Source organism: Pezoporus wallicus, unplaced genomic scaffold (assembly GCF_028554395.1).
Source record: "Pezoporus wallicus isolate ANWC-B61680 ecotype Strahan unplaced genomic scaffold, APGP_CSIRO_Pwel_v1 contig_8188, whole genome shotgun sequence".
Taxonomy (NCBI): Eukaryota; Metazoa; Chordata; class Aves; order Psittaciformes; family Psittacidae; genus Pezoporus; species Pezoporus wallicus.
Window position 1 is genome coordinate 685,618 of NW_026640104.1, and position 62,832 is coordinate 748,449.

At 43.9% G+C, this 62,832-nt stretch overlaps 1 long non-coding RNA gene across 1 annotated transcript; it reads left to right on the plus strand.

Annotated features, from left to right (window-relative positions):
- The first annotated feature begins 21,968 nt into the window (after positions 1–21,968).
- Positions 21,969–59,519, plus strand: LOC130603480 (uncharacterized). The gene is made up of 4 exons (XR_008973190.1): positions 21,969–22,093; positions 26,211–26,318; positions 56,889–57,034; positions 59,339–59,519. It is a non-coding gene; the product is annotated as an uncharacterized LOC130603480 (long non-coding RNA).
- Positions 59,520–62,832: the final 3,313 nt, after the last annotated feature.

Below are 62,832 nucleotides of genomic sequence, written 5' to 3' on the forward strand. Positions count from 1 at the left end.
CAGCTGTGAGGCTTCAGTTTTGGGGTCTTGAGCCTCTGATGCTTGTGCCAACACTTGCCAAGGGATGCGTGGTGTCGGACCCTATCCAAGGGCTACCACTGGAATTGGTGTCCTTGGGGACAAAGGCAACCCTGACTGTAGTGGGGTTACAGTGAGGGCTGTAGAGACTGATGTTAGTGCTGCTAGTTCACTTGAGGCTTGCTGGGCACAGCCTTCAAAGGTTTTTGTCCTTTTTGGACTTCAGATGGAGCTCCCTATCTGCACAGAAGTATTGTCAGTGTTAGCTTCCCCTCCCCTCATCTGTGGCACCTTTGAAGTGTTTGGGCAGGAAAGCATCTCATTGCAGGAGCAGTTCTTTTAGTGCTTTTGTGTCCTCAGCTGCTTTCTGTGGGCTCTCTGGCACGTTGTGGTGCCCCTGCTGTTCCTGTTCACTTTGAGAATCCACATATCCTCATTTTGTCTCACTCACATGTTTGCTGTCTCTCACTTTTCCTTCCTCACACCTCCCCAGCCTCACTGGATATCCATTCCCATGGCCCAGACCCCTTCTCCCCCCAACAGGCAGGCTGCTCAGGGATTTACTGCTTTGCTTATCATATCTCTCCTATCCAACACTAGCTTTTTAAAACAGCATATTGCTTCAGGATGGTATAGAGCTTTCAGGTCCATATGGACACATTCAGATATAGATTTTGATGATTTCTTAGCCTAAGAGTGCTGAAGCTTCAGGTTTTGCCATGGTTCACTGCAAAGATAGAACCATGCGAAATGCAGCCTGAGGGATGGAGTACACTGAGGGAGAGTCAGGATTTTGGGGATTGAGTCTGAATGCTTGAGCTTCAGGTTTCTCAGGCTGCAAAGTGAATAGAACTGAGCCCATCTGCAGACTTCTCACAGCCTTGGGGTGTCTTTGCTGTGCACAATGCCTCCCAGCAGCACAGCCCAACTCATAATGCGCCTTCAGCTCCCCTCTAGGAGCTGTGCCTATTCTCACAGTTCCGAAAAGGAATGTCATCTCTGTTCTTGCAGCTGCTGCCAATGCTCCTTCCAAATGATTTTCAGGTGTTATCACTGCAGGTTGCATCCACTGGCTTCCCTTCCAGAAAGGACCAGATGTAATTACTCCGGTTTCTTCTAAGAGCCTGTATCTCAACAGGCTGAGCCGCAATCTCTCCTCGGGCTCCCCACAGCTATCATGTATGCAAAGTGCATTTCTTCCTGCCAGAAGCTTGAAGAGTCCTGTGCACCTGTTATAATATGACTCTGGGGCAGCTTTCAGGGTGTTTCATGTGAATTCAGAGCTTTTCTACCCTGTGAGATAACTCTGCCTGGATTAGGGAGCTTACTTCCCAGATTTTTGTTATTCGGAATTTAAGCTGGTGGCATTTCATGCTTTAAAAGGCTTCTCTGAAGAAGCTCATATGAAGTCTATTATTAGGTGTTATTTGAAAAGCATTTAAACTAGCTCAGCTCCATTTTCTCCCAGACTATTTGGATGAGAGTATCCGGCACCAGTCTTTTGTGCTGAAATCAGAAATACCCGTGTCTAGAGAAGTGATGACCAGCGGCGGGCAGAGACATTTGCAGGCTTTTGTGTCTGGGACAAGCAGACTGTTCAGCTTGTTTTGAGGTGGGATTGTCAAAAAATGCAATTGCAGGGAGCATCATTGTTAAGGAGGCATTAAAATGGAGCATTTCCCTGTAGCGTGAAGGCATCCACACTGCAGCTCCATTATGTCTCGATCCATTGATATTGCTCTTTCCTAGCCTGAATCCTTTGGCAAATTTCATGCATTTCACTAGTTATTACCCATTTCCACATTCATCTGATGATTATAGCTACCCAGTGCTTCATTTATGCTTTTCTATTCCTGTGTCACAATTACATAGTTCTTGACAACTCGCCGTATCTTTAAAGCCACTATTACCTCCTTTTCTTCCAAACCTGAACAAATTCCAAAGGAACAATTTTAGCTTTAACTTAAAACTATGGAACCCTCTGGTAGCATTGTTTCATAGTAATATCTCTGCTTTACTGCCTTTATTTACTCTGTTTAGCAATGTTTTCTGGTATGACACTTGTCTGAGCACCAACCCAGTTTATGGCACACCCAGGTTACACTGATCTCTAATGAAAGAGTTAATCCCTCTCAACTGGCTTTTGTGGACATGCTCTCAGTGTACAATTCCTTTCTCCATCAGTTTGCATTTCCCTTGTTGGCGTTCTCTGTCACTTCTGCTAATTTGACTGCAAATACTTGGAAAAATGGTTGTATTTCCTGCTGTAGTTGCAATCCCTTCCCTCTGTCACTTGCAGCAATCCCTGTGGAATTTGGCTTGAATTTTTATGTTGCTGTGTTGGTTCCCAGCTTTTTTTCCTGCCTGGATTAGTGCCAGGTATGGTGCCAGGATTAGCACTGACTTATCTGCAAGTGATGCTTCCATTATCAGAGCTTCAATAACTGGATGGGTGGTAGGGCAGCGAAGAAATGGGAAACCCCACTTGTAACTACTTACATGTTTAATAGTAAGGTTTTATGGCTGGAAGAATCAACAACTTGCTCACTTCTTGGCTCTCGAGCTTTCTTGCATCCCAAGAAGAGCATAAATGACATCTAAGCTCCTGTTTGCTGGGAATTTTATTTCTTCTACAACTCTTCATGCAAAGCAATGCAGTCTCAGCCAGCCTTTTGCTGAACACTGACTGGTTTTCAAGAACACACGGAATAAACCCTACTCCCCATAGTACCTCTGGAGTGAACTAAAAGCCTTACTGCTTCCAAGGGGATTTGGTCTGGCCGTCGTTGTCTCTTCCTGAACTAGGAAATGGTGCTATGTTTTAAGGAAGGCAACAATAAAGTGTCAGGGTCAATAAACTGTCAACAGGCTGCCAAATGCTGGTTTAGGATTAGCCGGCTGTGTTCAAACAGCCTAAACTCACACATCCTGCCGGGTCTCAAACCAGGCAGTCACAGCGTTCTGCTTCAGTTGCTGCTTGTGGCTGCAAAGTCAGGCCGAGCTGCTGGGGCATGTCACAAGACCTCATCTGTGATGCTCCTCAATGGCTGAGTCTTGCAGCCAATTTTGTGTGTTTTAGCTTGTATTTCATTATCCGTCTTGCAGAGAAAGTTTTCCTTATCTTTCATTTAAGAAAGAGCACTTTTCTCACTGAGTTTTCTATTTGGAATCAGCTGGAGCTTCCCATTCATTTCCCTGCTGAAATTATTGAGCTGCTTTCATGGAAGATCAGTAGCATGTGGGAGCTCTTGCTCTGTGACACATCACAGACTTCATGTGCTTGGTTTGGAAAACAGGTAAAGCCATGCGGATAAGTAATGGTGCATTATGTAGCTGGGACTGCAGTGCCAGAGTGTGATGAGCTTAATACTGAAATGATTGTATTTGTGTGGCTCCTGTTTGTAGTTTTTCTTATTTATACTATGAAAGCTACATTCTTCCACTGGGAGATGGGTGCAACTGGAGTCGGTAGCATTACTGGAGTAAAGGCAATATTCTCACCTCTTTTTGTTGATTCAAACTGCAAGTCTTTTCCACTCAAAGGATTACTATTAGTTTGGTTTTCCAGCCTTGCTAGGAAACATCCTGTATCCTTTGGAAATAGGAACATTTGAGTTGCAATTGGCATGGACTGGGGAAGCCTTTATTAATGCACCATTCTGTTTTTCTGCTGTAACCTTCATGCCCTTGGAGTTAGGAGCAGGAGGCAGCACTTGTGGGCACTGGCCTGTCACACATTGCAGGGCTGAGGTGGGAGTTCAGCTCCTCTAAGGGGTCAGCTCTAATTCAAGCCATTTGGCCACAAATGAGATGGTCATTGTGCTTGGTTGTGACAACACTGGGAATCAGGAGCTCCAATAGCTTGTTCATTGATAGGAAGAATTGCTGTAAATCTGCTTTGGGGCTTTCTTTAAAAAGAAAGACACATTTGTTCCAGTAAGAAACACTTCATGCAGCTGAAGCTATAAGTAGAAGCAAGAAGGAATGGTGGAATTCAGTGCATGATGTTATTTATACAAATGTCTTTCACATTTCTGTGGTTTCTTCAACCTGGAAAAGCAAATTTGCCCATGTTTTTATTTCCTAAGAGGAGATAAGAACCCCATTCCCTGGAAAAAGCCACTGAAATGCTCAGCTTTGATGTGTGCAAGCTTATAAAGCATGGCTATATGTAAACCACATAAATGGAATGTAATTGCAAACTTCTTCTCCCTCCTATATATATATACAGCGACTAGACAGTCTGGTCAGCTCTGTCCAAAACAGGGATTTGTCTTGAGTGAACTGTAGCTGTCTGGGTGTCTGCTCACCTCTCTCTGTCCCTTCTCTGCCTCCTTGCTACATCCCAGACTCCTTTCTCATCCTTCCCCTACAGTTAGGGGAGGACCTGATGCCCTGAAAATAGATGAGAGCCGAGAGTGGGAATGGGTGCAAGGAAGATGATTTACTCTACTTTGCAAAACTGCAATCGTATTTCTACTGTAGCCCTCTCTGTCTAGCAGAAATCTTCCTGTAAGCTGCAGGAAGATCTGCAGAATGGGGGGTAGCACAGTTGAGTGGCAATGTTCAATCTGTAGTGGGGTTTAGAGAACACATCCTTCATCTTTGGTCCTCATCCCTGACACACGGTCCAGCTTTTTTGTGTTTTTCCGCTCTGAATCTGAGCCCTCGTCACCCCATTAAATATTTGATAGCCCAATAGGTGGCATGGATCTCCTTTTGTGTCCTGGACTTGCCCTGGATGTGTTAAATTGGTTCTTGTTGCTCCAGCCCCCAGAGGTGGTGGTTGGAAAGCAGCTGTCTGCTAAACCCTCTCTCATCCCCTGTGGCCATGGCCTCTGGGTAAGAGGCTGACCTTAGATCCAAATTCTTCCATCTCTGTTCCTGAGAATTTTGAAAGTAAGCTATAGTGCATTCCCACCAACAGTGGCCTCAAGTGTCTAAATTCATAGAATCTGAGAATCTTGGAATGGTTTGTGTTGGAAGGGACCTTAAAGCTCATCCAGCTCCAACCCCTGCCATGGGCAGGGACCCCTTCCACTAGAGCAGCTTGCTCCAAGCCCCTGTGTCCAACCTGGCCTTGAACACTGCCAGGGATGGGGCAGCCACAGCTTCTCTGGGCACCCTGTGCCAGCGCCTCAGCACCCTCACAGGGAAGAGCTTCTGCCTAAGAGCTCATCTCAGTCTCCCCTCTGGCAGGTTAAAGCCATTCCCCTTGGCCTGTCCCTACAGGCCCTTGTCCCAAGCCCCTCTCCAGGTTTCCTGCAGCCCCTTTAGGCACTGGAGCTGCTCTCAGGTCTCCCCTTCAGGAGCCTTCTCTTCTACAGGCTGACCCAGCCCAGCTCTCTCAGCCTGGCTTTGTCTCTTGTAATACTTACTCCTCCTGTACAGTATCAATTGCTTTGTCTTTCTGCATTGTTTAGCTGTGTCATGAGATATGATTATTTGGCTCCTGGTTATCAAGAGCTAAACCGATTTAGCTTGCTGTTTTGTCTTTGCTGCTGCTCAAGCAGTGACTTTAAAGAGCAGTGACCTCAAGAGGATTATGGTCTTTGCAGTGCTTTGTCTCAGCAGTGTGGAGGCTGCTTTGCCCCAGTCCAGCCTCCAGCTTTGCTAGTGGCAACGCCAGATGGGCCAGAGGACAGAGCCGCCACTGACCCGTTGCTGTGTTAAACCACATCCTCAGGGCTGTGCTTATTTAGACTGTGCAAACAGCACCTTGAGCTAAAACCTCAAAGATGCTAGCTAGGTACACTGAGTATTTAGTGCTGTCTATAGGGGCAGCTGAGCCTGGATTTGGGTAACCTGAAGGCATCACACCTAGGGAGCACAGGCAGGATTAAAACCTTCCCCTCTCTCAGTAACGTGATCTCTGAGGGAGGCTGCGCCTCCATCCCCAAGGCTGGAATTCCCTTTTCCAGGCTTTCAGCCTGTAACATCCTTGCAAGCTCTTGTCCCGGGTCGTACCCTATGGGCTGGGAGTTCCTGCCTGCTCACAGCTCCACAGTCTTGGACCAAGTTCATGCAGGCCACAGGAAAAAATACCCAGCTTTTAGCTACTGCTGCCTTGAACTGGGTTTGAACTGGAGCGGATCTATAAATAAAAGACCTTGCAGTCCATTACCAGTCCTCTGCAAGCCTTCAGCCTAGCTGTATTTACAAGGTAGCTATTTAAATAAACTCAATATTTTATGGACATATACACTTGCCCTTTCATGTCAACCATTTAGGATCATGTGAGCCTTTAAAAGCTTTCACAGGCTTGAATTGCCTGAGCTGATTATGCACAAATCTGATTTGGGTGCTGGCTCTTATTCCTGTTGTTATCCTATTGCATTTCAGCCACCCATTCAGTCTCTTTCAGATCATGGAAACCAGATTCATGGGCCTTTGCCAGGGCTTCAAAGAAAACCTGTCTTGCTGAAGCTACTGGCCGTCTCAATCTGAACCTGATTGCCAATGATAATTAATCTGTTCAGCAGAGCTCCTTTTGCAGAATCACAGAATCATAGAATAGTTAGGGTTGGAAGGGACCTTAAGATCATCCAGTTCCAACCCCTTTCCATGGGCAGGGACACCTCACACTAAACCATGGCACCCAAGGCTCTGTCCAGCCTGGCCTTGAACACTGCCAGGGATGGAGCATTCACAACCTCCCTGAGCAACCCATTCCAGTGCCTTACCACCCTCACAGTAAAGAATTTCCTCCTTATATCCAATCTAAACTTCCCCTGTTCAAGTTTGAACCCGTTACCCCTTGTCCTATCACTACAGTCCCTAATGAAGAGTCCCTCCCTAGCATCCCTATAGGCCCCCTTCAGATACTGGAAGGCTGCTATGAGGTCTCCATGCAGCCTTCTCTTCTCCAGGCTGAACAGCCCCAACTTCCTCAGCCTGTCTTCATACAGGAGGTGCTCCAGTCCCTGATCATCCTCATGGCCTCCTCTGGACTTGTTCCAACAGTTCCATGTCCTTTTTATGTTGAGGACACCAGAACTTGTGAAGTTGTGCTTTCACTTCACCAGCTATCAACATACATCCCAGTCACGTTATTCCCTTCTTGCTCTGTTTTATGTTTGTTTTTTCAACATGGAAAATAACATCTGCTTCTATATGCAAAGCAATAACTATGTTTTATAACACAAGAACATGCAGGTCTAGCTGTATTTCAATAAAAGAGACAATTAGAAGTTAATTTACACTTGGCAAGCACAGAGACAGAGCAGGACTATGCAAATCAGGTACTGAATCTTAGGCTGTCAAGAAATGAATGTTTAATGGCAGAAGTTTTTTTAATGGAAGAAAAATGGTATCTATTCCTTAGACACATATACCTGCTGCCAGAATTTGGGGGAAAAGTGCTGTGTAATCATTTTTCCCCATGATCAACAAAAAGCTCTGTATTTTTTCACTTCCTTTTAACTCCTGTTTAAAGCTGCCGTAATCCCCACCCCACCCATTCCCTTTAGGTTTACTTCTGAGTAGGACTTTTCTCTCCCTTTATTTAGCAGGACTAACTGGCGCCTCCCTTGTGCTCCTGTTTTGGGGGGCTGCAGACAGGATGTGCTGGCTGGAACTGATGCTGGGCTCCCAGGCATAAGGATGGGAGAGCTGCAGCTGTAGTTCCCCCATACAACGGCACTATACAAAGTTGTCTTCTGAAAGACCTTACATAAAGAAGCAGTAAAGGGTATAAACTTTTCTCTTTTTATTCTCTATAAACCCATAGAGGTTTCAAAGTCTTTGGGAAAATGTCCAAAAAAAGAAATGAGGTGTTTAATAGTACTATTTTTGTCCTGGACTCTGAATTCCTCATGTCTTCTCCTCCTCCCCTCTCTTTCTTCCCCTGATTTGCACTTTGGGATTAACAAACCTATCCAAGTGCAGATTTGGAACCAGAAGGGTTGTTTCTCTTTCCTGCTGAAGTATATTCTCCTCTTGGCCAAGCTGGGGCCTTACCTTGATTCCCAGGGAATTTGATGGAGCAATGAGGGAGATACTGTTCACCACAAACCAGGATGGGCTTTCTGAAGGTGGGTGCATCACCCATCTGCAGAAATGGACCACGGAGTTTGTGTTGTCTGAAAGCAGCAAGAAGAAATGGTCACAGCAATCACTCCTTGTGCTGCTTGTCAGTGAGCTTCATCACTGAGATGAGAGACCATGTCCATAGACCAGCCCCAAAGGGGGACCCCATAAACCTCTATCAATGACATCTTTAGTTTTTCCTCAGCAAATTCAAGGTTCAAATGCATCATGAAGTTTCTCCAGCCTCCCTGCCTGACAGTAGCCTGGTGCAGCTGGTGCGAGCAGCAGTGTAGCGCAGAGAACATGGCATCATCAGCACGCTTGAATGCTTGTGCTCCTCTGTCTTGATGCTGACAGTTTTGTCTTCTGATATCAGACAGCGGTAGCTCAGCAGTCCTGCACTGTTCTTCCTATAGGCAGGATTTAATTCAGTCTGAACCGCTGGTAGAAAACACTGCAGGAGGTGAGACAGTAAGCATATACAGGGGTGCAAGGCTGAGACCAAGCTCCTCTGGTTCCTTTGTCTCTCCTGCAGAGCTAACATGTCTTTCCACATGGGTGTCCTAACAGCCCTGCCATGGCTGATGGAGAAAGATCATTCCTTCCTTCCTTTCTTCTCTTCTGGGACAACTTGTTGTTTTGCTGCTTCACTGGTTTTTACATTTCACATTTCAGCATGTTTTCTCCCTTGTGCCGGTACATTGCCCATTAAACTTCTTTCCTCAGAGTACTCATTAAAAATATTAGCATCTACAGTATGATTTATGACAATCTTACAAAATCACTGAAGGTTTTTATTATCCACATGATCACCTTTTAGAGAAAGAACAGATCTGCAGCTGGAGACTGAAAGCTGTCCTCTCTGCTTTGCACTTGGGTGAATCAAGCCTGGGGCTCTGCCATGGAAAAGACCAGTATGGGAAGGTCCCGTTCCCATTTGCAGGTGGTGTGTGTCATCACCTAGTTTGATGGGATGGCAATGAGGTTTCTCCAGAGACAGACCAGCCTGGGCTGTTATCAGCTCCTGTTTGGTTTATGCATTGTTTGAATCGTTCAGCAAGTTTCCACCAACAAAAGCAGCTGGGTCACAAGGTGCTGTGGAAGATGTGGCAATGGCTGGAAGGAATCCCCTCCCCTGGTTTTTAGGGTCTTATTATGGTGAGAAAACAAAACAAGTTTATATGCAGATCCAGCCGAAGATAGCTGGAGCATCACGATGTGAAATCTCTGCGGTATAATAAACACAGGAGAAGCCTGAGTGAGTTTGTTTTCATGACAGAACTCCTCTATAACATAGTCCTTGGAGGCTCTACTAACCCGATGCCGGGGAGACAAAGAGTGTCACAGTCCAGGAAGAGAACATTCCTCTTGTTTAAATTAATCTAAATGGTTTCTGAGTATTTTCCTTTCCTGAGGTCCCTCTTGCCTAAGTGCCTAGCTTATGGCTGTGCTTCTTCACCGGCTCTGCCAGCAAACATGTCAGCGACCCAGGCCCTCAGGACAAGTTATGGGTTTACAGCTGTTGATGTTGGCTCACGTGTGAGAGGTCTGCATAGCTGGAGGTGGAGGCCCCGGCTTCTGCTTCCCCCCAGACCAGTGTGGGAGCAGCATAAGGATGCATTATGTTACATGGAGCTTGGAGGAATCCTGCAGGAGCGGCTGCAGATTTCATCTGCCAACAGTCCCCAAGTCCTTTATGCGTTGTGCTGATGAGCAATAAATGAGGCAATTATGGAAATATCAGTTATTGCAGCTGGGGAGATAACAGGGATCCACTGCATTTTTGGAAGGTGTTAATAATGAACTTGTACAAACAAGGATGATCCATCCCAGCTGTGCTCATGGATGTGCCTTATGGGATCTGCTTGTCTTGGGGTCATCTGTAAGCTTAAAAGATGAAAATGGCCCTTGATGGGCTGCAGAGAGACTTATGTTTTGTGTTGGGGGTCATGTGTGGTAGGGCCAGTTCTCAAAGAGAGAGCAAGATGATCCTTGAGGTCCCTTCTAACCTTGTATTCTATGATTCTATAATGTTGCTATGTGAGTTTTAGAGCTCTGAAGCTATGTTTCATGAAGGCACAAAATGGGAACATAGCACATCAGCTGGATGAGATGGACTGATACAGGATCATCCGCAGACAAATCTCCCCCCTACTTAGTAGGCCAGTTTTCCCTTCCAATCTTGCTCTTTGTCCAGCAGGTTTTGATGGTTCCTGGTTTCCACCAGCTCCACACAGTCACTTCCTTCTGTGGTTCCAGAAGAAATCTGATTTTCGTATGCCTTTATGGCTTAGGTGGGTATTTGGTACTGGGAGCCTGCCAGCCTTTTTCTCCTCCATGTCCTTGGTCCTTCATACCCTGTTTCTCCTGGCCAAGAGCACTTGGCTGCTGCCTTCTTCCCTTCCCTCCAGGGCAGCAGTTGGGGGAACTGGCATCGGTTCCCTTCTTACTCTCAGCTACAGGTTCTTTAACAAAACACACCCTGCAAACAACTCATCAACCAGATACCCTCCCCAGCAGGTGATGATTTCAATCCGTGTGTGTGCTGCATTGATGGCTCCTAATATTCTGTCCATGTTACTATTTGAGAGTCAGTCTTTTTATTTCCGAGGGAGAAAAAAGGAAGTAAATTCAGTGACAGCTCTTTCACAATATGAAGTAAGGATCTGAGTGGCTTGGGTATTTTTTTTCCCTTCTAAACTTTATATCTTTTAAGGACTTTTCACAATAAATGCTTACAAATTGTAACACCTTTTGTCAAAAGCTTTTGAGGTGGGGAAAAAAATACAGTTGATTTGGAGTTTGCAGCTTGCTTTTATTATAAGTTACACTATATTTGACATAGATTTCAAAGTCTTGCTGTAATATTACAGCTTTTAGAGATGTCAGATATATTTGTAGCTGAGCATACTTTCTAAATTTGAAGTTTTAGCCTTTGCCCTTTTTGGACTAGGTGAGAAAGCAAGACAAGAATTCCTTCAGTCTATTCTTTAACAGATGTAAGGGTATATAAGCTATCATGGATTAAGTGTACTTGTACTTCATATTCTGCTTAAAGCTAATTTGGGATAGATTAAGACTTAAGTCTTCTGATTAAAGCTTAATGACATGTGAGAAATTACTGAGCTAGGAGAAATGGGAATGAGTCTCTCGTCTTTGTGAATGCAGATGATCTAGAGTATACTTTATAAAATATTTCCATTACGCTACTTTGACTGATGGATTTTCCAGCATTTTTATTCAGAGATAAGTTTCTAGTCTGGCACTGTGATTACCTAGATAGTGAAGTGTTTGGCAGAGAAATAAAGGTATTTTAGTTTCAGGGTAAAAGCATCATCCTTAAGTAATGCAGATAATTTTGGCCAGACTTGTTCCAAGTTGCCTCAGGAGCTGAAACTTCCTCTTTGAATATTGTTAGGAAGCTAATTAAATCTCAAAGATGAAAGTAGAGGTATAAAATATACATGAAAATCATGTTGCGAGCCAACAGGAGTTGCACATTGTACCACCATTCCAGTCCATTATTGTCCCAGAGAGCATTTTCTTTCAAATTATCTTCATTTCACTGAAAACCCAAACAAAATGATTTGATGTTTGTGTCATATTTTAAAATGTCCCTATCTGAATGCCACAAAGCCCAAATAATTCTTTCCCCTCATTTTTGAGCAACCTGCTCCAGTGGAAGGTGTCCCTGCCCGTGACAGGGGGTTGAAACTGGATGAGCTTTAAAGTCCCTTCTAACCCAAACCATTCCATGATCTTGTGATATGAGTTTTGGAGTGGAGAGCACAGTGGTGCACAATGGGGGCTGCTAGTTTTATTTTCTGTCTAAATGCAGTTGTTGAGCTTTAATTCCTCTGAAAAGCAGTCTGTGTTGGATGAGACATGGCAAAGACTCCTTGAGAGGTGCTTTTTTTCTGTGTTTAAAGCAAGATCTGACTGCTTGGGATCATGTCAGCCTAATGATCAGGATTCCTTCTATAGTTTGGGATCAAAGTCACTGGTGCTTTCCAGCTGCTTTGCACCGTGCTGGTAATGCAAAGCAGCCATAAACTTGGCTTAACGCAGAGACGTTAGGTTTGTAGGCTGCTCTGTATCATTGATATGCCTGTCCAGAGCATACCAATGGATCTGGTGTTATGGAGCCCTGGGAGAGCTCTTTTCATCACCACCTTTCTGTTTCCAGACAAAGTGCCACCAAACCCATGTAAAGGTTGTTATTATCTTAAGCAAAACTCAGTGCTGTTCAGGAACCTGTGTCAAGTCTCAGCAAAAGGGCCTGAGCATCCTTGTCAAGGCAGATTGGGATGATTTTGTGCCTTCTGAGCTTTCTGAAACACCACACAGAATACGAGATAGCGGCCTGAGGAGGTGGAAACCCCTGTGGTAGGAGTCAAGCAGTGACAACTCACTTAAATTTAGTCATGAGCACTGCACTTAGAGTGCAACTCCAGTCACAGGAACTCACTTCAGCCGGGGGTGTGTGTGAATTGCTTATTGGATGTTAATTCTGGAGGCATTAAGAGCGTTTAGGTGGTCAGCACCCACTTAAAACTAATCAATCATAATGATACTGGATGCATTTTTCCCAGAGTAAATCATAAATTTGAGGCAATGTATTTTCTGCCCCAAATAAATAATATATACAAAAAGACGGCATCTTGCATTTCTCAAGGAGTTGCAAGTGGAAATTTGTTACGTTTCATTTCAGAAGATTTATGGCACGAACAAAATCGCTTCCAGTGAAAAATAAATCAATTCTTTTCAGGTCTCTACTGAGGGCTTGGAAAAACTTCTAATTATATCAGTGAGATAGGGAAAAAGCAAAATACATGTGTGGGTTTTGGAGCTGTATTTTCTCCGAGTTTAACACGCTTGAATATGTGAGATAGGGACTCTAATGCACCAGCCTGTTGAGCATTTGCAACAGCACAAGTTTGTACAAGTCTCCAGATGACAGTTGCATGGTTTTATTTATTGAGTTTTCCTTGTAGAAAGCAGTTTTCCTGTCTGAGGAAAAGTTTTTTTGTTTCCAAAGGTCTAAGTAAATACAGTCATGTTTCCAGGATTTATTACTTCTCGGGGAGAACATTTTATTGGGACTTTCATTCAGTTACAAATGTTGAATAGGAATTCTGGAGGAGTTGTGTTTGTTTTCTGAAGCGTGCTTAATTTCAGCTTAACCATTGGCCGCGACTTCTTCATTACCATTCCCAGTGATGGGCTTGCATACATTAACATTCATTTCTACATCCCCAAGAAGATCTTCAGGAAAAATGGGTGTTGCATTAAATACCCTGTTTTCTACAAGAAGAAAAAGTTATGACCTATTAAGGATGCAAGATCCCAGTTTCCAGTGATGTCAAAGAGCTGAGAAAATGGGAAAATGCTTTGTATTTGACATATTCCCTCATGTAACTTGCCATTGCTCAGTTTTGTTTCTTTCAGTGAATAACTTGGAAAGCAACTTAATTTTTTTCTAATTCGATTTGTAGTCAGCTAATCACTTCTGCAGAAGAATAGCTGACGAATGGAAAGGGCAAGGGTTTGAAGTCCCTTGTGGGAAAGTTCAAGTATTACTGATGAACTCAGAAGTGTGGATGCTGTAGCTGGGGGTGATCAAATCAGAATCAGGGCCAAAGCCAGCACACTTGTATGCAGATCACGCAGCACCTCAGCAAGAGGTCTTAGGGGTTTCAAGCAAGTGTGTGCGTGTGCAAGGTACATGCTGATGTCTATGCCCCATGTGGAGGGTTAGGGTTAAAGGGTAGGAGAACAGGGCTTTGGGCTTCTCCTGCATAAACTGGAGGTTCCTAGGTGTGAATCAGCATTACTACAATGAATTTTAATGATACTCCTGACCTACTGCTGCTAGATGTGCCTCAGTACCATACACAGAACTAAACCTTTCCTTGTCTGCAGAGGGGGCTAAGGAGGGAAGTCGGAAGTCACCTAAAAACAGGGGACTTTTGATTCACCAGATCCCTGTGTGACTAGAGGCACAGAATGTCATGGTCCCCTCCAATGCCTGAACCCAGATACAAAACCTCAGCTCTTTGCAGCATCAGCATCTTCTCACTCATGGGAGTGAGGCCACCCTGTTGTACCTAACAGATGTGCTCTTCTTTCTCATTTTTGACTTGGAAATCATTCATTTTTGGCATAAATGTGACTTTCTGCCTCCAAGTTCATCTAATCTTTGCTAACAACAGTTAGAAATTATTTAAATACAGGAAAAAAAGCTAACTTCCTGGTAGGCTCACTGTGACTATGGTCAATATGACTGAGATAGGGAACTAGGAAGAGGAGAGCCAATTTTTTTCCACTTCTGCCATTGATTCTCTCAGCAAGCTGTCAGCATCTCATTTTCTTGAGTTGTAAGATATGGGTCTGCTACTTTGTAGGGTGCTTTGAGTTATATGAGGGGAAAAGTGTGATTTCTGTTTGAAGCTGCTCGGAGAAGCAGTCACACGCATCAGCAAAGCGATGCACCTCCTGTGTTAAGTCATTTGTATGCACATAAGGCTATACCAAAACCAATGAGGAGGGCTGAGGAGGTGGATCTGCTTCAGAATGATGTTATTCATATGCAGACTTCACAAGGTGTTTAATTCTTTTTCTTGGCTTGCTTATTCTTTAACCTGGGATTACTGTACCATAAGTAGACTGAGTCAAACAACCTCCTTTGCAGGGGATGAAAGTCTATTAGTAAATAAACCAGAGAGAGTAGAGGAGAGCTTCAGCCTTCAGTCACCCTGTACAGCATGTATGTTTCTAAGAGCATATATGTGCAAATGTGTAATGGCCATACCTAAACCCAATATGGCCTGCTTGAACAAGCTGTGGGCTTCACAGAGGCAGAAAAAGAGAGAGAAATAGCAAAAGTTGGGTAAGATCCAACTCCTGGGCTTTGTGATGAGTGAGGAGAATTAAGGTGAGGGATAACGTGAGCTGACCTTGCCCAAGGAAGGGTATGGCTAGACACAACGTGTTGTGCAAAGAATTGTTAAGGAGTGGCAGAAAGAACTGTTTAGCACAAAAACCACTGAAGTGAGCACCAGCAAGAGAGCTGCTTTTCCAGACACATTCAGAGCATCATTCAGTGTGGTGAGAGTTATGGAAAGTCTATGTATAAGGAGAATGGAAGGAGAAAAATAGTTTAATCTGATACAAACCAAGCAAAAGAGCATGCTTAACCCCCTGTAAACTGCTCTCAATTTGTTTCTATACCTGATGGCATAGCTGCATAGCAGGGTGGACTTGGCTCCTGTAGAAGGTAGGACATGTGTAAAGGTAAGAAATGCAGCTGGATATAAGAAATGCTCTTGATAGGAAAGAGAAAGCCTTGTTTTGTAGGAGGACAAAGACATGGATTCCTGCCTGGTTCAGTTGAGCTACAGAGCTGTCTCTGGTCTGTGGAGCTGCTGTGATTTCCAAGATCACCTTCTCTACCCAGCCTCCTCTTGTGCAATGGAGCAGAAAGCTGTCAGTCTAAGACAGCTTTACCCAAGTGAAGAGACCAGGAAAGATATTCTTGAATTAAAAGTTCTTCTTTTTGAAGTCAGCGGTTTTCCAGAGTCTTAAAAGTCATCTGCAGGACCAGCAGGGCAAGGCCTGGGTGTGTTTGGAAGCTGATGGCATTAAAATGCATCCTCTTAAGCTTCTGGCTCCGCCTTGCAGATGCAAGCTGTTGCTAAGCTGAGGCTCATGCACTGGTTCCAAAGTTTCTTGCCTTGTTTAAGCTTTCTCGTTGCTGCTCTGGAAAGATGAAGAATGGTTTTGTTTTGTAAGATAAAACACATCTGCAACACGCCAGACAAGAGACAACAACCATCTGGCTCTCCTTAGACTTTTCTGAAGGGGAATTGTAGTCTGCAAAGCAGGTGTACAGGGTGCTAAGGCACGTAGATTTTGCTCTGCACACACATAGGAATAAGATGGGTGGAGTGAAAAAATACAACCTCTTTTTAAATTGCTCTTCTAGACACAATTATAATCACTGTACTAAGTAGTGTTCACAGATGCAGAACTTCTGTGACTTCTATTATTGCCTCTTATGTTTGGCTTTTGATTTAGCAGCCGCACAAAGAGATGGGTTTGCTGGCTATGTTAGTCCAGGGCCTCTGTAGCATGCCAGCGCGCATGGCACAGTCTGAGCCATGCTGGCTCCCTTCAAAACCCCCAGGAAAAGTCCTGATCCTGGTCTGTCTCCTCTTGGTCATGGTGTTAAAGATGCCCTCCATTGTGAGGACATTTATCTGCTAGGGAAAGGATAGGCATAACAAAACCACTTTACTTGGACCGGGAGCCACCTGCCCCACTGTGAAGTCAACCAAAGGCATAGTATTGGCATTGCTGAGTTCAACATGATGAACAATTTCAGCAACAACCAGCTTAAAAAGTCAGTTCGTGCTTGAGTTTCTTCAACAAGCCACAAGTTCATGTTAATTTCCAAGTGTTGCTGTAGTATCTGCTGTACACATCTACTTATGACAAAGAGTTCTAGTCCCATAGACAAGCAAAATAACTTGTCAGCCCTGCTTTCCTCTGGGACAGTCTTTATTGAAGAGATGTCATTTTTCTGTAATTGAAGTTCCACAGAGAGTTTGGAAGTTGCATGCTCACAATGTGCAAGAATAGCAGGGAGCACAATTGTGCTCAGGATCATGCAGGGCTTCCACTGGTGTCCTGGTAGGAGGGTCATTGCAGGCAGCTGTGGAAGGAAGCACGGAAGCAGCATGCAAGGCTGCAGAGAGCATTTGAGCACCTGGAGATCCTGAGAAGCCACCAAAGAAAAAAGACAAGCGCCAGTGGTCCCTGTGCAATGTTTAGTTCACCAGAACAGGAGCGTCAAGGCAGTTTTCTCCATCTCTTACACCCTATGAAAGTACATTGCAGTGCTTGAGGCTAGTCACCTATGAGGAGGGACACCTAGAGTAAGGGCTCCTTATATGATAACTGGCTTGGCTGGTGCTGGGGATGCTTCTCCAGCAACTGCAGAGAGCCTGTGGTGATTACACAACATCGTTGGCTTTAAAAACAGATCTTCTTCCACGATGAACGGAATGGATTAATTCTGCCTTGCCAAAGGGACAGCATCTTAAATAGCTGTAACGAAGAATGCTATAACCGGCAGCATGTCCAAGAAGAGGGTTTCAGCTTGCAGTCGCATTTTGTGCGCTAACCGCTTCTGGATCGGGAATCCAGCCCTTGCTCTGATCTCTCCAGATCTTTTTCTTCTTCGTTGTGCTGTATTTCAGCAGGTCCCATCCTCAAACCTGCTGCACACATGCCTGTGGGCACACGGGGCTTGCCTACCTGCTCCTGCTGATGCTTGTCTGGTTGGAATCCAGCCTTTCCCCGTTTTTCTGGGATACAGGAAGGGAAAGACAAGAAGGCTGGAATGACTCACAAAGAAGACAAAAGGTTTGTGTGTGTTTTTCACACTCACTTTGCATGGCAGCCTCTCACATCCTCCAGCTGCCCCAAAAGCAAGCATCCCGGAAAGGAGTGAGAGTCTCTGCAAGACTGACAAGCCAAGGGCATGTTGTGTTGTGAAATAACAAAGAATCATGATTTATGTCATTTGCTTATACATCTGAACAAGAAATGCTCTAAGCAGGACCTAAAATCTGTTCATTTTAAAGACAGCATGCAGCAAGCCTTCATGCTATGTCTAAGCCATAGAGAAGCTACAGTGTGACTTATATCTAAGTCCACAACCAATAAGTCAGAGGTATTAAAATCAGGCAGAATAGAAAAGCTTTCAGCTTTACTTAACTGGATTTATCTGAAGAGGAAGGCTTTCCATCTTGGTTGAGAAATAAGATCATATAGTAAGCCACCACTGGAATGTGGAAGGGATCACAAAATTAGCCTTCCATCTTTAAATCAGTGTAGGCTTCCTTTCAAGCAGAGGAATGAACTTCTCAATCACTGACTCCTCACCCACACAAGTGCTGGGAGCCATCCAAATCTTATTGGTTAAGGCAGTCCCAACGACATAAATCACCAGCAGCTCCTGGCCTCATCCTTGAAGTTATGGTATCAGGCTCTGAAGTAGCAATGGTGAAGCTAAATCAGCAACGGGGACTTCTTCCCTTTCACAAATGAATTACAAGAGTTGTTAATTCTGCAATAACAAAGACTTCCCCAAATAATCAAATGGACCTGCAAGCAGTTTTGTAGCACCTTAAACCAAAATGCCAAAAGCTTTTGGGATTTATCTATGAAGACACCCAGCAGCTTTCACCTCTTCGGATCACTTCCCCACCTTATGGATAAGGCACTAATTCCAGCAAAAAGACCCTGACAAATAAATATCAGCACAAAATCTGTAGCTTTGCAATATAAAATTTGGGAAAAGAAATCAATGAATCTGATAGAGAGGGGGAAAGAGGGATCTATCTGAAGCTGAGCAAAACTCCCAACCTCAGGCAAAGATTTTCATCATTGTGCGGCTTCTTGTGGGTACAAAGTATCCTGGTCAGAGATGTGCCTAATATTTAATGTATGCCCATGAGCAGATTGTGCCGTGGGGTTCCCCCTGGCCATACCTTGTGTTGCGGTGTGTGCGAGAACCCACTGAGTTCTGCTTTGTGCCCCATGACAGAGGTGCCTGCCCTCAACAGCAATAAAACTCCCCAGGCTGTCTTGAACCAACAATAGGTAAGAAAAGGTTGCATTTTAAGGCTACACTCGGAGCCGATTTGCCTCACCCCTGTCAGGAGGCTGGGTGTTTGCTGCCTACACGAGAGCAGACTTGAGGCCGAATTCACCACTTGTCTGTACAGCTTGCTCACCCACACACAGATACTTCTGTCCAAAAAGCCAGGTTCGTTGCTTGTTAATTTTAAATCAAATAACCTACTGCTTTGCTTGTTTGGAAACAGAGCTCAGCTGATTTCAAACCCAACAGAAACATGTTAGTGTTTTAGCAAAAATGCCCATTGTTCTTTTGGTTTGTTCTGAAAGTATTTCCTTTTCTTTAGAAGAAAGGCTGCGTTGTCATTGGAAGTAAACAAGACAAATGTTTACAAATGGTTCAAGTCCATATGCAGTTTTGGTTTGGACAGAACATTCTCATTCCACCTGTCAAGCAAAAGCCATTACTCTTCCACTGCTCTTTTTTAATGGCAGTATAATCAAATCAGCAGAATTCAGCCTGATAATGATGAAATAATACGCAGAGTAAAATTAGATCCTCATATACATACATATAACAGTACTTGACTCCATCAGCACCTTGACGTTTACATATAAATGAGAATATGGTGATTTAATATTCACTGATGTATGAGGGCAAGTAGAGAAATACTTCAAATGTGGTCCAGACATTTAACTCGCAAGAGCAATGTATTTAGGGACCAAGGTCAATAGCTCCATTGCTGCCAGCCTTCTCCAGTGCAAACCGGGCAGCTACGGCTTTTTGTGAGTGAGGGGATCTCGCTTCTGGCAAAACAACAGCATGCCAAGTGAACGTTGGGTAGCGATCACCCCCAGCGTTGCAGTATTCTTCTCCAATGTGCTTGTGGAGTTAGTCCAAGCTGAGCAATAAGGCAGTGCTTTTCAAAAGGGGCCAGCAGACCCGGGGTGGAAATTACTGCCAGGTTTCCCAGTGAATCGGCAAGTTCCTGCTCCAATAACAGCCTGAGTTTTGACCTGATGATCTCTACCTCCACTGTCTGGGTGCATACTGGGTTTAGAGGAAATACAGTTTATCCCCAGTGGGGTTGATGTGCTGCCACTGGATGATGCACTTTCAGTTGCTGTTGGCCTTGTTAGATGGTGCACATTCATCTGTGACTGGACTGACAGGACTCAAACCTCAAACTCACCCTTAATCCTTAAAACTCAGCCTTTGCAGTGGGTTAGTGGTCCCTGGAGCTGAGGAAGAAGTAGGAGAATAGTGATGAGGGTGGGAACTCTTCCATCTCTCTTTTTGGCGGAGCTATTCAATGGGAGGCTCTGTTACCTTTTACATGTTTCCAATGTTCCACTTCAGGCTGAGGCATTATTTTTAATGTTTGAGGTAAACATAGTGGAAGGAAAAAGAGAAATTTTGCCAATGTTTGCTTAGCCTTACTGATATCCTGCAACTGCCGTACAGGGATTTACATTATGTGCCAAAACTTGATGAGAATGATGGTTCAAGATCAACCCAGAGTGTGGGTGGATCCTGCCCCAAGACGTATTTTTTCCTAACTGGAATTAGTATTTACTTACTGGAGAGTCTACTTGCATTGCTTGTACATTTTGTGCACTGAGGATCAGGTTAAAGTAAATGTTATGAGGACTAAAGGCATGCCCAGGCAATCAGTTTAGCGACGATGATGTTTCTGGGGCAGCTTTGGAGTAGATCACATAAGAGCAGCAATTAACTCCCTACTATTTATGATAAAGTCAAGTATCTGTTGTGTGGTAAAGACATAGGAGAGTTATGATTGACAGCCTTCCATTACCACAAATGCAAAAGCATTTGTAGAGTTGTCAAGCATGAGATACCCAGCATGCTGGATTTGTCAAGCAGATGTCATCAGATGCCACTGGTGTCTGTTCAGATAGCTGGGATTGTGATTTACAGCTGGGGAGGATTTTCACCATGCAGAAGCATTGGCAGCTTGTCTTCAGGCTAGAAGATGACCTGGCACAAAAGGTGGTTGTTGGGTCCATGCCTGGATGTACCGTAAGATCCTGCCAGCCTGGTGAGCTCTGGTCAGCAGCCCATCCCAGACAGAGGATGGAGTCGCACAGGTAACAGCTAAGCTTTCTGCTGGAAAGGATTTGAGTCCACCAAATTGAAACTCACTTTAAAAATATGATTCAAGCTATGAATGTCTCAGTGACATTTTAATAACTTGAGGATGGTCAGAGAGCAGAAAACACGCTGCAAAATTCCCATCCTCCTGTCACATCTGTGATGAGTTAATGCCATGTGGTATGTTCATAATGCATTCACTCTCATTTTATTTCTACTGAGGTCAGCCCATGATATAGCAGCTTGGTTTTGAAGATGATTTGAATCATCCTAAATATGTGCTGAGGAGCAAAACCCCACCTACACGGGTGAGCTCTGCAGCTGCACAGCAATGTAAGGAGAGCACCTATAGCATGATGCCCCTAATGGGACTGGGGAGTTCCAGCTCTCAGTCATTCAACACTGGTTGCTGTCCCTTCTAGGGTCAGGAAAAAAGCCCACAGGACTTTCTTTTTGGGTGCAAAATAAGCAAATATTGCACTATGCACCTTTTTTGCACTTGATATCCATGGAGAAGAGCAATGGGAAAGTGGGAACCCGCCCTGATAAGGAATTGTTCGGGCATGACTGTGATTGCTTTAAAAGCTGTGCAAAGCTGGTCCTTCCTTCTCAGGTAGTTCCCATGAGGGTAATTGCTGCCATATGTTTCACTAATCTTGTGTCAGGGAGGAAGTTTGGTCACTAGTGACCTCAAATTCTTAGGTTCTTAAAAGACCTGAAGCAAATGTATTACAAATAAAGCATACTTCTGTTTTCATTCTCTGTAGAACAACGCAATTTCCCTGAGTTGGAAAATAACTCCTGAAAACTGCTGATGGAGATGGGAAATCTTGGAAATAGTTTGTCATAAATATCACATGGAAACAAAAAAAAAACAACCCTCTTTCGGGTATCTATGCTAAAGCGTTTACATGGGAGGAGTACATAAACTGAATGAAGCGATATTTTCTGCGATTCCAGGACTGATACATCAGGAAAGCCCAGTGCAGCACAAAGCAGTATCTCCCCACTAGCAACTGAGAAAGGCAGGCTAAAAATAAATAGTATGCAGATAAATACAGAGATGTTAAGTACACGATGCTGTTCCTGGGTCTTTGTAGCTGTTGATTGCAACAGTGAAAACCCCAATGCAAAGGGAATGTTTTAGCACCGGCTGTCTCAGTCCAAGAACTGAAATTACCAAGTATTTTTAGTAGGTATTTTGCACAAGTAGCCCATTAGAAGCTGAGCATTTGCAATATACCAGGAACAACAGTTAAAGGAACAAGACTTGAGCCTATTCTTGGAGGGGTAAGTAACCAGGTTTACTTCAGGGGTCCACCTTATTTTGGGGGAATGTAGAGGGTGCACACAACTACCCTGGTTGAAGTTTGGGCTGTGAGGATGGCTGTGGTGCTGGGGAGCTGCAGAGCTGTGTGTTATGCAGCCCTAGGCACAGGATAAAAGTTAAAGCCTTTATCACAGTGCACTGCTCTGGGCATCCCATTTTCAAACTGGGGCCCAAAAATCATAAAATCTTAGAATAGTTTGGGTTGGAAGGGACCTTCAAAGGTCATCTAGTCCAAATATTGATAGAGAATGGTTTTTGTCACCTTTCTGGAGCCATATGCTCTATTTACCATGAAGCACTCTGCAAGGTGCTTGGAAGAAACTATCAAAGCTATAGAACTGACCTTCAAAGCTTTCCTGTGTCTCAGAGTTAGCATCTTGGACTCATCCAGAATTGGATCTTTTAGGGCAGCCACCATGTCTGGGGAACAGAGCAAGGGACTGTGCAGCTGGTCAAAGCCAGTTTGATAGCTCCATATCTGGGGTGTGTGTACTTAAATCTGTACTTAAATCTGTGTTAAACTTCCATTTAGAAAGTGTGGCTGAAATGTCTCCCCAGAGTGCCTCTTTTGACCTCTAATCCCACTGACTTTTCATACGTAAAGTGGGAAGCTGTCCTGGTTCAGTGCTCAGTGAGGATGGAGCTGTGAATGGGGAAGAGGATGAGGTGCCTGAGTATAGCCACTTTTCTTGTCCTGTTCTAGTTCACAACCATGCTGGTCATTTAGAGGCTAATGCTCAAATTCACTACCATTTTTCTAACGAGTTATGTACATAGGCCATTGTAAAAACAAGATTGTGGGATAATAGCTGTTAAATTTCAACTCATTTAGACAAAGCCTGTCAGCTTGCTGAGATCCTACCATAGACTGTAGAGGCAGGAAACAGTCACACGAGGTGTTACGAATTAAACCCAGCAATCCTCTAGGAAATACTCTATAAGAAAGAGTCATTTGGGTACTAGAGAGCAAGAAAACTCCCAATTGCTTCCACCATTTCACAAAGATTTTCTGCTTGCTACCAGAGCTACAAGAATTTTTAAGCAGGTTGCCATGGTTTGCATTCCCAACTCCAAAAGATGAAGACATTATTATTAGTCTGAAGATTTCAACTAAAAAGTGGTTCCTCCAGTGCCCAGAAGGTTATGGAGAGAGAACCAGAGAGCTTGGAGCATTGGGAACACCATAGGGGAATATTGAAAATATTTGTTTTCCTGCACACGTAATTACTGCCTTCAGAGTTACCATTAAAGAAAGCAATTTCGGACTGGAGGGTTTAAATAGGATGTGGAACCATAACACTAGGTAATGTTAGTTAATTGCAGAGCTGTAACAATACATGGTATTTCAGCTGCCCTAAAACATAAGTCTTAGTTCAGTAACCTTTAAGATTTGTTATTCTTTGCCTTATCATTGAGTTGTAACATCATCTAGGTGGTTATCTCTGTGAGGTTTAAATTTCCAATCTATTAAAGTAATTTTGGCAATCTATTATTTCTAGGCCATTGAGGAAAGGTTAAAATGAAAATTATACCAAAGGGAATAAGTTCTGTTCCAAGTACAGGTTGAAAACATCTCAGTAGTAGAAAGCAGTAAGGTTTCAAGGGAAAAGGCACTTATCAAGGGAAATGAAATGACTGATAATAGTCATTCAAACTGATTTAAAATGATTTAAAGTGATTAAAGGAGCTTGAGTGAGGTAACGTGAAAGGATTTTTTTCCCCCACTAATGTAATGGAGAATTTGGAGTGCATGATTTAGACAGCTTCTGCCTCTGAGCTGGTTTTGTATGGCTGAGTTAGACTTTTAGCACTGTATTACAGGAATGGAAAGTTTCATTTTCAGGAGTGCACAGGAAGACTAGCATCCATCTTTGCACAGCCATCCACACAGTTTAAATAGAACTACATGGTGCAGGAGAACCAGTGAACGTAGGCATTTGGGAACAGCAGTGCACCCAGCTGAAGAAGCTTCTACATTAAGACCTCCTGGATACCAGCTGGACAAATCATCACCAAAACTTAAATCCATGCAGTTGTGATGGGCAGAAACAGCAATGATGTGCTTTAGCCAAGCTGAGTGTCGTTCATCTTGACTTATGGACTGACTGACCAATATATTCCTATTGCAGCACTGAGGTTTTTGTCATTCTCATTCACTCAGTGTCTCCTCCTGCCCTGCACCCCATGCCCATCTTTGCTGCTTGGCTTTGGATGGAGCTGAGTGAACGTGGGCTTGAGCCCTGTGACTGTGAGTGAAACCAATCCAGGGAACAAACCCCATTTATACCTGTTGGTACAGAAACAGCAGCAGCACCAAAACCTTGGAAAAAAACCAAACCAAACCCCAGTCCTTAATGTTGTTTTTCCTTAATTGTTTTTTAGTACAATAGAAGCAGTTGATTTTATTAATTTTTATGGTGCTGTTGGGAAATTTAATAGTCCTATAAAAGCCAGTTTAAACCTCTGTAATTGTCTTATCTCTTCAAATAAATGCATACTCTGGGAATTTTAAAACTGGAGACTATCAACTGGATAGAGCCATTACTATGAATAATTCTGCTCTTACAGCAATACAGAGCCTCGACACAATAGACAATAGCCTCTGTGGCTCGTATGGGGGTGAATATGCCAAGGCTCACTAAAAGGGACGTTTTGTTCATTGACCCCCGTCTGCTAAGGGCTCCTTTGGAGCTGCCACGTGTGCAAAGCAAATTGCAAGGCACCCAGGCTTCTGGTCAAACGAGCAATTTCAGGGCAAGTTGTTTAGAAACAAATAATTCAGTCACTTAATGTATTTTCACATAGTAAAAGCAGTTAGACGCTGGGAGGGATGAATGCACGTTCAGTGAAAGGAACAACTGGTCTGGGGCCACTGGAGGTGAGGCTTAAGGAGGTGGAGGTATGGGAAGTTTTATAGCAGGGCATAGACTTTTAAGGCTGAGAGTCCCAATTTAGGCAGAGAGAAGAGGAAAACGGACATTTCAAAGCAGTGCAGGGCTGAGCACCCCTGCATACCCTCAAAAATGTCACTATGGGTCATGCAAAATCTTGATACAGTATGTTATTTTAAAAATGAAGTAATGTGTCAGATGTGCACAAAGCAGATATAGCTGTATCTACAATACAGGGAGAGCATGCATCACTTCCAACACAAAAGTGTGTTCCCTAATTCAGTTTTCTTCTTTTTTGCATACATCCACAGAGCTACACTGTAGAGATAACCACTACATGAAAATGACTGCCAGCCCTGTTTTGCTGTGCTGCTATTTTTGTGTCTCTCTGATCATTTCAGAAACCAGCCAAGCCCTTCTAGCTCACCCCTTCCCATTGCTCACAGCAGGCAGCACGACCCAGCTTCACCCTAGCATGGAGCCCATGTGCGCTGCTTGACCCAACAGCCCATCACCCTAGTCTCTCAGGGGCTGCCATAATCATGGATACCCAGTCTCCTGCAAATAGGGCTTGTCTCACAACTCCTTGAGGCAGTGTTTTTCTCATAGGTCATGCTCCTATTAAGTTATTCTTCCTTCTGATGATGTTTTTCACAGCTGCATTCCCTTTCTGAGGCAAATGAGACTTTTGAGGCAGGGACTGTAATGAAGAGGTTTTGCCTTCTGGGATCATCCCTGCTGCTGACAGAAGTTGCAAGACAGATATGTTTTATGCTCTTCTGCATGCCAAAAAGAGAAAAAAGAGAATGAGAGCAACAGGTCCTGAATGACATTTCTGTTTTTCTTTATGAGATCAAATGGCTCCTCACCCTTCCCAAGAGCTGGCTGGTACCAGGGCTGCTGTACATAGGCTGGAGCTGGAAGGATGTGCAAGGACATGGGGCAAATAGGTGACGAATAGTGAAAGAGGACATCCTGGGCTTGTTCTGCATCCTCCAGATGTTCTGAAGTTCTTGCAAAACATCTTTGTATATAGCTCAAAGCTACGCTGTTTGGGAATGGGTTGGGTTTGACCCATATCTGTGAATAGTGCGGTTGCTGGTCACCCTTCTCCTTTCCCTCCTCTGCCTGCTGAGCCAACGAGCAGATACAAGCTAAATTCTGTTTTAATGATTTTTAATTTCAGAATGAAAGACACCATCTGTGGCATATCCTGTTTATGTCTGCTGCTCCTCTGCAGACTGCAAACTGTTGTGCGTGTCAGTGCGGAGCTTCTCCACTTGATGAACTTCAGGTTTGTTTTCGTTGTTTTTTTCCCCATAATTGTGCAGAAAGAAAGTAAATTCCAATTGCAGGGCTATTTCTGAAAGTGTTCTTGGCACCTGTGTTGAGATCTTGTCTCAAAGAGGAAGCGTTAGGTCCACAGTTCCTAAAGGCAGACGTCCTGATGAATTCCTCATAGAGTTGGTTGAGCGGCAATTCATCCAGCGACTTGTGGAGGACTCGGTGCCTCTCTTCCAGATAATTGAACTTTAATTTATTTAAATTTAATGGAAAACCATATGGAGAGGAACAGAAAGCTAATTTAAAGCACTCCTCAAAGCAATCAATATGTTAACAGATTCCTTCAATTTACCACACTTGGTTGCTGAAAAATGTTTCAAATGTATGGGTTTTCAAACTGGTATTATGAAAACACAGGGTTTCTGGCATGTTGTATTCAAAACTCAAGAGCAAAAATAAGCTCTGTTGTGAAAATGAAAGTGTACTTTGAAAGCACTAATTGTTTTATTAGAAGTGGGAATGACAACTAAGCTATAGTTCATCCAAAAATCCACCAATCTGAAGTCTTCTCAGAAGACACATACAGATCCTAAAGGGTTCAAATCACTGGCTTTCATACGGCCCAGAAATAAAAGCAGAAAATTAGTTGTATGGATTACATGAACAGATTGAAACTGGCAGTAAGAATACATGAAGGAGCCCTTCAGTATAAACGGATTAAGTACAGATTAGAGCAGGAGAATGCAAAAATACCAATTATGTACTTCAAAGATGAGAAACAAACTTTTGTCAGTTTTCATATTTCCCTTATTCCTTTGGCACACCTCAAGGTCAATTCTTTCCATACTGGGTTTTGAATACAGACTTTCAACAGATTTCTCAATGTCAGAGTATCTAATATCTCTTCATCGGGGATTGTACTGATAGGGCAAGAGGTAATGGATTCACACTTAGACAGGGGAAGTTCAGGTTAGATATAAGGAAGAAGTTCTTTACTGTAAGGGTGGTGAGGCACTGGAATGGGTTGCCCAAGGAAGTTGTGAATGTTCCATCCCTGGCAGCGTTCAAGGCCAGGTTGAACAGAGTCTTGGCTGACACGGTCTAGTGCAAGATGTCCCTGCCCATGGCAGGGGGGTTGGAACTACATGATCTTAAGGTCCTTCACCACCCAAGCCATTCTGTGAGTCTATGATTCTATGCTTTTACTCTTAAATGCTGATCTTCAAACACTGACCATCTCCTGTCCCACATTCAAATGCTTATATTGTTTTGCTCTCAGCAAGGCTTAATTTAATTTACTTACACTAAACAAACAATCTGTAGGCAATTTAAGATCCTAGAAAATAATAAATGTCCTAATTATATTTTATCTTATGAAAACATAATGTTTTAGTGATGTCAGTGAGCTGGGAGCTTTATATACGCAGTAATTTACATTACAGTTAAATCTCTGTCAAGCTTGAAGAGTGCAAACTCTAAGAATAAGCGAAAGCCTGTTCTTTCAGCAAGTTTAATAACTTGAGATTGTTAAGAAGGCTGGAAGCTGAAAGGAGCAGTTACTCCCTGCAATGAAATGTTAGCAACCAGTACAAAGTCTTATGGAAATTCTATAAATAGTCTTCAGTCTAACCTCACTGAGGGCAGGTCTGACTTCTCTGTGGCTTTTTAAAAACAAATTATTCTAAGCAGCCTTTTTTTTTTTTAAAGGTGTTTTTTTATTTTTCTTTGGTAAGCAAATGATCCTGCAGCCTTTTTCATTATCAGAGGCCTGGAATTCATTTCAGATTTGCCAAGTCCTTTCCCAGAAACTTATTAGCACAGTGGTACAGCTTTGCAGAGATTAATAGCTCCGGAGGAAAAAGAGCAAGTATTGGCTACAGTAGCTTTCTTTTTCTTTTCCTTTTTTTCTTATAATGTATTATTCTGTTTCTTTGTATCTTTTCCCCCTGGATTTGTTCTCTCTTGGGATAGTCTTGACTATAGAGTAACAGATAATGAAAATCCTGAGGTCCCGCAACCATTGCTTATTTCTTCCGAGATCAATGTAATAGTAAAACTCGTGGATGCCGAATGAAAAGACTCTTTTAAATAAAATGTATCATAAAGCTGGTATAATTAAAGCATTTGTTTTTCAGTGCCTAGTCTGCTGCAAGCAATTTCACCTATAGTATAACATTGAGGAGCTGGGAATTGTATTTTCTATGAGCTTTTTAAGGCCCTATGGAAAAAAAACATTATGATCAGTAAAAAAACCTTAAAGCCATTAGAATGCCAGCATACCAAAGAGAGAGTACAAAGCCAATGGCAGCATTCCAGAATGCCTAAAATGGCCAAGACATTGTGGTGTGTGATGCCCATTTGACCATGTTGAGAACTGATGGCTGTGTAGCTTTGACTGTCCACACCACCTGCATCCTGAAAACAGCTCTGAATACAATGGGGGGTGGCCTCGCACCTTTCCAAATATCCCAGCCCTGCTGATTTGGTAGAAGGCAAGCAAAATGTCTCCAAGTCAAAAAAAGCCCTTGTGCTCTTTCAAGCAACCAGCAGCCAGAAGAACCAAATTCATTAATAGCCTAAATATGGTTCAATCAGAGTTCATCAACAACTACTCAACTAATCTCCTTTCAGAGCCTTGTGGGGAACACCATCTTTCAAAGCCTTTAATTTCTAACCTAAGGATTCTTTCTGTTCTCTTACCAAATCCCACCCAGAAAGCTGCAAAGATCCATCTTAAAACAATTTCTGTTCTTTCTTCCACCACTGTGTTTGATGGAGGGTTTCTAAAATTCAGTGTGGTGATTACAGACCTTCTAATTTCACACTTAAACATATTCAAGACCTATATACGTATCTATATCTATCTCTCTCTATATAACCCCACTTGATCTTGTACTACCCTTCAAATAGATAATTCTTCTGGTTACCCCAAGACGATTTTTACAGAAAATTATAATATCTTTCTTGGTCTTTAATTTCCTGCCTTTCCCTGTGGTACCTGAGCAGCTGAGTTAGTTGAGCCACTGGCTTTGGCTGCAAGACGTGAGCCACTCTGCTGATTTTACTTTACACTCTTTCTGCAGTTCTGGTGGACCAGTGCCTACTTATATGACCCTTCTCAACTTTTTGTGGGAAATCAGGGGCAGTGGTAAGGGACAGTCAGTGTGAGAGCATTGCTTTATTTGTTAAGCAGAAACCTCGTGACAATAATGATGATGGCTTTATGAAATTAGTGGTGTAAGTGGTTGAAGTTATGAAAGGAGCAGGCAATAATAGGATTTTAAATGACTAATTCACATAGGATTTCAAAGGCTTACTCACAGGCTAAATTGGTCTTTGTATTTTTATATGGTAAGTAGTGAAGTGGTTTCTTTTATTTATTCAGGTCCTTCTGTTAGAGACCTATACCCAAACATTGAGTGTCCTGTAACTTTAGACACCTGCCTTTGGAAATTGTTTCACAGCAGGAACCTCATTAAACATCATTTGAGATTGACAGTGAAGTGTTTTGAAACACCATAGGCTTCCTGTCTGCCTTAAGCCTTCTGTCAGCTTGGCTGTATAAACATACACCGAAGTGCTGATGGTCATGTACTTGGCAAGGGGAAGGTACCATGGCAAAGTAAATATGAGGTCAGCACTGACTCCTGATGACTAAGTGATGAGAGATGAGACTTGGCCAGTAATGGGCCACTTGCTGTATGTTTGCACTTCCCACCTCTGCTTGGAGGGCAGTGGGTGTTGGGGCTCCCTCTCATGAGGATGAGTTCCTCTCATCCTCATCTTCATTCTCATCCTTGTCTTCTGCATATGTGGCTTGCTCATCTCCATTCTGCTACCCTGTAACTCAATTTTGTGAGGAGAGAGGTGGATCAGATCCTCCAAGGTGGAGCGGTGGAGACAGCATCAACGCTGCAGACACTCAGGGTGTGATGGAAGGGCTGCACAAGTCACCACTGACTCATGACCTGAAAACTGTACCATTTGTTGAGCCTTGTACCAAGGAATGATCATGAGCAAGGCATGGGCCTTTGAGGGATCCAACACTTCAAAATCCCTGTAGCCCACCAACAACCAAATATGTCTTCCCTTGCATATGTCACTTTAACCCTGTTTAGTGTTAATTCTTCAGGGCAACCATTCCACAACTTGTCCTTCAAGAGGAAAAATAATTAAGGAAATATGCAGTAAATTAATATTCACAAATATGACCTGAATAAGGTAAATGGAGAAGGATGTTTGCATTGAGGCTTGCTCTTTTAGTAATGCCGCTGTGATTCCCTTCATCTCCTGAGGAGGGAATCCTAGAATGGTTTGTGTTGGAAGGGACCTTAAATCTCATCCAGTTCTGACCCCTGCCATGGGCAGGGACACCTTTCACTAGAGCAGCTTGCTCCAAGAACAGCTTGATTCTTTCTGGCCCACAACTTCATCTCCTGAGAACCAATGTCACAGGACTCAGCCTCTCCAGCTCCCAAACTTCAGCAAGCTGCTGACCTTGGGTATGTTGGGTGTGCTTCCAACAGGTGAATGCAGGTGTCTACAAACTGATAGTAATTCATAGTTAGGCAGCTACAATCACAACTGAAGCGTGGAATCCCTCCACATGCTGGCAATGTGATTAATTACCTTGTCTGTAAAGATTTAAAGCTCATTGAAAGGAAAATCACAAACCTCTGGCTCACAGTATCACAGGGCCTCCTATAATGACACAGCTTAAATGAAAATGCCAAACATAGCAATGCTGAGCCACACAGAAGATGGGATCTCCTCTTCCCACAGTCACAAGCAGAACTGTGGTTAGCTTTCCAGGCAGTTGGTCACAGGCTGGAGAGCCATGTGTGTTGTATGTGTTATCATAAGCCTTTGATATAAGCCCAAGAAGAGCATACGCAAGCCTGAAATGACATGCTGTACAAACAAAAGGATGCATATGGAGGTTGGAGGAACACACTGGGGAGAGGAAGGGATAAAGGAGCTCTGAATCCTGCTTGCAGGTTGTGTGCACAGGACCTGGGAACTTCACATCTCGATGTGTACATCTGTGGCTAAGCAACCTGTGGCTCCAGGGGCCCCCAAAATACTCTGAGTTTAGTAAATATACTAAAGTCTCTCCAGAAGGTATGGATAACATCACGTAACACTGATAGTGACTTCCTTAAACTGCACATGAGATTAAAAATAGTTTATGTATATGTGCTCCACTCAGCTACCTACAGCAGAGCATATACGCAAACTCCATGTACAAACTGCGGCATGAAGCTTGGTATGTTGGGTCCCCCATGTCATAGAATCATAGAATCCCAGATTGGTTTGGGTTGGAAGGGACCTTAAAGCTCACCCAGTTGCACCCCCCTGCCATGGGCAGGGACACCTTCCACTAGAGCAGGTACTTCTAGATCTCCCCTCTGGCAGGTTAAAGCCATTCCCCTTGGCCTGTCCCTACAGACCCTTGTCCCAAGCCCCTCTCCAGGTTTCCTGTAGCCCATTTAGGCACTGGAGCTGCTCTCAGGTCTCCCCTTCAGGAGCCTTCTCTTCTCCAGGCTGACCCAGCCCAGCTCTCTCAGCCTGGCTCCAGAGCAGAGCTGCTCCAGCCCTCGCAGCATCTCTGTGACCTTCTCTGGCCTCGCTCCTGCAGCTCCATGTCCCTCTTGTGCTGTTGGATCAGGGCTGCAGGAGGGGGGCTCCCCATAGCACAGTAAAGGGGGAGAATCCCCTTCTTTGACCTTTCATTATGCTTATATCCGCATTCCTATAAAGTGTTTCAAGTGCTTGTGACTTGGGCTTTTTAATGTCTTAAAGAGTGACCATGAACATTAGTAAAATAGTGAAGATACAGTTTCTCCCATAAACCTGCATCCATGCATGGTGTCTGAGTGCATTTACATAATTAAAAAGAGGAATGCAGCATAAGGAGTAGCGCTAATGGATGACTCCCCTCACCCTTTACAACCAAAGCACCATCTGTCATTTACAAAGAAAGCTGGCTTTTCAACTAACTTCATTCTTTATTAGAAATTACTATTTTTCATTTCCATGGCAGAAAGCCTGTTCTGGTTCCTAAGATACAATTTGGGATACATGAATCAAGTGGTGCAGAAAAATGACAGATGTCTGTTGAGTAGAATAATGAGTGTTGCTGGCATGTGCCTCTGCCCAAGCAATGCACTTATCTCTGGAAAACTTTGCTGAAGTTGGGAAACCCATGTGTGCCTGACCCTCCATCTACCACGTTATGTGGATTGCCTACACGGAGCACATCCTTTCCTCCTTAATGATTTCCTTCCCATCTTCTGAACCTTCACTCTCACTTAGCCCTCACCTCCTTGTCTGAGTCCTGTTCGGAAACAGAAATGCCTGCAGTCTCTCCCTGGAGTTTTCCAAGCTGTATGGAAAGGTTGGTTAGTTCACTCTGATTTGTTGTTTTCCTTCCTCAGCGTGAGAACGTGTGTTAGACTACCTGGCATAGAGAAAGATGAGGGGAGGAGAGGCTGAGGTGTGGGTCTGGAGCTGGAGCAGGGTGCTACATGATAAAGGAACGATCTGTTCCTTCAGCATTTCTGCTCCTTTTGGGAAGAAAGGGAGGGAAAAGAAACCAACCAAGCCTGGTCCCTCCAAAGCTGACATGTTTTCAATCCATTCTCTTTGAATTTCCTGGGGGTAATGCTGCCAAGCAGAGCATCTGTCCTCAAAGCAGACAGCCAAAGTGAAGCAATGCTGTCCTAATGAAGATGACAGGAGCGATAGTTTCATCAGCAGATGAAACTGGAGACCACGTCATCCTCACCAGAGTTTAATAAAGTTGGTTTCTAGCTCCTTTCGTACTTTACTTTCTACCCATAGTTCTTCTGCCTGTGCCACCGCAGTGTCACACAGGGTTTTATGATTCTTGTCATGTAGCTCCTTGCCCTCGTTTTATGGACAGGGTGAATCACAGTGAGACTGGGATCTCTTCTCGTGAGATCTGTGGCCACTGTTTTACAATTGTGCACTTGGGTGATGCACAAAAGACAGCGAGCAAGGAAAGAGACCTGGGCTTTCCAAGTGCCACTGACCACCATGGATGCAGCGGATCAGAAATACTCCATGGGCAGACCTTTACAGCCCAAACAGACATGGCTTTCTGCAGCACCAGGAGGTTCATATCCCTGGGTTAATATCATAGAATCATAGAATCCCAGCCTGGTTTGTGTTGGAAGGGACCTTAAAGCTCACCCAGCTCCAACCCCTGCCAGGGGCAGGGACACCTTCCACTAGAGCAGCTTGCTCCAAGCCCCTGTGTCCAACCTGGCCTTGAACACTGCCAGGGATGGGGCAGCCACAGCTTCTCTGGGCACCCTGTGCCAGTGCCTCAGCACCCTCACAGGGAAGAGCTTCTGCCTAAGAGCTCATCTCAGTCTCCCCTCTGGCAGGTTAAAGCCATTCCCCTTGGCCTGTCCCTACATCCCTTGTCCCAAGCCCCTCTCCAGGTTTCCTGCAGCCCCTTTAGGCACTGGAGCTGCTCTCAGGTCTCCCCTTCAGGAGCCTTCTCTTCTCCAGGCTGACCCAGCCCAGCTCTCTCAGCCTGGCTCCAGAGCAGAGCTGCTCCAGCCCTTGCAGCATCTCCATGGCCTCCTCTGGCCTCACTCCCACAGCTCCATGTCCCTCCTGTGCTGTTGCCCCAGAGCTGGATGCATGACTCCATGGCAGGGCTCTCACAAGATATCTATCCTTTCAATCTGTCCCTATTCCAGCCTGTATGGACCAGGTCGATGGCAATGTCTCCCATGAGTGCAACTTTTCCATTGCTGTTCCCAATACTTGAGCCTTCCTCATTCCCTGGTTTCTGCACAAAGCGGACGGTTCTTGTAAGACACAGCAAGAAATTCCTGTGGTGGTGTTTCAGAGTGCCAGCACATGTGAACTGCTCTCTGGGTACATATTTTTACTGTTTCCATTTCAGCATGATTTAAGGCTGTGGGGAAAATAGTTACAAAGGGTGAGGAAAAAACCCAAAACCCCAAACTCTCCAAGACTGCTGTGGCTGGGCAGCTTAATTTCATACTTAGCAATCACAATCTGCACTGAGATAATTAGCTTGAAAAGTCGAAAGAAAAGAGCCAGATGTTTCCAAACCTGTTCAGCAGAGATTCTGCCTTTGGTTGTGACAATTTAGCATGTGAAATGAAAATGTCCATAGCTGGAACTCGAGTTTAATTTCTGAGTTAAAGAAAATCATCATAGGAAGAAGCTGTCTCAGAAGAGAACAACTGGTTTGTGAAAACCAGCACATAAAAGGCACAGTTTAGTAAAAAATTAATGAGTTTTGCCCTCTGTAGAATTTAAGCCCTTGCTACAACAGAAAGGCTATTGGAGTCTATGATAAACTATTACTGCACGCAAAGATAAAAGCAAAAACATCCTGCACTTTTCATCTATTTCTATTTTGAGAAACAGAAGAAGTGCATATGCCATCCAGGTCCATCAATGAATTTGAAGGAAAACGTACAGAAGAATCATGATACTTGAAGTTTTTCAGCTGAATTTTCAGTGTTTTTCATTTTATTTCAGTACTGGACTAGCTTGAAGTCAGCAAATGACACCATGAATTACCCCGGCTGAAGATCTTATCCCATTTGTTTATATTTGTTTGTGGAAGTCCAGTTCCCAGGAAGCAACCAAAACGATCATAGGAGGATTGAGAAAGAAAGGAGGTAATTATGAGGGAAGCAGCTAATTGGGATTCTAGACTATTGGAAAATCCCAATGCCACAGAATATGAAAGGTCAGGTAACTAAGAAACAGTCAAATTAAATTTACTTTCCCCTTTAGCTTTCCAAGAAAACCTCTGCAGCCACAGCACATTTCAGACCCAGAGGAAAATTGCATGGAAATATTAGGTGCGCTGTAGAGAAAGGCCTTATTTAAGTGCTTTCTCAAGAGCATTAGACTATTGCTCTGAAACACACAGGTATCTTCCAACTGCCAGAACAGAAATCAGTAGAACACCAGCACATGCAGCAATTATGTGATAATCCACCCTTATGTGGACATACAACAGAGGCAGAGTTGCTCTGAGTCTTCTCTGCGGCTGACCTCTCATACTGCACTGCTGTAATCCAATACTTAATGTGAAACGTGTGGTCATGAATAAAATCTCTCTGGACCGGTCAGGGAGAGGGATGTCTGTAACTCTGCCAGAAGGAAAGAGGTTACCATGTTCAGAAGTCTTTATTATATTGTCTAAGTGACTACTGGGAGAGCTGGTTATGTCCTACCCAGTGGTAAACTGGTGTCAGAGCTCACCCTCTGGCCAGCAAGGCACTGATGTATCTAATCTCCATGTCTGTGAGCTGTATTAATCACTTCCCAGCTAGAATCAGTGACTGGAGTATCATAATGCAATGGTTCACTGCAATGTCACATACTGTGTTATGATTTCCTTTCTAACAACATTTGGAATCCAGACACAATTCATACTGGTTTATTTTCCTCATAAAATACCCTACTGAGCAGTTTCCACATATGGCTGAAGTTACCTGGAAGGATTTTTGTAATAAACTGTTGTGTGATGACATAAAAGTCTCTTGCAGCTACAATTACCCTGCACAGATCACAGTCCTCAAACAAATTGTTCTTGTTTTCCGTCTTCCCTTCTCTAAAACATGTATACCTAGATTTCTATGAGCCAGCTAACAAAGTTCGTTTGAGGGTCAACCCATTCCCTAAGCAAAACCGACCCAGATCTAAATTTAGCAGCTCCTGGTATGCCATAATGCTTGTTTGGCTTTTTAGACATTTGCAGTTCCTAGTCCCATTTCATCTCATCCCTGTCATCCTTTACTCACAGCTTCCTGTCAGCCACTCTCTCATCACTGCTCACTCTACCCAGGGTCTTCTTTTCAGTGTGCTGCTCAATCTCATCACAGTCAATGCCTCTTCTCCAGAGCAGCCCATCTGACACAAATGTGCTACCTTTTCATTAGTGAGTTGCCCCCAGTGCTCAGATGAGCTAGAATGATCACAGAATCCCAGCCTGGTTTGTGTTGGAAGGGACCTTAAAGCTCATCCAGCTCCAACCCCTGCCACGGGTAGGGACACCTTCCACTAGAGCAGCTTGCTCCAAGCCCCTGTGTCCAACCTGGCCTTGAACACTGCCAGGGATGGGGCACCCTGTGCCAGCACCTCAGCACCCTCACTGTAAAGAAATATTAAGCTTTCAGTCCCTCCCTCCCTGGCTGGTTGTCTCCCTTCCCCACCGTGCCCACATTCACTGTAGCCCACCTTTGCTCTGTCACTCACTGCTTTCTCCTGCTTAGTGAGTGACGAATGCTTCTAGCTCTGTACCAGTGTCCTGGTGCTGCTGTAACATGGCTGGCCAACGCACAGCCATCACATCACTCGACCGAAGGGGTCAGTGTTTTATTAGGTGATACCAATGAGGATAGGCAAAAGGGTAACAGCCTCAGCCTTAAATATCTTTGAAGTAATTTGCTATTATTATCTTGTCTAATGATAAACACCCCAGATGCCTAGCAAAACTGAGCATTGCTCCCACTATAGCAGAATGTAGGTGGTACACCCTCCAGATCGCTGCAGCTCCCAGATCAAAGATAGCTGAGAAAGACTGATGGATGCGAATTCTTTCTTCATATATAGCTGAATGAAACTGTGCAAGTAGAACAGATTTGCTTTTCAAAACTAGTGAATAATGTGATTCATGGAACTAAAAACATCTGCAAAGGGCATTCTCTTAGATCCTTGAAGAAAAGTGCTGAGACTACAGTGTCTACTGGTGTGTGTGCATTTCTCTGCGTTTGCAAACAGAATTTTCCCTTCTGTGTTTTTTAGATATTGAAGTCAATACTGAATTTTGCCAAGCAGAACTTGTTCTTTTACTGATATTTCTTTGCTGTTCTTCAAACTGCTGTTGTCTCACCCTACTTTGTTAAAGCTTCTAAATTCCCTGTGAGGCAGGAGAGAATTAGCTTCATTTTTCAAGGAAGACAATTGAGATTCAGAGACTGACTTATCTAAGGCATGAAGTAGGAGAAAAGTAGGTACAGAAGAAGATCCAGACCACCTGAAGACCAGACCTGTGTCAGAACCCTTAAACTTCTTTCCTGGGAGCAGAAACTGGACTCAGAGCTGTAGAATATCTTGGTTTATTATAGAGCAATTGATATAGAGAAATATTTTCAGAGAAAATTAATGTTTAATGAATTGGTAAAAAGAAAAGCTGCTTTTAAAATAGCTTCTGCCTCCAATTATAGTGGGAGAGGAAGAAGACACATGAGCTTCTTTGGGAAAATTCTGTTGTCCTTTAGTTTGAACCGCAGCAGAATTCAAACCCTACGGGAATACAGCAAGACTTATTTATATACAAATAGTTGTTTATACAGTATTTATTCTATTCTGTTAAAATACTTGCTAAGACTTGTCTTCATAGCCATCTGCTTCCAAACAGAATCCACACAAAATGCCACTACATTTATTTAGACAAATGTATATGCTTTCTAGCTTTCACTGGTCATACAGGCAAAAAATAATTGGATGAAAATGCATCCCAATTTGATTAGTACAAAAATATAGCCTATTTGTACTCTGTTATTCAGAGGAACACACTGAAATACAGGTCACCCTCAGACACAGATGAGTGTAATTTCTGGCATTCTGAATCTATCAGTGCAATATAGTTCGGTTTTATTTACTTTTATTTTGCAGGACTGTGTAGAAATATTATCAGTCTGCACTACTCGGATGCAATTCTGACATTCAAAACTCCTGGGGAGAAATTAATCCCTGCAATATTTTCACAGGCTTTGGAGGGTGAGGATAAAGCAAACACAATGGATCACATTCAAAGCACATACTGTGAGAGCAACACGTCTTATTTAGCATCAAGCATCTAAAATGTATTTATCTGTATTTAAGCTCAGTTTCTAAGCTCTCCGTAAAGTCCATAGAGAGGAACTTCCCTGGGGCCATTTCTGCTAGCTTTTTCTTCTTATTGACTCTAAAAGAAGCCTAAACCTAAGGTCTTGAATGCTCATCACCTGACACTGGAAAGATCACCCCCTCTGTCAGGGGCAGAGGTGTAAGTGCTGTAGCAGCTCCTCTTCCTGAGCATCAAGAGAGATGGGACAGCTGGTACCAGCATCATCCCACCCATTTTTCACTCTCCCAACCTTTGATGCTATGGGACAGTCACCATGCTGCAGCATGTGGCCATAAGGATTCACAAGAACAAAATCTGGACCATCAGGGCATTTTGCATGTTGCAAAGTAGAAGAGCAGGACAGCTGATAGCCTCACAGTCATAGAATCATCATAGAATCTCAGATTGGTTTGTGTTGGAAGGGACCTTAAAGTTCATCCAGTTCCAACCCCTGCCATGGGCAGGGACACCTTCCACCAGAGCAGCTTGCTCCAAGCTCCTGTGTCCAACCTGGCCTTGGGCACTGCCAGGGATGGGGCAGCCACAGCTTCTCTGGGCACCCTGTGCCAATGCCTCAGCACCCTCACAGGGAAGAGCTTCTGCCTAAGAGCTCATCTCAGTCTCCTCTCTGGCAGGTTAAAGCCATTCCCCTTGGCCTTGTGCCTTCCTCTGATGGCTCTTCAGAGTGCAATTAGGGAGCTGCAGCAAGGTTTTCAGGAGGTTTCGCACATCCCACCTTGAGCATGTCTCCACTTGATGAAGGTTTTCACACAACCCTTGCTCCAAACCTAGCCAGAGGCTTGGTCTGCTCATTGGAGTTGGGGGAAGAGGTCCGTGAGTCAGTGGGGCAGTGGGAGTTGCACAATCTGTGAGTTCCCACAGTCACATTTGTGACAGGAGTAAGCCAGATGGACACAAACTGCTCTCCACGGGCTGGAAAACGGTGTCTGGATTGTGCATTTGGGGTGTCTGTGATGGTGAGTATTTGGCCATGACGCAAGGAGTCACACGCAAGAGAGGACTTATCCCAGGAAGCTCATGCAGTCACCCGGGGGTCATCTGTTGCTGAATGTTGTTATCATGAGAGACAATAAAACCAAACCTCCTGTGCTGCCTGGGTAGCAGGAGCTGCTGGGGACTGTGATGTGCTCCTTGGTTTGGAAAGCAGCAATATCAATGCTACCGTCTAGGAGGCAAGGAGGAGCAAAGGAGCTTCTCAAAATGGGAGCAGCCTTGCTCCACCTGTGTTCTCTCCTTCTAACCTCTGTGGGTATTTCCATTTGGCTTTTTGCAAGCACCAATATCTTGATTTCTCTTTCTCCACTCTCAATCATATCTAGCATCTCTGACTATGGAGTCTTTCTGTATCTTCTTCCCCAACCCAGATTTGACCTCTTCCTGCAAGACAACAGTTTGTTCATAAAACACTTCCTTCCTAAGCCAGTTCCTTATTTTGGCAGCTGCTTTTCTCTGTCTGCTTGCCATGCTAAAAAAAAATCACTGCAGACTTTGTGTGATGGTAGAAACCTTCACAGTTCTGCTTTTTAGTTTCAAACCTAGCACTGCCTCCTCCAGCAAAGGGAGATCACCCTTGTAGGATCCCTCAGTTTACCCTATAGATCTTTCCAGCCTTTTCATTTGGGGTGAAAACTGGACTCCCATCTTAAGAAAGGAACTAGCTTTGGTTCCTTCCACACCAAAATGATTGAAGGTAGGTCCCCACCTTTGGGCCCTACATTCTGAAGTCATCTCAGATCAGTTCTATAAAGCAAAGATTCCCTCCTAAGGTTGCAAACACCCAACTGAGAGGGGGTGACACTTGAGACAAGCAGGAAAGCGAACAGAAAACCAGTTAAAAATGAAAGTTCCCTGGAAAACAGCTCAGGTTTTTGGACATCCTTAATTTGGTTCCTTAATCTCTTTTTCCAGGCTGAAAAATTCCCCCAGTGAGAACTGTGTCTCAGACATCAAATAGTTCCCCACAACTTGCCTTACTGAATGTCTCGGAGAAAGCTAAGCACTTTGGAAACAGGAGCAGTAATGTGGCCAGGAATTACTTTCCATCTCCTGAATACCTTTTGCCACACTACAGACAGTGTCATTTTGCCTTATTTTAGCAAAAATAGAGATACTAAATATACCCCTCACCTAACAAAGGAGTGCTATCAGCACATGTCAAAGTAATGAAGAGGGAAGACATAAGGAAATGGCACTAAGCTCTATAGCATTCTTTGCTGTTAATTGGATAGTGGGAGCACAGGCTTGGGGCTGTATCCTCAACTTTCAGAGCAGTGCATGGAGAATTAAGCATTAAGAGGAATAGGAGACATCATGAGGAGGGAAAACAGAAAGCTTGGCTTATAGCTATGAAAATGCAAGTTTAAGTACAGTGGCTGCCAACAGAGACATAATGAGGTGAACTTCTGGCCTTATCACCAAACTCTACTGTACACTGCACCGTTAAAAGCAATCTCCTACTGAAGATGAACGCCTGCCTCATATTAAGCTGTTCAAGTGGTGCACTGTAATTATGCTTACAGATGTCTCAGGAATACACATGTAGTAAACGGCAGGTCTTTAATTATAGGTAAGCCTGCCTACGGTGCACTTTGCTCCACTGCAAATGAGACTGGGCTGACACAGGAGCGACCTTCGAAAGCCTGTTTGAGGAAGCTGCTTTCCTGCCATGATCTTTAGTCAGTCGCAATGGCAATGACCCTCTTTAAAGCACTTCCTTGCCCCTGCGCAATAGTTAACCTCTGGCTTTCCGTGCAAGAGCTGATCTCCTCTTGGGAGTGTCACTCTGGCAGGATGGAGGCACATTTAGCTCCTGGTTTTTCTTGCTGTATGGCTGCGTACTCACACCAGGGCCTGGTCCCATGGGGAAAGGTAACAAAATAGGGATGAATTTTCCCATCCCACTCCAAGCCCAGACCCACAGCTCTTTGAACCTGGTGCTTCTTTATTTTTACCATATTTTCAGCTGCATGCAGCTCATGAGCTTCCTGCCGACAGGGAAAATTGGCAGTTGTCAGAGCAGGTATCACCCTTTCCTTCCCCTTCCTTCTCTTCTCATGCTTTTCTACCTGCTGAATGAATCCAGCCTGGAGACACGTTGAGTGCAAAGAGGGAGCAGTAGTAATTACATGGTATGTGGCATTATTATTGTTTACTTGATTCAAGAAGAAAACCACCCTCCCCATCCTGTCATCTGCTTAGGTTCTTGCACCCTTTCCCAGAGAATACTTCTTCAGGGCCATGTCCCTGGCTATGCATGAGCGTGCAAAACCATGAAGAGTGGAATTAAAATGCATTAACAAGAGCAACAACATCAGCATGCTTAAGAAGCTGGTTTACTAAGAGCAGGGGCTATGTTAGATATGGCATGTGAAGTGTTTCCTGTACATCCAGTTAAAACTTGGCACTCAAATATTGTGTCTCTTTTAAATGGATTTGTACTTCTGTTAGCCTGCAGAGCACACTTACTCAACAAAGAAACCCAGAATTTATGCCATTTTCTGTATTGTTTGTCAGCTTGTGCTCAGACCAGGGGATGGAGATGGGAGAGAGCTGCTGTACCAGCCCAGATGTTTCTCTGTGGCTGCTGTACCTCATTCACCAGGGCACAAAAATGGACAAGACTGAATTTACTTTTCACTTTCTTTTAGTTTTCTAATTGTAAATCAAGGGACTCAGGATGTAACAAGTTCATTAAGAGGATTAAGCACTTTTTCATTAAATTAATTAATTATTAAATGTTTAGAGACAGCAAATGCTATACAAGTGTCAAGAACGCATTGCTCATATGAAAGTATTTTTGTCACTTGGAAAGCACTCTGAAATGATACTTTTCCCCTCTCTTGGGTTAGCTGTGTGATCCACAGATGTGGCAGATACCCCTTTATTTTGCAAAGAAAGGGTCCCACACTCAGTACGTTGTTTTATCCCTACCTTTGGTTTCCCTTTAACTGAGCAGCCCCACAGGGAGAGAATCTTTTAGGTTTCAAAATTGTACAACTCCTCATCATTGTGATGCTGCAAAGCAACAGGGAAGAAAACCATTTCAGTGGGTTTCAGAGAGATGGGCAAAGTGAAGGGACACAAAGAAGGTGTTAGCTGGATGGCTGGAGGCACAGGGATGTGCAGCCAAAGTGGTGGGAGCCACAGTTTTGGGGGTTATGTGGTTTTATACTTTCCAAGGCAGTAAAAGCCCTATCTGAGGACTAGTTAGAGAGGCTGGACTAGTGAAGTGGAGGCTAAGTCAGGATCCTGCTCACGGGGCAGCATGTAGAAGCAATAATTGTGACACAAGAGGATTTCATACCTATTGAGAAACCATCTACCATCTCACCATGTCAGCTAGAAGAGTAATAGTGGCAGCTCACAGCGATGTGCTCCTGCCTGTGGCAAACCCATCATAATGAGTCTGTGGCTTGGGGGGAAGTTATCATAGCGATCTCTCCTTCTTTTATTAAAAGAAAATAAACTAATAAACAGGAAGGAGACACATGTGGAGAGGACCACAGTAGATGGAAAGAAAAGGGGGAAAAGGTTAAAGGATGGTTAGCAAGTTTAAATGTGTTTCCAGACTCTCTTGGAACTGGATGAAAGCTGATCTCCTCCAGGCTATTCCCAGTGTTTTTGGTTCAGGGCTGAGAAGAACATTATGTAAAATATGCTTCCCTGAAACAGTTTCACTGTTTCACCATTTCCTGATCTTACAAACCAGAATAATATAACTATTTTCATTGATTGGGCATAGTGATGTCTATTGATAACGTGGGGCTAAGGCCTTGCCCATTGAAAAGGCCCTGAAAGTGATGCATAATCAGAGGGGCCACATCTTTCACTAGATTGGGTTATCTCCAATGCCAGAGTACACTTCTCAGCATGAAAATTCTGTATTTTGTGTCACTTCAGTCCATAACAAGTGTTAATCTTTACTGGTTGCTAATGGAGGAAGTGTCTGCAGCAGATGGAGAGGGGCAAGTCTAAATAATGAGGCCACTGATGGGACACAAATACTTAGACTAGACACGACTCATGTCTCACACTGTTTTTTATGCTGCTGTATATATAATGCTTAATCTACTGTAGATGGATATGAACTTTTTAATTCATAGGAAGACATTCCTTACACTTCTCTTTAACCTGAGAAAAGTTAACTTCTTTAACCTGACAATTCGAGTTCTCATTTCCCTGAACTACAGTTAACATGAGACAATTATACATGTGAGTCACAGAAGCAATCGTGGGATGGAGACCTGTGCTTGCTCTCCTGCTTCTGGCAGAAAATGATAATTACTATGTGGAAAATCAGTTAAAGGACAAAGGCAATGCAATCCTCTGTCTTCTTGGCATTTGGGAAGTTATTCTTCAGGATAGCACTGCACTCGTGAGTAAGACTGGGTTGCATCTGAAAACAAAGAAGTAATGGGGCAGTTTAACTACCATACATTGTCTTTTAAAATGAGATTTTCTCTTTTAGGTTCAGCTTTCCTGTGGATTTTCATTATAAATAGATCTCCCTCTCCCTTGTACTTTCGTTCCTTGCCTGTTGCAGTTCTGATGACCTGAAGTTGTAAATAACTCAGGAGCTTTACATCTGGTGTTGCAGTGAACCATAACTGGATTTTTTCCTGTACCTGGACAATAATGGAGATTTGGAAAAAAAAACCCACATCATTATGTGCCCACAGTCTTTTCTATGCAGGAAGTTGCTGTAATGCCAGCTCTGCTCATTATATTTAACAGATATACTAAAAGCACTGGCTATTAACAGGACAACTAAAAATTCCTTGGCAGACAGACCTCCCCCAGCATTTACCTTCCTTAGCACGAGAAGGCGTGTCCAGAAGCTTTCTGTGTTCAAGATTTTATGATCACAAAGTCATCTGCAGATATCTATAAAAGTAATGAACCATTTGCATGTATCTCCTGTACAAAACCATTTTCTTTTAACTTAGAAGATTTTTATGCTTCACTGGAGTTTCTCCTTAGCCTGCTTATGCTTAAGAGGAGATGATTCTCTACCTAGGGAAATAGTAAGTAGTTCTTCAGCAGTTCATGCTGTGTGTGGCTTTCTGAAGTTGAGATCGGAATGTAGGTAAGTAAGCACTACCTTGGAATGAAAAGTCTAGTCTGGACACCTCACCAAAATCAAGGAGCTTGTCGTATGGGAGTTTTCAGTTCAAGTCCATCTGTAATTTTATCTTCAAATCTGCAAGCTCATGGGTTATGAAGTGACAGAATCCAAAAATGCCTGCAGGTTTTCAAGCTTCAGCCTGCGTTTATTCTCACATCACTTCTCATGGAAGTCAATTGAACCTTCTAGCTTCCAGAAGCACAGGGAAAAGCCTTGTGTCTGACAGTTAGGGTTTGCTATCAATCAAATGAGATATGGGAGGTAGAGATTCAATAGAAACTTTAGAGCTGAGACACATCCTATAGATCTCACCTCCAGCTGGGTTGTGCCTGGAGTTTCTCTCCCTTCTCCACTTGAATGCAGGCTGCAACCAACTGGGAAAGCTGAAATGAGGAACACAAACAGATTATGTTCATTCTGTATGAAGTTATCCTTCTTTAGTTAAACAGAATCTCTTCTCCTTGTCTCCACCATCATTTGTGCGATTATGTATGGTATTTTAGCCATGGTTTAAGTGAGGCAATGGCTTTTAGGGGGAGAGAGTTTATGTTATACTAGATTGCTGTAAAAGAACAGATAAGCACCCAGGCACGCAAGGCCAAATGGTCACAAAGGAACTGCTTATTTGTAAAGCTTGCCCTTTCTCCAGCTTTGTTAGTTTGTCTAATAACAGTATTTCTCCTTCAAAACTTGGCTGCCCCTGAAACGCTCCACAGAAGTCAGGGAATGGCAGTCTGGATTCCCAGTCAGAAGGGGATCATGGACAAGTTTTGAAGAGCTGGAATACCAGCCACAAGCATGAATTATGTGTAGGTCGCATGGACTCAGATAGGAGCAGGTCTGGCTTTTTGGCTGCAGACGTTCAAGGCCATTCCTTGGCAGTGTTACAGGAGCAATATTTATGCAAGGATGAAGCACAGCTTTGTCAAATCGTTTGCACAAATGAAAAACTTTGGTTTTCCTTGCTATTATTTATAATAGCAGACTGGAAAAAATACCCCCAAACAACCCAAAGCTGGTTTTCTTATGAAGGAATTTTAATTGGTGCTCATGGCAGGACTACACTGCGGGTCCTTTCTAATGGATGCAGGTTCTGGGTTTCTTCCCAGACACAAGACAAGTAGTTTGTTACAGGTTTTAGCTGAGGCAAAGCAACACTGAAGAGTGGTGAGCTCTTAGGCCTGGCATACTTACTGTTTTGCTTTAGCTAGTTAAACAGCATCTTGCCATCTCCCTGTTAGTGCAGTCCCCCATACAATTCTTCAATGACTGCAGATACTCCCAGTATAGATACACGATGAGCTGCTTGGTAGCACCCTTCTCAATGGGTACATCAGCTCCCTGAAGATCTTACTCAAATATTCATGCAGCTGTTTCATGGACAGGATGGACTTGGAGGTGACCGATTTTGCCCTGATATCCTGGTATAATTATGTAGAGTGGTTCTAGCCCATCCCTTTTCACCACTACAGGAGCTTGCTTCTGTAACTCTCTGTTTAAGCTTTTCAGTATCGAAGTAGATATAATAGCATAGGCTAAACCTTGTGTGAATTGTGAGAACGAGGAGGAAAAGGAAAGTATCTTTTCTTCTTATTGGGAATGCTGTATTGGCAATGAGAAGCAGTGGCTTTAATACAGGGAACTTATGTTGAGTGATTTGTCTCTGCTGAGCTGGAGAACAAGCTGTCCCCCCCCGTCCCCCGTCCCCCCCCATAATATGAAACAAATGTGTTTTGGCTTCAGGCTGATCCCTGAATACATGATAATGTAGATAAAGGTTTCTTGAATTTAATTTCAGCTTTAAAGGAAAAAGGAAATGTCTGTATTTAAAATCTGTGCTCACATGTGGACCCCGGTAAGGTCTGTTGATACTGCATGCTTCGCTGGCAGCTTTGTAATACACAGGAGATGCACTCTATGCACTAGAGAACAGATAAATAGCAATGACCTACTAACTTAAATCTCCTGATTGCTCTAGAAATGAACACGAGAGAGGCATTACATAGCTTTCTGGAATGAATAATCCCATAGGCCTCTATCAGAAATATATTTGTATACCTGCATAGGCTCATGATGGCTGGAAATAGGACATTATTTTCTGATGTCTTGGTAGCTGGGTAGAGCTATTTAGAAAATAACAGTTTCATTTTGTAGGCAAATGCTGGAAAGTCTTAATTTCTTCTCATTCAAAACTGGAAGAAAACGTTAACTTTCCTGATACAATAATCATCAAGAAACAGTATTTTTGTGTTACAGTTTAAAAAACCCAAAGCAAATAAGCAGTGAAGGTAACATCTGATTGAAACAAACTATTGACAGTTGCATTAGGAAACTAGAAAATACAGTCAAAATTCATATGTCACCTCAAACACTCTGCTGCTGCAAAACCAGACTTGTCCAGGTCTTGCTCCAGGTCTGTCTTAGCAAGGGCTGCAATGGCCACGTACCCATGGTCAAGACTACATCCTGCAGTTTGTTTTTCTCATGCATTAACAGGGCTTTTGTAGAATCTTCCAAGAGTACCAGTATGTGTCCTGTTAGATGTGCTGGTATCTAAAGCTCTTGTGCCACCGTACCCTATACAAGGGTGTATATCCGTATCTCTCTCTCTATATATCCCCCATACAAGAGATGACTGTTGGATGCAGCAGGCAGAAGTTCCTTCTACCCACCTCAGCAGTGGCTCGGGGGGTGTGTGTGTGTGGTATGATACACAGTGAGATCAATCCTGACATGTTCTGGGGGTGAAAAAGCATATTTTGGGGAATCTCTGATGTCTATCTTTCTAATCCCAGCCTTACTCCCTCTGTTCAAAAGGCACTTGGTGTGGGTTTCATCCTGGCACTGCAATCCTGCCTCACCCTTGCAGTGATGCAGTGGTGGAAATGGTGGGAAATGTTTCAGCATAAAGTCTGGTGAAGCAAGTCCCAGGAAGTCCATTTTGCTCCAGAGTTCCTTAAAAATGAAAAGCTCCATACATTTATTCTTGCTGACAGAGTTAGAAATGCATGAGGCTGTCAAAACCAAACTCAGATGCAGTGTTGTGTCTGTCACCATGTTGGTGGAGTTTAGATAGGATTGAGAAAAAGAAATTGTTTCCTTGGTAGCAGAAAATTGCTGATTTTACAAGGTGGGAGAATGTTATCTACGTGGGATTTATAGGGGAAAGGCTTTAATAATGCATGTCAGCAGGAAAGGAATATTTGTTTTATGACACACTTCCCAGGGTGGTGGTTGGCTTTTAGCTGCACTGTGCCTTGGAAATTAATAATGCACCTATCAGAGAGCTGTGATACCACTTGCCCTAGGGGCAGGTAGGATCTGCAAAGGAGCTAGAGCTCAAACTGTTCCCAAGACTTGAGGCAGATGGGCTGTGGAGGCACCCCAGCTGCCAGGCATCCTGGTGGGACGCTGTCAGGAGCAGAGCATCGATGCATTAAGCGTAGCTCATTATTTTGGACAGCACATCTTTGTGTGGAAATGCCGTTAGCAACAGCAGTGGTGTTGAAGCCATAAAAAGCTATTCCTGTAGGACAGTATCGGGATGTGGTCCTATGAAATAATGCTTGCTGACATCTGGTAACAACAGTGCGATAGCACACGGTTTGAACCAAATTTAAAGAGGATAAGTAGGTGCTGTGGCTTTTATATTGAAGACAGAGGATCAGAAAACACAATATAACGTACAGTTACGTGGTGAGCAGCAGCTCTGTCAGCTGAGTAGAACTGACACAGCAAGCTGAGTGGGGGGAACGCACGTCGCGTGACAAACAGCTAACAGGAGGATAATACCAAGTAGGTGCAGTGAGTTGTTGCTTAATGAAGATCCTCTCAAGGTTGGAAATTTACAGTTCTTTCACAGTTCAATTTTGTTGGAGTATGAAATAGAAATAGCCATTGAGTAGAGTGCAGTGACATGGTGTATGAGGGAAGCAGTATAGACCTTGCAGACCTATGGCACAAAGTTATATTGACAAGGGAAGACAGAGTGAGAACACGAGCCAGCAAAGGTCAGCTAGTGCATGGCATGGGAGTGGTAATTAGGCCACTAATTAGAGTCTTAAAGGCAGGCTGGGGAAGGAAGAATGCTATACAGTAGAAAACGGAAGAGAAAATTCCCAGCACATCATCAGACAGGCATCAGCTCTTCCTTTCGGACCAGTGTGCCTCATGATTGCTACACCGAGCCAAGTTCTAGGTGAGATGAGGTCTGAGCAGCTGGTGGTGGGATATGAGGAACTTCTGCCAGAAACAGGCACATTTTCATTGCAGCAGGTTCAGAGAAAAACCTGCTGCAAGTCCTTCTCTACTGTCCTCAGGGAAAGCCCTTAGTCAAAAGAAGTGGGATCAAAGCTGGAGTTTAGTGAATGAGTAGGAACAGAGGTGTTCAAGACAGGAACCATCCCTTGCAAGCCAGAATCATAGAATCCCAGCCTGGTTTGTGTCGGAAGGGACCTTAAAGTTCATCCAGCTCCAGCCCCTGCCACAGGCAGGGACACCTTCCACTAGAGCAGCTTGCTCCAAGCCCCTGTGTCCAACCTGGCCTTGAACACTGCCAGGGATGGGGCAGCCACAGCTTCTCTGGGCACCCTGTGCCAGTGCCTCAGCACCCTCACAGGGAAGAGCTTCTGCCTAAGAGCTCATCTCAGTCTCCCCTCTGGCAGGTTAAAGCCATTCCCCTTGGCCTGTCCCTACAGGCCCTTGTCCAAAGCCCCTCTCCATCTTTCTTGCAGGCACAGAGTGCACTGCCATCACTCTGCAACACGTAGGTAACATGAGTAACGTAAATTAAAAAGGGTGTAAGTGTTCTCTGGAGAAAAACAGGTCCCCAGTGAGTTCAAGAAGCTGAATTTATCTCATACAAACACCACAATTTGATTTTCTGAGGTGATTGGAGTCCCTGCACAATCGCACTCCACATTGGCTTCATCCTGACCCCCTCCTCTGAATCAAATTTAAAGATCACACTCATTTCATCTTATTTTTCATTTCCTGGGCTGTGAGATCAATAGCCCAACCACATATAAATATCATCCAAATCTTGTTTTCTTTCTGTTTTAGTTGTTATCACAAAAAGGGCTCAGACTGAAAAGAACTACAGAAAATTGTTGATTCCACCAGGATGGATCAAAGCTAAATCTGTAATATGGAGAAAAGAGAGAATTCAAGTAGTAACGAAAAAATGAAGGCATCTGGGGTGTAAAAAACCCCTGTCACTTTAGCTGTGGTTTTTTCACCTCTATGTTTTATCATGTTCATGTTCTTGTTATCCAAAGTAACATCTCCGATGTAAAGGAAGCATACTACCAGAAACAGGAAAAATCTGCTCAGGACCTTAACAGTAAAATTAATGTACTGTAGGAAATATTTAGTGGAGTGATGCTTTCCAAGTACATGTGAGATTGGTATTGACAATGGTGTTGTAACTGCTGGAAGTTATGACTTAAAAGGGCAAAGTCCTATGTCAAGTGTAGCCTGAGGAGCGTTTGCCATCCTTTCTCCTCTCAGCTCTGTATCCTAACCAGACTGTGTATGCCAGGGTACCTGACCCTCTCTTCATCCTCCAGAGCAGAACTGTGAGTGAGCACAGGCATTATAATTCTCTGCAAGTACACGGTAGTACCCAGGGAGGAGAGTGTGAAACATGGCTTCGGATGTCCATGTCTCATGGGTACCATCAGATCTCCGACCACAGAAGCTCCTATGAGCCAACACTTTATATGTTTTTTGCAAGCACAGGCACCAAAAAAAAGCCTTTGTGATCTGAAAGAGCTGGAATAGAGGGACTGCTAAAAAGATACAGTGAAATTTCAGCAGTTTCTGTAGGACCAGCAGCTATGCAGTGGCATCTCAGGAAGGGTAAGCAGAGCTGAGTGACAGCAGCACACCCTGAGTGGCTCTGGGCAATAACACACCTCTGCAAAAGAGCAGACTGGGACATTAGATTACCTCCTGTGACGAAAGCATTGCTAAACATACTGAAAATAAAGGTTTACGGATGTGTGGGATGAGCAGATGTTCAAGTAAATACTTCTACATTGGTCCAATCTACCCACAAATAAAATCAGTGAACCATGCTGGGCCAACCAGACAGGAGGAAAACAGAACTTAATTAACATTACACTTCACTGTAATGGTATTTCATATGTTTGTACACCTTGAAAATAAAGCCTGGAGTCCGGGTACATACTACATTGACTGTACAACCCACACACATCATGAAAATCTTCTCCCAGAATCAGTTATCCTCCATTCTGAGCTGATGGGGATGTCCATCAGAAAGAGCACAATGCCTTTGACTCCACTGAAAAGAGTTCCCTGCAGAAAAAAAATACACTCCAAAAAAGAAAATGACTTAGTGGTGGAACTTTTGTGGTTGGATCTTTCTAAGGATTCAGTGACTTCGGTGAAAGATTGCATCCAACTCAAGACTATGTATGCCCCATCCCTGGCAGTGTTCAAGGCCAGGTTGGACACAGGGGCTTGGAGCAAGCTGCTCTTGTAGAAGGTGTCCCTGCCCATGGCAGGGGTTGGGACTGGATGAGTTTTAAGGTCCCTTCCAACCCAAACCATTCCAGGACTTTCTGATTCCGTGTCACTCGCACTTGTCCTTGCATGTTCTTTTGGGCTAGCATTTGGAAAACATAGAGGAGACTTGGAATAAAGGGGAGAATTTCTGGAGCAGCTAATGACCAAGCTGCAGTACACAGTGGCTGTGAGTATAAGAGGTTGTTGGCCCAGAAAGTTTATCAGAGGTCAGCTTTTCATCTCTCCAAAAGCAGAAAGAAGCAGGAGCCATTGCTCAGCTGGTGACCAGTTGAAAAGCAAGCAGAAGATTGTCATTTCCCCAGGAGCAGCACTTGCCAGGCTCAGCTGCAGCCTGTCAGTGAGACTTCATGTTGCCTGAGGAAGTCTCCAGCCGAGCTCTAAGGGAACACGGTGTACGGGCGGAAAGGACTGCTCTTTGTTTGCCGGTGTTTTGGGAGTGCGCTACCTTCGCGAAGCTGCCGGCCCTGGAGCCTGGGTAAATAGCTGAGCAGAAAGAGAAACACTTCTTGTCCTGGAAAACAAAACAAAAGAAGAGCGGGAATGAAACTGGGATTACAGAATTGGAAATAGAGGGAAGTGCCAGTAGCGGGAGGAAGAGGAGCGCCAGGTTTGGCTGGAGCGGGGTCCCCCGGGAGGAAGCAGTCACTGGGACAACAGGAAAGGCTTGACAAACACCAAGCGTGTGGGACTGAAGCAAATAGTCTGAGTTGGGATGGGAATGATGGTGTTTTAATTGATGGTGCCCCATCTTTTTTATTTCCTTGAAGAAAGTGCAAAATGGATACAAATTGGGAATTTTATCCCGCAACAGACTTCCCACCTTCAGCTAATGTACAGGGAGTGCAGCGGGGGTTCACAGCATCCCAGTGACTGCCGAGTGCCTTCCCAAGTTCACCATTCCATACTTTGATGTTCTTTGCAGGCAGTAATTGACAGCAGCAGTTTAATTAAACAAAACCTGCAAGACAGTTCCTTGCTAAAAGGGCAGACAATAATCATCGTCTAGAAATGGATCCCTCCAGCTCTCACTGGGGATGAACACTCAGAACACTTGCAAATCCTGATAAGCGACTTCAGCTGTTATCTTGCTTTTTTTTCTTAATACTGTGAAGTTGTTGGGAGGAATAAGAAGAGCCAGAAATCTTTATTAGTCTTCCTAAGGGATTCATTGCATTCTACTTCATAATGCTTCATCATATTACCAATTTTCACTGTACATGCTTTTAATAAATACTTATTGTTCTAAGGATAATAACACTCTTATCACATTAATGACTTTGCAGTAGTATAAATGGAAACGAATATTAATAAAGTTAACAGTAACCTTGATAGAGTAGAACACCAGTAACTGGGAAATTTACTCAGTGTTTGATAGTACAAGAAACCTTTCTTTTCTATTTTTCCCTGCCAGCACTGGAAAGGAAAGTATATGAGATAGAGATATAGATATTTGTAAAAAGGGTCAATGATTATTTCCTCTTATAGATCACTGCAGTCTGTCTTATTAAAAATATCTTCTCACCTCCAATTTATCCCTGAGGTATTTCTGCTGCCTACCAGCACTGCAATGAATGAAGACACCATATGGGCACTTTTCTTCCAGCCTGTATATAGGTCTTTGAGGGTTCTGCGTGGATTCCAACATATGGGTCAGACTGACATTTCTTTTTTGATTCAGAAGAAAAAAATAACAACAGTGCTAGAGCAGCCTTTCTAGGCAGGTCTGCATTTTCTCATTCAAACAGCTTTCCTTTTAGACCGTTTTTCCCTATGGCTTGTACACCAGTTGAGATTGCAGCAGGCTAGCTGCAGCCAGGATACACCAGACCAGCTTCACCCCTGGTTTGATAGTGATGGCTGTGCTAGCCCATGGTTCTGCTCCTATGTGGTAAAAGAAGCAGAACCAGAGGTCATGTTCCAGGACAGTCCCGTGCTCAGGGAGCTGAGAACTTCCAGGAAGGCACAGACATCCTGTCCACAGGGAATCTGCAAGTGCACGGTCAGTTCAGACGGCTCAAGGCACATCAGACCTCCTGCACAGCTCCAGCCCATATGTGCAAGGCAGGAGCAGTTCCCTGGCCTGGCTCAGAGACACTCGACAGGCTGTGAAAGATCCCTGCATTTGATCTCCATGACCATGGGAAACACAACAAACGTTTCCAGAGGTCTTGCTGCTTGCTATGAATCACTGGAAGTCTTGGACAAGTGGACAAAATCCTGAACTTGCAGGTACCAGAGAAGGAAAGTTTATGGAAGCAAATGCACTCATTTAATAAATGAGTCAATGACACAGAAGTTTGATCCCTCCTGTATCTGCACTAAAAGAAGAGTCACCTACAACTAAATTACCGAAACCAGTGATTTTTGCATCCCTATGTATTTCCCAAGCATTTTTCTTTGTTCATATGTAGGCTGAATTTGGGAGTGGGAGCATGTGAAAGCGAGCACCAAAGCTTTTTGCCTGATTTTACTACCCCACGTAGTAGCTGTCCTGACTTAAAAGCTCCTGTCGGAACAATTAATACCAGTTGTCCTATGTTCTACAACAGAGAGAATAGCCTATTCTCAATAAAGAGCTCTCAAACTTGAGGTACATTGTTAGTCCAATACAAGAAATACCCTAGTGTGCTGAAAGTGCAGTCAGAGGGAATAAGAGTATTGCAAGATTTGGAGTGCTAAGAATAGAGATTTGAAATTTAAAAGCCAAGGCTTTACATAAGGTTAAGCCTTGAGATTTTTAAGCCTTCAAAATCTGATAATTTCAAAGTTACTGTCCTCACTGTGCTCACCCCTGTCACATTGCTCATTTGCTTTTATAGTTTGTGGACGTTTTTACATGCTAAGGCATAAATTTAACAGAATAAACAGTAAAGTAAAAAGCTACAGCTGGCAACTGCAGAGCAGCCAAGCACTGGTTCTGATAGTGAATTTAACTTCAAGGTCTCCTGGTTTAGCAGATGGCAGAGCTCAAGCCTGACAGCGCATTAATGCAACTTTCTTTTGGTGGAGGGAAGTGTGTGGTCAAATTCACAGAGAATCTGCATTAGCTGATGCTGCTACATTAGCCAAACCACAGTAACATCACAACAAAAAGTGTGTATGTGTGGATATATAACTCACTGGGTCATAGAATCCCAGCCTGGTTTGTGTTGGAAGGGACCTTAAAGCTCATCCAGTTCCAACCCCTGCCACGGGCAGGGACACCTTCCACTGGAGCAGCTTGCTCCAAGCCCCTGTGTCCAACCTGGCCTTGAACACTGCCAGGGATGGGGCAGCCACAGCTTCTCTGGGCACCCTGTGCCAGCGCCTCAGCACCCTCACAGGGAAGAGCTTCTGCCTAAGAGCTCATCTCAGTCTCCCCTCTGGCAGGTTAAATCATTGTGCAAAGAACATTGTGCAGATTTTGAGTATGGCTTTCCAGTTTGGGGAAGGTAGATGGATTTTATAACAGAATGGAGAGCAGAAGCAATGAGATGTCTGAAATGAAGAAGAAATTATTGTAGCCTAGAATAATGTATTTCTCAGATTCTGACTGGGAGATGCAAGGAGGGTGGTAGATATAAATAAGAAAATGTGGCTGTATCACTGTGGGCACTTATGCTAACTCAGTCAATGACCCCAGAAGAGCTTAAGGAACTGTGCAAGAGCTTCACCTCACTGTCAGCATCACCTTTTTTTTTCCCCACAGCATTGTGACAGTGTTACTAGCATTGAATAAAAGTGACATACACAGATGCATTTTACAGGACTATGTAGATTCCAGCATGCCCATTCACCTCTCTACACTGGCATTGCTAACCTGCCCCTCTCTCCACCACTCCCATTCGTAACAGTCCTTAAACTGCATTCTCAAGCCTCTGAGTAGGTTTTATGTCACTGTCATTTTCCCATTTTATCTTGCTATTATGCTTTCAAGCAGTCAGAAGCTGGCAGCCACTGTCTTCAGCCTAAAAATGAATTGCATAAATTAAGGATGGCCAGAGGGTATCATGGCAACAGAGGTGTGAAAGAAGGTGGCCAGGTTTCCAAACAGAGTGATTAAATATGGCAGTATAGCCTTGGCAAGTTAATGCAGCTTCAATTGCCCACAACTAACGTGATAATTTTTCCATCCAGAAATACTCCAGGGAAATAAACGTTTCTCATCAGTGCCAGGAAAGCAGAATCATTAACGATGAGAATGATGATGAAACGCAGAAAGCCTTGGTTCTTGAGCAAAGCACATTAGTTTCTGGGACATGAGGCTCGTTTGTAGTAGGGATCTAATTCATATCATCAACACAAAGGCTAAACACTGAAGAGGAGATTTTCAGAAATAAAGATTAACTTCTCTACCAGTCCTTCTATGTGAAATGCACTCACAAATTGCATTTTTGTGTCCGGGGGAGATATTTAGATGCCTTAATATCCATTTTTGCATACCAATGGGCAGTTTGCCTGCACAGCTAGAAGAAAAGCAGTAGAGATAGGTTTTCCAAATCTGAACTCCCTGGTGGTGCTTCTTGGCTCTCACTTTGAGGAGAACTGGCTACTTCTGGGTAGAATTCATAAGGCATTGAAGTGCTCCATGGCACCAGTCCGACCTCTTTGAATAAGGCTGAGACTATTGCTCTGTCTCATCTGCTCTATAGTAACGGTTGACATTAATATTTCACTTTTCACCAGCAATTCTCAAAGCTCTTTTCAAGCCTAATTAAGGTTCACATCACACTTAAGAATGAGGCAGATATCCTAATGACAGGAAAAATGAGGACAAGAGAAGCAAAGTGACTTGCTTGATATCACACAGTTGCAACCAAGAGACTGAAACACAAAGATCTTGAGTTATCTCTAACCACTAATGAATGATAATGACTGACCATATTGATAATTAATAGCACTTTCACCGAGCTTAATACATGTAAAGTGCTGTTGAAATACTGATTCATTCTCCATTACTGATAGCTGGGGCTATGCAAAGTCTTCATCCCGCAACCCACTCCACTTTGCATATGTGGAAAACTGCTGAGTTAATCAGATACTGCTCCACAATGGAAAGCTGACCATGGAAATGGTTTCAGGATGAGGTATGAAAAAGGATGCTCACAGTGGCTGGCTTTTGGCATGAAGTGCCTGATGTAGGGGTGCTTGGGCTGAGAACTTGGGTCTCCCTTACTGTTAGCAGAGAGAAGCAGGTTCCATTAGAAAGCCCATTCAAAACATTTCAATTAGAAGCTATTTCTTTCTGGAGAGACTAACATTAGAGGTCTGAAGCTAGACATGTGAATACTCTCCCTAAGTTCTTATTATTCCCATTTTGCAGGTGGGTGAACTGGAAAGGACAGGACTGTGCTGAATTAAGTGAGCTGCCTGCAATGGTTAGGTTTCTTCTTCACTCCTGCATAAAACCCCTGGAAATGTGTGTGAGCAAAAGAATGCAGAGCTGAATAAATACCCAGGGAATATGTTTAGGTTGTAAAAGTAGAGACAGATCAAAATACCTCAAAGTGCTCTTGGAAAATATATGGTGAGTCATGAGCAACGTATATTAAATGGTCAACGCTCATTCAACAAGAGCAATTTCTCATGCGAGACCACAGGAGTCACAGGAATTGGCTTTGCACCAAACTGCCTGATTCAGCAAGATATTACCTACGTGCAGAAGCTCTGTTGTTCTGTTTCAACTTTCAGGCATCAGGAGAGAGGAAGAAACCAGCACAAGGAGAAACTGAGAGATCCCTCGCAGCTTCAAGTATAGCAGTGTTCGAACTATATGAGTAGAAACTGAACAGGAAAAATGTGCATTAAGAATAGATAATATATGTATGAAATTCATCCCTCCCATGCTATTTCCTCAGCTTGTATGATGGAGGCTGAATTTTATCTCTCTGCTTTCTGCCATCTCTGGTATTCTTCCTAAAGCCAAAATTCTGCGGGTAGTCATTAAGAATTATAATATAGGAAGGTGTTTATCAGTTCTATCATTGCAGGTGTACTGGAAGAATGATTGCAAATTGAAATGGCTTTGTAACGAGGCCTGAGTTAGCAACAAAACCAAACAGGAATATTCATTTTCCTGAAATTATCAGAGAGAATAACACTTGGAGAGAACATTCATCATTATGTCAGCAAGGAGGTATGTGATTTATCTTTGTAGTAATGGTTTTCATAACTTTGAAGGTAAGGACAGTTGATCTATCTTGATCTTTTCCATATAACATCTAGCAAGTATATTACTTTATTTGTCTATCTCAAATGAAGCCTAAGCTAGCAAAAGCATGCTTGGAAATTCATCTCCTTGAGCCGTACAAGGTCAGGGCCCATCCTCTGGTCCTGAGGGAGGAAGCATGGCACAGACCACCTCTGCACAAGTAAGCCCTCTTTGAAAAGCAGGCTGACCTCATGCATTGACCTCACAGGTGATGTCACACCTATGGGAGCAGTTGCTGACCATGTTATTCCCTTAGCCATGTACTGTTTCGGCTAAAATGGAGTGTGGAAAAGCATAACAGAATGGGACCTCATACTGGGCTACAGATTTTGGCCCTCCCTGCCCTAATACTGCCCAGAGAGCAGACGGGAGGGATGACTGGGGTCCCCCTGGAAGGAGGCCATGGAGATGCTGCGAGGGCTGGAGCAGCTCTGCTCTGGAGCCAGGCTGAGAGAGCTGGGCTGGGTCAGCCTGGACAAGAGAAGGCTCCTGAAGGGGAGACCTGAGAGCAGCTCCGGTGCCTAAAGGGGCTGCAGGAAACCTGGAGAGGGGCTTGGGACAAGGGCCTGTAGGGACAGGCCAAGGGGAATGGCTTTAACCTGCCAGAGGGGAGACTGAGATGAGCTCTTAGGCAGAAGCTCTTCCCTGTGAGGGTGCTGAGGCGCTGGCACAGGGTGCCCAGAGAAGCTGTGGTTACCCCATCCCTGGCAGTGTTCAAGGCCAGGTTGGACACAGGGGCTTGGAGCAAGCTGCTCTAGTGGAAGGTGTCCCTGTCTGTGGCAGGGGTTGGAACTGGATGAACTTTAAGGTCCCTTCCAACACAAACCAGGCTGGGATTCTATGATTCTATGATCTTTCCATCATCTGTCTGCTTCTTAGACATCTCCGACGTTAATCAAAGTTACCAATTTCCAAAGACTTTCTGTTTTTCTTTATTAAAGCAAACAGAACAATTGAATAAGAGCCTGAACCAACCAATGTCAAGCTCCTTGGCTGCTGGCTCACCTAGTTTTGTTTCTGTGATGAGCCCTTGGTTGGTGTCACATATCCAAGAGTGATAGGAGAAGCAGCGTGAAACCCCCAGGCAATCAGCACATAGGAGCTATTTCTGCTGCCAATTTGAACCCCATCTCCATTCGTCTTCTAAAGTATAACTCCTTGTTCATACTCCTTTAGAGAATCACAGAGCTGTGCATGCAGCAGGTTTAAAAGCTTTGCCTGCCCTAGAAGTCACACACATGCATTTCCAAAAGCAGCAGGCTTCAAACAGCTCGAAGCCTTCTCATTGCGTGCGGTGCCACAGAAGCATTATGGTAATTCTGAGCATTGAACCATTTAAAATCTATTTTAATTGATTCCCGGCTACTTCGTGATTCCAGCATGTTATTGAATCAGTGGTAGATAAAAGTAGCAGGAGGTAACATCTTTTGTGTTGCTGCAGGGAGATCACACCTAAAATAAGGCATTAAATTCTGGGTACCTCATTGCCAAAGAGATGTACAGAAACTGGGAGAAATTCATAGAAGAGCAATAAAAATGATTAAGGGTCTGAAGAGGCTGAGTTATGAGTGAAGATTAAAGGAGCTTAATATATATTGCTTGGCTAAATGATGACTAAGAGGGAGATGATACCCTTCGACAAGTACTTGGAGGGCATAAATATCACACATAAAAAAGGAATAATTTAGGGCGCTGAAGGACATACAACTTGGGATAAAAGGATGGTGTCGGGGATGAAAGGATGGCGTTAGGGAAAAGGAAACTGGCTGGCCACATGCATCATTAAAATGTAACAGGCCATTTGTGGGGAACCAAATTCTGACACATTTATCTCATTGTGTTTCAGTATTAATTTTTGCCTATTCTAGGGGAAAAAAGGCATTGTTCTCAATTAAAGGCTGAGCCGGAACTCCCAGATGCACTCCCAGGATATGCATGCCAAGATGGGTAATTCCCAACCAAACTGGGAAAATAACAAACAAGCTTATCACTTAGAAGGTTGATATACTCAAGAGCTGAAGGATGTGTAAGGTATGATATTAGTGATCTGTATTTTAGGGGTGTGTTGTCTGTTGCCAGGATACCATGGGGAAAATAAAATAATGCATTTCTTTAAAACAGACATATCCCATTAATTCCAGTGAGAACCATACCCATATTTTAATGGATATTTTTTTATTTTTTCATTATAATTAAGCAATTATTTAATAATTATTTTTAATTTTACAGCTAGAAAAGCAAATCCTTCTGCAATTTTCTCCTAGCACCAACTCACAGCTCAGAGCCCAGACTTAGATTTGGAAGAAGAGCCGAAATAGTCACCACGGGTGTTGGGGTGCTGTGATTGCCCATCCTCACCTCAGCCTGTGTTAGAAAGCAACCATGCATTCCACAGGATGGAATGTCTGTGCGAAACTGGGCTTTGCTGTGCCTCTGCTCAGCAGCACAGCAGTCTTAAGTCCTGAAACTGTTAAGTACAACATATATATCACCTTGTGGTTTTTCAGGCTCACTGCATGGAAACTCCCTGGCTGGATTTAGAAGTCCCCACCCAATAAGTTATTTGCTTCCAGCTCCTGCTATTCCTTTGCTTTTCTGGGCAAAGGTGGAATCCTGAATCTGATGCTCAGGCAGCTCTCCTGGGGAATGTCCGCTTGCTCCCCACAGTTCACGGCACAAGGCAGGCAGAGATGTTTTGGAGTTTTTGTCTTTTCCTGTCCCAACCCACAGCTGCTTCTGCTGAGATTGCAATCTGATGTAAGGGTTTACGCTGGTACCCTACAGCAACATCCCTTGAGAAAAGCTTTGGGAAGTGGTGCCTGATGATGGGAGGTCATGGGAAAAGGGCTCCCCAAAAGCAACAGGAGTGGGAAGCAAAAGGCTCCGGAGTGCTTGCGGGCGATGAACTTCTTCCTCTGCCTTTTGAGTTTGGGAGAGAGGAAGCACAAAGCAGAAACATCTGCATTCCTAACTCCTCTGTGTGAGAATAACCTAAAGATGCTGATGCTGTAATAGGCAGCGGAGGAAGAGCAGCTCTTTTCCCCGGATTAGCATCCCATTACAGCAGTGCTTTGAGGATATGATCTGATTTGTTTATCCCAGAGTTCAATCTGGCTATGAATGCACAGCTCTGCTGCTCTCAAACCCAGCCACAAACCTCTATGCCCCACTCCTGCCCCAAACCATGGTCAGGAGCAACAAGGAAGGACACCCCTGCGTTAAAAAAAATCATCTTTAAAATTCACACACTTACACTTCCCATTTTATGTCTGCTTTCCAACACTGCAAAAGGGGTCTCCCATCTTTTTGCTACCAGATAAGCCTTCTCAGAGCTAAGAAATACAAACTTGTTTTGGAAGTGGGATGATCCTTTATACACTCACTGCATAGTAAGCATGGCAACCAGCAGAAATCACATATACAGAGGTGGAGGTCAAAATCTTTCATTTTAAGAGAACCAATCTAGTCAGACAAAGTTTACTCGAATTTCCCTATTGAAATCTTTTCCCTCTTTGAACATCTGGAATGAGGAGAATTAAAGTTCAATTTTAGTTTTTAGGCTTTTTAGACTATTTATTCTCCTGAGTATTGCTGGTCACGGTAATACAATGAGCTCCTGGACAGTGATTTATTGTGCCATAAAACGTTGTCTTTTCTGCCCCATCTCACCAGGTAGTGTTGAAAATAGTTTGCAAGAGCCTGTGAAATGGATAGACACAACCTTTATGGGGTGCCTGGAAGTTTGAGCTGCCATGTGTAGATGCCACCATCAAGATATTTACTCCAGCTGATGCTTGGTGAGGAGCAGCATGAACAGAGACTTCCCCAGGGAATGAAGATCTTTCCATGACAGCTTATCTGTTCTTTTTTTCACATACATAAAAAGGAAGGGGGTATAATTATGCAGAAATCTGGCTAAGCCTAATTGCTACCCAGAGCATCCCAGGAGGCCTAAAAAGGCCTGTGAAGGCAGCATATTTAACCCAGACCAGAAACACTGACTGGGCATGAATATTTCATAATTTACAGGTTTCACCCCATCAGATGTCTTATTCTGTGAGTTTTTTTTTAAGCTAAGAACTAGGTGAGAATCTGATATACACACACTGTACTGTAGGAAGCCTGTGGGATTTTTAAGTCAGTACCTTATATATGGTCTTAGGGGTGTATAATCACTCATATGAAATCCTTTATCAGTTTGGTCCTAATTGTAGCTGTGTAACATGTATTTTACTATTGTGTTATATATGGTTTCACTTCAAACCAGATTCCCACAACTTTGTGTAAGTTTCAGGTGCTTCTGAAAGTTATAACCAGAGATGGACGTAATCATGAAAAGAAATACTGAAATAAATATTCATTGTTCTTTCCTATTTAGCTCCTGCTTCATCACCTCAACTTCTTAGAAATAGTGTTGCTGAATATTAAACATGTGGATCTAAGCCAAACAGTGGGTTCATTTAGTGTAAGGGGGGAAATATGAAGAGTTTTCCTTCTCCAGTGCACTCACACAAGCCTTGGCCAGATGCAGTCACAGCCACATGACTTCTGACACCACTAGTGAGTGCTGAGTTAAACCTTCGTGGGAAACTTTGTTACATCACAGAAGGTGTGTGCATGTATCACCTGGATGATTTCATAAGCAAACTATACATTTACATATACATGTATATTTATGGATACAAACTAGAATCATAGAATTCCAGACTAGTTTGTGTTCAAACAGACCTTAAATTCATCCAGTTCCAACCCCTGCCACGGGCAGGGACACCTTCCACTAGTGCAGTTTGCTCCAAGCCCCTGTGTCCAACCTGGCCTTGAACACTGCCAGGGATGGGGCAGCCACAGCTTCTCTGGGCACCCTGTGCCAGCGCCTCAGCACCCTCACAGGGAAGAACTTCTGCCTAAGAGCTCATCTCAGTCTCCCCTCTGGCAGGTTAAAGCCATTCCCCTTGGCCTGTCCCTACAGGCCCTTGTCCCAAGCCCCTCTCCAGGTTTCCTGCAGCCCCTTTAGGCACTGGAGCTGCTCTGAGGTCTCCCCTTCAGGAGCCTTCTCTTGTCCAGGCTGCCCCAGCCCAGCTCTCTCAGCCTGGCTCCAGAGCAGAGCTGCTCCAGTCCTCAAAGCATCTCTGTAGCCTCCAGACTCTTTGGAGCAGTCCCACTGTGGTGTTGCCTCAGAGCTGAGCACATTACTCCAGGCAGGATCCTCTCAGCCGAGAATAAACCTTGCACTTGCTGAGTAGAAGATTTTGGCTTTTTAGCCAGCGTTTGTGCTGTTCCCATTTCAAACTGGACCACGGCAGCACATGCTGCGTGCGGTCTTCAAGGTACGGAGCATCAAAGCCCTGCTCAAGCGATGGCAGCAACATGTCTCCTCGGGCTGACCTCTGACTGCCCGCGACAGTTTGGGATGCTGCTTCCACCTACGCGCCGCTTGCTCGGGACAGCTCGAATTCCTGTAGGATCGCTCGGGAGAGGCCCTTCTGCTTCCCGAAGCTTTCCGGCGAGCCCAGCAGCAGTCTGCGCTACCGGGAGCCAGCGGCTCCCGCGGGGGGGGCGATGCCCGGCGGGACCCCGATGCCGACCGGGGGTGCTCCGCTCCCCTTCCCCCGCAGAGCCGCAGGCACCGGGGTGGCTCTACCCGCCCCATCCTCCCTAGGGGGCACCGCTGGGGACCCCCCGCCCCTGCGGAACCGGGGGGCCGAGCCGAGCGGCAGCACTCC